Source organism: Rhinolophus sinicus, chromosome 17, assembly GCF_057876585.1.
Source record: "Rhinolophus sinicus isolate RSI-liver-muscle chromosome 17, RSI-T2T, whole genome shotgun sequence".
Classification (NCBI taxonomy): domain Eukaryota; kingdom Metazoa; phylum Chordata; class Mammalia; order Chiroptera; family Rhinolophidae; genus Rhinolophus; species Rhinolophus sinicus.
This window is the reverse complement of record NC_142517.1, coordinates 43765382-43837470: the sequence shown is the minus strand read 5'-3', so window position 1 is coordinate 43837470 and position 72089 is coordinate 43765382. Positions and strand designations below refer to the sequence as shown.

The following is a 72089-nucleotide window of genomic DNA, read 5'->3' as shown; positions in this document are numbered from 1 at the left end:
TAATATCTGACCATTTTTAAGGGACCGAGTTCACTTACATGGGAGCCAACATTGTATAGAATAATGAGAAGAGTTTGAGGTTCTCTGTGGGTAACTATGGTGCCCTCAAAATTAGTTATAATTTCATAAATTATTAGAGAGATAGTGTTCAATATGCATAGATTTGAGTAGTGATGAGAAATGAACCATGCTTCACATGCACAATCTAATTTAACTCTCACAATAATCCTTTCTCAATTAACTATCAATATATCCTTGTTGAAAGAGCCTCAAAGATATTGCCACTTGCCCAAAGTCAGCTAGTTAATACTAGTGGATCTGGGTTTTAAATCTATGTATTCAGGATTTGAAATTTTGTGCTTCTTCTCTATAGGGATCTGTTGTCATGAAAGTGCCAGGGTATGGACAAAAGTGTGAATGGGAATAAAATGACGGAGCAGAAAGTCCTTTACTTGGCCAAACACTATAATCACTGGAAGCAGGTTTTTTAAAAATAGAGATTCCCAGAATCTACTGAGATGTAGTAAACCATCACTAGTTTTTTTTTTGTTTTTTTTTTAAAGGCACCTGGGTGATTTAGATACATCCTCTCTATGCAAAAGGGTTAAGCAATTTCTGAAATGAAGCATTAACAAAACATTTGGATTTTATTGTATACAAAGACAAGGACATTTGTCCTTGGAGAGGCAAAAATCTAACGTTAGGAGGAGAATTACTTGGAATTCTTTATAGAAAGAAGAAATGAAATTTAAGGCTGGGAAAATAGGTTATGATTTATTAATCTGATACCCTAATCTTATTTCTCAGAATGACTTTTGGCTATTTCAAAACATGCACCTCAGTGAGTTATAATTTACTACCACTGAAGCTGTTCAAAGAAATCTGCTTCAGGCTCTTGAAGGGAATTCCTAAATAGGAGATTCAGACATTATTTGAGTGGTGGTGACTGTAGTTTCTCAGAGGAAGATTCCAGGGCTTCCTTGTATAGTTCTGACAGGTTTCAAAAAACACTTTTCTTACTTTTGAAACAAAAATGTTTAAAATAGTCACATAATTTTGTGTTAAAGGTGAGTTATTAGGCTTAATTCATAATATAAAATGTATCCCTACAGTATAATATAAGATTGAACAATCAATTAAAAGGAAATGATGGAAATTTGGCATTATAATTAAGGGATAGTAAATATGTTTTAAAATGAGCATTCAGGTGTTTTCACTCTAGATATATATGAAAGAGTTTAAAGAATATAAGGTATGATTTATATTCTTAAGGTATGATATGTCATGTCTATATCTTTATCGTCTAGAGTTCAACTGCCCATTTTTTAGTTGAACACTTTTATAATATCTTCACTAACAGATGGGACAACCTGTGATGAGACAAATCCATTAATGGAAATCTCATATTTTTTGAGAAGCCCGTTCAATCTTAGTAGAAGCCTGATATAAAGAAATGTCTTCTTTTGGGATGGAATCTGCCTTCCTCTGCCTTCTACCATTGTACTCTGCTCAACTCCCTAAGACCCTACCAACCACATCATCTCCCTTTACCACATCCCAACTTTTAAAGGCCTGATTACTAAACTGTCCATCTTCTCTAGACTAATCACCTCCATTCTTTTAATCAGTTTTCATGCAGTATGATTTCAAGTCACCTCTGCATCCAGAATGTGCTCTCTTAAAAATGATTCCAGTTTATTATTTCTCTCAAATCTGTGTATCCACAAGCATTTTGAAGTTCAAGTATCCAGTTTACTCATCACATGGTATCATAGTAATGGAGTATAATGTGGTAAAAGGACTCCTCATTAGCCTAGATAGGATAATTTTTAAAATTATTTCTCCTTTAATGTCTGCCTTCTTCTATTAGACTATTAACTCTTTGAAGTAAGGGAATAGCTTTATCTTTGCCATTGTTCTAGCTTGCATGCCTGGCATAGTGCCTGTCTGACACAGTCCGTATTCTATAAGTTTCCATGGATTGAATGATGGATGGATGGCTGCTAATTAAAGTCTGTGGTGTCACTTTTATTTTAACTCAGTAATAAATTACTTACCTGTAGTTTCAGTAGGGCTCAGATATAAACTGGTTCATGACAGTAAATCTTATAGCTGTCTCCTCTAAGAGCTATAAAATCTTTGCATGACTTTTACAGAGGAGAAACATCACATATCAAGAGGATGTATCATAGTGGATAAGGTGATTCTATGGTTCTGAACTGTGGAATATTCCAGTTATTGATGTCTATTTTTCCTTGTGAATTCTTTTATTGATCTTTCACTTTGGAGGGAGGTAAAGTTTTAGGCAATGTTTTAGCTGATCTAAACCAGCCTTGATACCATGCTCTTGACATTTTAACCAAGATTATGGATGAAAAGATATATGAGAAGCTGATCAATATGCAAATGGCATTGATATGGAATATACTGTGAACACCCTGGAATCTTGATTCTAGTTGATCTCAACAGATTGGAACGGTGATGCAATTTCCTTCTTTTCTAATCCAATGCACAGAAAAGATATAAGTATAAGCCATAAATCACACAGCCCAACTTGAAAACTAGAGCTCAAGGCAGACCAGAAGCTATGAGAATATCTAAAAGAAGGGAAGAAGAGAGGATGCTGCATCCGTCAGCTGAGTTTTCAGCAGTAAGCTTTGAGGGCTATTGCAGAAAGCATGCAGGACATCTATGAGAGAACCTCATCCTACAAAATGGCGCACAAACAGAGAGATGCAAAAAGCCTAGAAAGGTTTTGCTAATGCTAAAAGAAGAAGCAAATGCTATCTGATACTGCATCAATAGAATAAAGGAGGAGGTAGTTCAGTCTTCTGATGGATGTTTGCAGTTTTATGTTCCTTGTCAGATATCATTATTTTAAAAGCAAGATTGAAAACCATTACATCCCAAAGAAAAGCAGCTGAAATGGGGAGGATATTTTGGAGTTTATCATTTGATGAAGGACTAAGGAAATTGAAACAATGGTTCTTAACTCGGCATGTGTTTCAGAATCATTTGAGGTTTTATTTGGTTTTGTTTTTGTTTCTGTTTTTGATACACGTATGGCTGTCCCTCTTCATAAGGATTCTTACTCCTTAGAAGATCTGGTCTGAGGAGAGGATATGCATTTTTAAAAAGTTTTACAGATGGTTCAGATGCATTCCTCTGGTTAAGAATTATCAAATTAGAAATAGTTTAGAGAAGAAAGTTAAGTGGGATATAATGATTGTCTACAAATGCAAAGATGACAAAGTTTCTACTACTGAATCCCCTGGAAAACCAATTGGTGAAATCCCAACTGAGATCTTTTACTATCTCCAAAATTAACAGCTAACCAGTTGTGGCTGAGGGAAATGCCTTATAGGTAACTGTATCAGCAGAGTGGGCTGGCTTGGATAGATACTGCTGGCATAGAATCATTGTGCTTCATTTCCTCTGTGTTCTACAACCAAATACCAAGAATGGATTTTCTTATCTCTTTTTCACTCCCTACTTCAACGTTTATCTTGTACTAGGGGAACCCAGGCCTTGGTGGGTGGGATGGATTTGGACTAGGACTGTGATGTGGATGGGACTTGACCTTAGATTGTATTGATTCATAATTTAACAAATATATTAAACTCAGTAACTCTTTATTGGACTCTATTCAGTAACCCTCTCCATCTCTCTCTCTCTCTCTCTCCTTTTCTCTCTCTAATTATTGCCTCAGCATCAGTTTTGCAAACAGGCTTTACTCATTCAGAAGAAGTTGTCCCACTTCTGTCCTGTCATTTTGACTATTATGTTTGAAAGGTAAGATAATTTTCTGCTTTAAAAAAGTTTGCAAGACTTTCTATTTATTACAAAGTAGGTAAAATTATTCCCCCATGTCCATGTCCTCTTCACTCTTCTTTCTCTGTTCACTATACTTTACTCTCCAAATTTGGTAGCACATGGGAGATTTTTCTAGTTGTGTTTGTGATTACCTGACCTTGAAAATGAGGAATGGTAAAGCAGGTTCAGCTGTATTGGGAATTTTCTCCAAAATATTCTTGTAATTTGTTCTCCTTGGGAAAATGAAGTCAGAGTCATATACAGTTTAGTTTAGAAGCTGAGTATGTTTTGGCTTAAAATATCATAATCCAAACATAATTTTACTCTAGTGTCTGAGTCCTGGCTGGGAAAGGTTTTGTTTGTTTGAATATTGCCAACGGTTGTCTTCCTAAGTAAGCTAAAGCAGCTGACCTGCAGTGATGTACCTGTAACAGCCCTGGGAGAAAGGAACCACTAGGGTCAGGTTTGCTTCTCATATAGAGGAACAGAGTTAGGGGGAAGTTGTGGGTAGAATGGGTATCTCACACTTTGTGGTTTTGGAGGAGGTACTGAGACCCAACTATACCCTGTCACTTCCCCTAAAAGAATAAGACACACCTGAAAATGAAGGCTCAGTGCAGTCAACTAGTTGTCCAAAGCATTTTTCATGTCGTCTCTGTCATCGGACCCATCTGTCCAAAGGAAAAAGGAGTGCTTGTCTACCCACTTTGGGACTAGAGAGATGAGAATAGGGAAGCAGGTATCTGGTTACTTTATCTATTCCATGTTTGTCTGCAGCAGGCAAATAAATAGGCCCTTCCCACCACTCCCTTCGCTTACTTTAGTACTGGTATAAAGGATTTTTTATAATCTGTCACTTAATTCCTGAAGTTGTAAACTGGCCATCTGTTCTTACCTATAAGAAAGGTCCTGAAAGCAGTTTTTCCCATCTCTGGATGAATTTAAGTCACACTGGGTAACTCTCTCAGGCACATTTATATTTTGTTACCAGGAAAATGATGTTAAACAACTCGGCTCTTCGTCTTCTTAACGGAATGAATTTAATCAAGAGACAGAAATTTGTACAGCATGAACAGCAGAAGTTTATTAGTAAAAGAGAGGACATTCTGAGACATGGAGCGGGCTGACCCAAAAGAGGGAAGCAGCCTAGGACAGCAAGTTCATTAGAAAATGCGAGTACACTCTGAGACATGGAGGGGGCTGAGCCAAGAAAGAGAAGCAGCCACGTCTTACATTGTGTGAAGGCTTTTATTTCTATGGGTCGAACTGCCTCTCCCTCTCCCTTCTCTTATCTCTCTTTCTCCCCCTGAGGTGCCTAATTCTCTGGCATTTAGCAATGCATTTTTGTGATTTAGTGGCATGAGAAAACATATCCCTTTGATTTGGGAGTATGGGTAAATACATCCCCTTGATTTGGGGAGATATGTAAACACGTCCCTTAGGGGTGTGTGAATACCTGGAATCCTGTTGGGCTAGTGAGGTATTGGTGACAAGATGTGTTGATAAGCAGGATGCCTTCGATGCATTTCTTTGATTTAGAGGCATGGGTAAACACATTCTCTTGATTTTGGGGGATGAGCAAACACATCTTTTAAGGGGTATGAAAAACTGGAATCCTGTTGGGCTAGTAAGGTTTTGATGATCTTGCCAAACAGGATGTCTTCCCCCCTCTTCAACCCACCTCCCCCACCACACACACACATACACTTCTAACAACATAATCTCTTTTATTTAGAATTATGTGTAAGCCTGGGCAGCTGCCAGGGGTCTTGACCCAGGAAGGAGCTGCAGCAAGTGACTTTCTATTTGGGGCTAGACTTCTCCTTATCCTGCTCGTTTCTGTCCATCTACCTACGCCATCAATATTAAGCCTCTCATTTTAAAAATAAACCTTAGTCATTTTATAAGAAATTTTAGACATGGTGGACTGAGGTGAGCTAGTGTGAGTATAGGGTATATTTTGGAAGCTATGGTTGTCTCAGGGTTCCTACACTCATGTCAAGAGATGGAAGCACTACCAAGCCCTGAGGATGGCACACAGCGCAAACTCCTACATTAAATTCTGAGCTCTTCCCAACTGTAACTACTGATACACATTAAAGAGCCCTTTAAAAGCATATTGACTTTGATCTTCTATCATCAGCCACTAGCCACCAGCTACATTTTTCTATTGACATTCTCACCCCGAGAAATTTATCTTAGTGACTTCGGGTTTTGGTCTTGGGGTCAGAGGAACCTAAGCTTCAATTTCAACCCCTACACTGATTAGAATAACCTAGGACAAGTTACTTAAGCTCCCAGATTTCTTTTCTATAAAAAGGAGATGATGACGTTCAGCCTCCAAGGGAAGAGATAGAATATCTATGAAGTACCTGCTATATCTATCTAGTATCTATTAAGCAGTAAATAAATGTTGGTTAAAATTTTGATGGTCACTTTACTTACTAATCTAACTTCTCTCTCTTCTCTTCAGTTAAGCCAAGGCATTAAAAGCCATAGTAATGGTGACTATAATAGTTATTGATATGAATTATAATTTCACTTCACGTTTACTAGAGTGACAAATTTACAAGGCATCGTCTGGTATACAATAAATGCCATAAAAAAATCCAACTCTTTGACATCGTAGCAGAAAAGATAACTTTGGGGATTCTTTTAAGCTGCAAACACATTTTGTTTATAGCACTCACTTTGTCCCAGAGCACTCTAGATAGAATGAGGGCTGCCTCAGGCCACTGGCTTCTCAGGTATTCATTAATCCTGAAGAAAGCTTCAGGTTGAGGTCATTACCACTTAATTACAGTTTGTGATTACTGGCACGTTCTTCAGTGACCTTATTCTGAGTGCTGGCCTGCTTGTTCACCAGAGAATGTGTACAGCTGGAAATTTTGGCTGACTAAAAAGTATAAATGGGAATTCTTTTAGGCTTGATATGAAACCATTCTTGCTGAAATGTCAACACTTTTTTTTTCTCCCATCTGGATATGGTTAATCATGGCGCTTGCTTTCGTATACTTTTTCCCATAAGACTTGCTGTCGAGGTATGCCTGGACTTATCAAAGCGCTGATTATCACACAGCTTTGAGCAGAAGTGCTCCTCTATGATTATTTACTCTTTGTGGGCATAGCAGGGAAGATTTTCTTATGATTCCTTCTGCATTTTAGAACCTGTATTCTAGGGACCATCCAAGACTAAGCAGAAAGTGAAAGGACTTTTAATTCCAAGATTACTCTCAGACTACTATTATACTAAAATTATAGGGAAGGAGGCCTGATCTAGTAGTTGGCTAGGAGCTGGAAAATCAGGCTGGATTCTATGCTTAATTGCAACTGATTCTTGGACAACAAGTTTCACTCACTTATTCATGCATTGTTCACACCATAAACAATTAGTGAGTGCTTTCTGTGAGCCATATACTAGGGAAGATATTGTGGATACTGAAGACATTGAGGCCTGGGACAGTATTTTCTCTTTCATCATTGTATCTACAATTCCTTCCCCAGTGTGTGACAATATGAGTGTGTCTGGACTCCAACAAAATTGTATTTATGGACAATGAAATTTGAATTTCATTTAAACTTTTTGCATGTCATAATGTATCACTTTTCTTTTGAATCTTTGAAAACTGTTTAAAAACGTAAAAGCTACTCTTAGCTCGCAGCCTGTACAACCAGACAGAACTCTAGATTTGGCCTATGACTGTAGTTTTCCAACCCCTGATATATACCACAAACAAAATAAACAATAGTGTCATCAGTGTTAGCAGATTTTCTTGGATTTATGGGAGTACATGAAACTTTGGGGTATCTGGGTCTTTTCCAAAGAAATGTTAGGACCAGAAGTATGAGAAAGGATGAGTCAACTGAGACCAAAAAAAAAGAGTATGTGCTAAGACCCAGAGGCAAGAGAGTAAATAGAGTAAATGCATTACTGTAATACAGAATGTAAGATGGGAAATAGTGATAAATGTGGAGTCTGCCTTGATAAACAGAGGTCATATTAGGAATAGCCTTATATGCCATATAAAGGGTTGAGGAGCAGTAGGAAGCCTTTGGAAAGTTTTTAGTAAACAAGTACAAAAGTAAGTTTGTGGTTTAAAATATCCCTGGTAATGTTTATGGAGGTTGAAATGGATATGGCTATGCACCAATATGACTTTATTTACAAAAACATGTGTCAAGTCAGATTTTGCCTATAGACCATATTTTACTGAACCCCTACTGTAGAGTCAGACCAACTGATTGAAATCTTATTTCATAACTAATTGTCTTTGACAAATTACTAAAATTCTTTACTATCATGTTCTGTTAAACTCTTCTTTTCTATTAAGAATTCCATCAGAAGTCCATATATAAATGAAGAGTGGAAAAATTTTCTTTTACTATATTGAAAGAAAGCAGTAACTTTGAGATGATGTTCAGATAATAGCTACTTTATTGTACTGCATTGAATTCTATTACCACCTTCCCCCAGGGATTTGTCCTTCTGTAGGGTAATTTGCCCCTTGCTAGTTCTAATGTCACCTTTCCCTCACATCGGGATCCTGATTTCCATCTCATTATATTGAAATTCCTCTATGACACTGTACATGTTTACTTACATTATAAGATAACCAGCTTACTAACTTAAAATCTAGCCTCAATCTTCTAATTTCAGTGACTTCAAATAGAAGTAGAGAATTGAAAAGTTTGCCTGCAAGGTTATTTAATTTTAAAAGGCTTTTTGCTGATTTTGACACAAGAAAGAACAATTGCTCAAGTAGTGAGTTCCCAAAGACGACCTAGAATACAAACGTGTATAAAAAACAAAGTGACAATGATACCATAGGTCCAGGTAAGAACACTGATAAAGATGAGTATGAACAAACTGATAGAAATGAAGACCTCTTTTTCATCAAAGGATTCAGCACATGTATCCAAGGTAGAGAGTTTGGAGTATAGGAACAGAGATTAGATATTTGACAAGTCATGAACTCATTGAAATGTTCGACATTCTGAAAAAATTGGCTACATTTCTTTAAAAAAAAAAAAAGAGGAAAATCCAAGGGATCTCAAAGTACATTAGTATACGTAATGTGTAGTGGAAAGACCCCTGAGCTGGGGGTCAATAAGACCAGTGTTACGGTCTAACATCTACAATCAACTAGTAGCTATTTGACTTTGAACAGATGTTATGATGTCCTGTGAAATAAGAACAAAGAGGGTGTCACTATCTTCCTTCCACATTTACTTTCTACCTCTGCCACCTCATCACCCCAGAGGAGATGTAGATTTCAGTAAGACTAATTTGCCCCAACTTTAGTCAATATGCGTGCTTATAATATTATATTAGTACAATTATAAAAATGATTAATAATAAACTAATTATTCAACATTTTTATAATAAATCATATATGGATTGAAAGATTTGTAGATGAAAATTCCTCAAAATTGATATGTAGATTTTAATCCCAAGCAAAATCCTAGCACTTAAGTTCTGCTTCCACTTAAGATGCTGAAAGCTGTAGGAGAATGTTACTCCCATCTTAACAATGGGAAAAAGTCAGATGATCTACAAAATTATAACTTATCTCAAAGCCATCAGAGTGCTGAGGTCACAAGACAACCAACAAAAATGAATTATGAAAAGTGACAGATCCCCTGGCTGAATGAGGACAGACACCAACCTTTTCAACCTTTGCAAAGCCCAGGAAAAAAATATGGCTGCCACAGAAACATGTAAGAAAAAAATCAGTTCACATTATAAATACTTTTTAAAGGCAAAGGGTAGGTGAAGATTTCAGTTTAGAAAAACTTAGAGCCCCAGACACAAGGGAGATTTGCCCTCACTCACAAACTCTTCTTTAAGGGCCTCATCAAGTGCTCATGGAAACTGGATGCAGGGCAAGAAACTAGAGAGCTGTCCCACCCACGGCCGTGTTGGAGCAGATGTGTAGGAGGTGATTGGACGCTACTCTGTGACAGGCAAAAAACACTGCTCACTTCACCAGACCCTTCTTCTATATGAAATAAAAGCCTTAAGCCACTGGGAGAGGACAGCAAACACTTGCCACCATGCACACTGATGGAAAGTAAGGAAAACTTCTTGGTTCAAGAATCCTGCACCAGCACAAAGCAGAGATCTGCTACCACTTGTGGAAAATCAGAAAACTATTTTTTGCCCAAGACCTGACACAGATTGAAAAAAAAAAAAAAAAAAGTTTGGCTCCTATGAGAGGGAGAAAAGGAATGCTCAAAATACCTCACTTTCAAGGCCCATCAAATGAGACTTGTCTGAGCTTGAAGCTGAACCAGAAGAACCAAGATCCCGCTCCACCCCCCACCATAAACCTAGCACCAAGTAACAAGCAGAAGCAGCCCACTGAAAGACAAGAATGTTGAGACTCCTTCTGTGATTCAAGCATGCAACAATGGCCCTACACTAAGCAGAAGATAATGGCAGCTCAACACTTAAGGTATTTGAATCCTATAATGCACTGAGGATAATGACAACAGAAAAACCAAACCTAATTTAATTACTGAGTAGATTGATTCAAGCTGTCCTTCCACTAATAGCCTGAGAGAAGAAGAGTAGTGCCCATTTCTGGGAATAAAAACTATTTGCCTCAGACTCTACTCTTCTTTGATGCATGATGCTCAACTTTCAATCAAAAGTTGCATAACCCACAAAAACCAGAGGAAAAAATAACTCATTGTAAGAAAATAAAATAATGTATAGAACTAGACACAGAAGATACAATTAGAACAATCAGGAGTTTAAAATTATTATAAATAATGTGTTAAAATATCTAGTGAAAAAGGTGGACAACATATGTGAACAGATGGGGACTTTCATCAGAGATATAAAAATTATTTTAAAAGACAAATGAAAATATTAGAAATTAAGAAAAATGAGGGTGAGGAGGGAGGGGTTGGTAGATAAGGATAAATGGGATCAAATATATGGTGATGGAGAGAACTGAATGGGTGGTGAACACACCATGTGATATATAGATGATGTATTATAGAATTGTACACTTGAAACCTATGTAACTTTACTAACCATTGTCACCCCCAATAAACTTTAATTAAAAAAAAGAAAAGAAAAAGAAAAACTTTCCTTCAATGGGCTAATGGACTGGATGCAGCTGAGGAAAAAATGAGTAAATGTGGAAGTCAATAAAAATTATCCAAAATAAAATTCAGAGAATGGAAGAGCTAAAACATAGCAATGTAACATTCAAGAGCTGTAAGTCAATAACAAATAGTCTAAAAATATAAATAATTGGAGCCCCAGAGGGGAAAAGAGATAGAAGTAGGCAGAATAAATATTTTAATAAATAATGGCTGAGAATTTTGAAAATTAATGAACCATATTAAACAAAAGGCTCAGAAAACCACACACAGAATATAACATAAACATATCTGTATATCATAGGCAAGCTGCTGAAAACCAAGGCTAAGGAGAGATTCTTGAAGGCAGCTGAAGAAAAATAAAACAATACAAAAGGAAGAACAAAGATCAGAATTACAGCAGACTTCTCATCAGAAATAATTCAAGACAAAAGATAATAGAGTGACAGATTTAAAGTGTTTAAAGTGAAAATCTGTCAACCTAGATTTATGTACCCAGTGGGAAAATATATTTCAAAACTGAAGGCAAAATAAAGATTTTTTTCCCCAGACAAACAAGTACAGAGAGAATTTACTACCAGCAGAAATTCACCACAAGAATTATTAAAGCAAGTCCTTCACACAGAGGAATAAAATACCAAATGGAAAGCTAAATCTAAACAAAAGGGGGGAATACCATAGGAAATGGTAAAAATAAAGGTGGATATAAGATTTTTCTTTTCAAGCACTTTAAGAGATAATTGAGTGTTTAAAGCAAAGATAGTATTGGTGCATTGTGGGATTTTTAGCACATGTAGAAATAAAATCTATGACAACAATACACAAAAGATGGAAAGGAGGAAACAGAAATATATTATTGTATCATTTTTACACCACATATGAAGTGGTATATTATAATTTGAAAATAGATTATTGTATTCAGATGGATATGGTAAGCACTAGAGCAGTCCCCCCAAAAAATCAAATTGAGGTATAACTAATAATGGAGGCAAAAGGAAATCATAAAACTACTAAATTCAAAACTTGCAAGAAAGGAAAAAATCCCAAATAATATATGGGACAACTAAAAGACAATTAGCAAGATGGCATATTTAAATCAAACCACATTAATATTTACTTAAATATTTGTGTTTCCTGAGAAACAAATAAAAGGCAAAGATTTTTATACTGGTTAAAAAATTAAGGTCCACATATATGCTGAATACAAGTAACACACTTTCAATTTTAACTTACCTATGTTTATATGTAAAGATCAGTTGTATTCTATGCAATCATTAATTACTAGAAAGCTGGAGTGACTCTATTAATGCCTAGTAAACTTCAAAACTAGGAATATGACCAGGGATAAGGAAGACATTGCATGATGATAAAGTTCATCAAGAAGACATATCGTTCTTAAATGTGTACATACCCAATTACAGAGCTTCATATATATATATATATATATATATATACACACACACAGAAGATGTCAAAAACTGTATACACATTTTAAAACAGGAAAACTGTATTACAATTGTAATACTCGATGTATACTGATAACAACAGATGAATACCAGTCACATTTGACTTCTGCAATTACAAGAGGTGTTCAAAGTAGTTACCATCAATATCCAGACACTTCTGATTACGGCAAACTACTGCTTGAGCAGCGTTGACTAAAGTGTCCACTTCTTTATATTCTTTTGGCATCCCCAGTATATGTAAATAAATATTTCCATATTTGTTTATTTATTTATGGATAAGACACCATTTAATTTACTTATTTTTTACAGATATTTATTAAAATATGGCTAACATGCAATATTATATTAGTTTCAGGTGTACATCACAGTTATTCAACATTCATATACCCAAAGAATCACAAGCAACTGTCTGACACTGTACTTTGCTATCACAATATTATTGACTGCACTGCATATGCTTGTTTTATACCTGGAACTTTGAACATTTTATTCCCCTTTATCTTTCCCCTACCCCTTTTTAATTTTTCAATTACAGTTGACATTCAGGCATACTGCATAGTGGTTAGACATTTATATAATTTAAGAAGTAATCCCCTTGATTAGTCTAGTACCCACCCAACACTATACATAGTTATCACCATAATATTGATTATATTCCCTATGCTTTACTTTACATCCCATTGAGTACTTTGTTTACAATCAATTTGTACCTCTTAATCCCTTACTGTTTTTCACCTACCCTCAACACCACTCCCATCTGGTAACCATCAAAATATTCTCTATATCTATGAATTTATTTGTTTTGTTTGTTTATTTTATTCTTTAGATTCCACATATAAGTGAAATCATATGACATTTGTCTTTCACTCTTTGACTTACTACACTCAGCACAATACCCTTTAGGTCTATCTATGTTGTCACAGATGGCAAGATTTCATTCTTTTTAATAGTTGAGCAATATTCCATAGTATATGTGCACCACCTCTTCTTTATCCATCCACCCATTCTCTTTCTTGTATCCCTATGATGTTTATGTTATTGTGTTTGATACTATCCCAGAGGCCCCTAACTGTCTTTATTTATTTATTTTTTTTGGATTCTTTTTTCTTTTTGCTGCTCTGATTGGGTGTTTTTCTGCTACGTTATCTTCTAAATCACTGATCTGATCCTCAGCTTCATCTAGTAATCTACTATTGTTTCCCTGCAATGTATTCTTCATTTCAGTTATTGTATTCTGTATTTCTGACTGATTATTTTTTATGTTTCCTATCTCTTTGTTAAAGTTGTCCCTGAGATCATTGAGAATTTTTATAACCAGTTTTTTAAACTCTGCATCTGGTAGATTGCTTGTCTCCATTTTGTTTAATTCTTTTTCTGGAGCTTTGTTCTGTTCTTTTACTTGGGGCATATTTCTTTGTCTTGCCATTTTGGCTGCTTCCCTGTGTTTTTTCCTATATATTAGGTAGGGCTGCTATATCTCCCAGTCTTAGTAAAGTGGCCTTATGTAGTAGGTGTCCCGTGGGGCCCAGTCACACTCTCCCTGGTCACCAGAGAATGGTGCTTCAGGTGTGTTCTTTGTGTGTGTTGTGTGTGTTCTCCTGTTGTAGTTGAGCCTTGGTTGCTGTTTGCACATCAATGGGAAGGACTGACCCTGGGGCTCATTGATTGTGAGGACTGGCTGTGACTACAGTGGAGGAGTTTTGTGGAGGGAGTGACCCTGTGTAGAAGGATTCACTTTAGCAGGACTCTGGTGTCTGCCCAATCTGCCCTTTGGGTGTGTGGTCCTTGGAGACAGCTGGGTGATGCCCCAGTCAATTTGAAGATGGTCACTGGGTATGCCAGCTCCATGGACACCTGGGAGGGGCCTGTTTTAGACCAAGTTCATTCACAGTCTGTGCCCTCCTTGGGGCTATCTGGCATGAGCCACAAAGCAATCTGCAGGTGGCGGCCACCTGCCCTGTGCTTGGAGGTGCCTTGAGAGGCCTAGCTACAAATCAAGACTATGCTGGGCTTAGGGTTGCTTAGCCAGAGGTATGGTACATCATTGAAGCCAGATGCTGCTTGTTTAAGTTTTGTGATCTTTGAGAGACATTAGGAAAGTCTGTAGCATAAGCCAAGGCAGGCCATTTTTATGAAAAAGCCACTGGAAGGTGCTTGGGTGGGCCTGAAAGTTGGGTGGGGTGGAGGGTCTCAGGGAATAACCAGGTCAGGAAGAATGAATCGTGTTAGCCACAGTGATGGAGACTCCTGTGTCTGGATGCCCAGATGAGTATGTCTCAACAAAGAAAGAATGACTTCTTCCAGCTCCTCTGTGTGGGAGAAAGCTGCCCCTCCAGCCCTCACCCTGAAACCAGACAACTCAATTCCTCCCTGTATGTCACTGTCGCCCTTCAAGCTACTGTTCTAGCACGGATTCAGTAAGTCTGTGTGCAGCCCCACCAGGAGTAGCACGTGGGAGAATAGCAGCCTTCTGTCCCACTCAGTCACAATCTCTGCTGGTTTTCACAACCAGAAATTATAGGGACTTCTCTCCCTGGCACTGGAACCCTGAGCTGTGGAGCCTGGTATGGCACTGGGGCCCCTTGATCCTCCAAGGATACCTCCTCAGCCAAGATATCCCTCCCAATTTTTAACAGTCACACATGGGTGTGGGAACAGCCCATTCTACATCTCTGCCCCTCCTACCATTTTCGAGGTGGCTTCTTCTGTATGGCCGCAGTTGTAGGGCTTCTGTTCAGCTAGACTTCAGGTGATCCTCAATGATGGTTGTTTTGTAGTTCAGTTATAATTTTGATGTTCAAATATATTTTTTAAACTTGCTGGAGCTCTCAAAATAGAAATAGCCAAATCTATAAAGATAATTGAAAATTATCAACACTCCTCTGTTGGGATTTAACAGGAAAAAAATGACAAAAAAAAATCTACAGTAAGACTGTAGAAGACATGAAAAACATCATTGACCACTTGACTTAATTGACATTTATAGAACAATCTATTTAATAACAGCAAAGCACAAATTCTTTACAAGTGCATTTAAAGCATTTACCAAGATAGAACATGCTCTTGACTATCAAATTATAATAAGTCTCAGTAACGGGCTTACACTAGAAATAACAGAAAACAATGTGTAGAAAATGCTCATATATTTGGAAATTAAGCTATATATTTTTAAACATTTTTTGTATCAAAGAAGAAATTATGAGTCATTAGTAAATAACTTTAATGAAAATCAAATTACAGTGTGTTAAACTTTATAGTTTTCAGCTAATATAGTGTTTATAGGGAAATTTATAGCATAAAAAGGTGTATATAAGAAAAGAAGAAAGATTTGAACTCAATCACCTAAATTTCCACCTTAAGTTAATAGCAAAACAAAAGCAAACTAAATTTAAAGCAAGAGAAAGAAAAGATATAATAAAGTTAATAGTTGAAGTAAAAGTAACTCAAAAAAGGCAATAGAGAAAATCAATGAAACTAAATGCTGATTCTTTAAAAAGATCAAATTGACAAACTTCTAAATACAGATGACAGATATCAGGAATGAAAGGACATCACTGTAGATCATATAGACTTTGAAGATATTAACAAGGAATATAGTGAACACATTAATTTCCATAAATTTGATGGCATAGATTAAATGGAAAAATTCATAAAAAGTCACAATCTTCTAAAGCTAATTCAAGAATTAGATAACATAAATAGTCCTTTATTAAATATGACCTACTCACAGAGAAAATTCCAAGTGAGATGGCATCACTGATTCATTCTACCAAACGTTAATGTGCTACAAAAAGTCCTCCAGATAATTGAAGACAGAGGATGTTTCCAAATTTAGGAGGCAAATATTACTCAAAGACATTACACGAGTAAAAAATTACAAGTCAATATTCCTCATGAGCATAGATACAAAAAAAAATCTTAAAAATAAACATCATTTTCTGTGAGCAGCAAATAGGATCCTCAAATGACATCTTGGTGGCTGGTGTGATTTCCCAAACTCAGTCAGTTCAAATGCTCAGATTCAAGAAAGGAGTTTAGACTTCAAGTTCTATCTGCTAATTTGGTGTCTAACCTTATCTCCCCAAACAGATTGTAAATGCTTTGTAAACACCATGTAATTGGGGATCATATCTTCTACTTACGTTTTCCCACTAGCATAGTAATCAAGCATTTAATTAATATTTGTTCAGTAGTTTCATAGACACAAATGTAGAAATCAATTGTGTTTAACGTGAATTAAATGTTCATTGCGATATTAATACTGATCTCAGTCTAAGACAGTTTTCCTGGGGTAGCTAACGGCAAGTCCTCTCTCTATATGCATATACAATTTGATGCAAACTTTTCATTGAACTATATCTTCAAAAAAAGTGTAGAGATAAAAAAGTATATAGCAGAACAAATTTTGCAGAGTGAACAAACTCATGTGACCGGTACCCAGATTAAAAACAAAACATTGCCCAGATCCCAGAAGCCTTCTTTTGTCCCCTTATATTTGCTAGGCCTCTAACTGTAGCCATTCTTCTGACGTCATAGGCTAATTTTGTCTGTTTTTGGAACTTTTATCAACAAAATCATAACAGATGCACTCTTTTTGCTCTAGCTTCTTTTGCTCTTCATTAGATTTATCCATGTTGTACATAAAGCTCTTTCATTCTCATTGCTGAAGTATGTGTAGTATAAATATACTATTATTTACCCAGTCTACTGTTTGTTAGACAGTTGGGTAGCTTCCAATTTGTGGATGTTATTAAAAGAGCCATTCTAAACATTCTTGCATATGTCTTTTGGGCATATACTTACACATTTTTATAGAGTTTATATCAAAGAATGCAAACAGTATGGCTGGATCAAGGATGTACATATTCTTAGATTTAGTAGGTGCTGTCAAGCATTTTTCCAATTTATAGTTCCACCAGCAATGTATGAGAGTTCTAGTTGCTCTACGTCTTCACCAACACTTGGAATTGTTATTATTATTATTTCTTTTATTTTAGCTTTTTTTTTTTTTTTTTTTGTAGGTGTGTAGTGATAATTGATCTGTGGCTTAAATTCTCACTTTCTTAATGATTAACAAAGTTGAGCATATTTTCTTGTAATTATTGGTCAAATGGATGTGTTCTATTGTAAAACATTTGTTCATATCTTTTGCCCAGGTGTTTTCAATTATATTGTATATTCTTATTGAATTATAGGAGTTCTTTGTATATACTAGCTATAAATCTTTGTTTGGTATCTTGTTGTAAATATTTTCTCTCACTTTGTGAGTTGACTTTTTACTTGCTTAATGGTATCTTTTTACAAGACTGCCAAAGCTTTACTTAGTCTTTTAGAAAGTTTCTGTTAGGTGTTAGATTCCTACCTGCTATTGTTCCAGAAATTGGTAACTGTTGTGAGAGGAAAACCAGCAATATGCCTGAGGCTCCCCATATCTTCACCAAAAGCTTAGTTTTTTTCTTCCTCTGTCCCCCAATAGCATCCCTTTCTATATATAACACTCATCCTGGTGTCCATTCACAAAATTGGCAAATGTTCTTAGGGTAAAAGTGACTATAAAATCCATTTACTTCTGCTATGCTCTTCCTTGTCTGGAATATGGCCCTTCCAGTTCTCTTTGCTGTGGCTGCAGTCTGCTGAATTCAAACAGACGATTGCCACATTTTATCATGGTTTTCCTTCTTGTTCCCAGCGGTAGCACTGGTCTGCCAAAATCCACTCCTTCCCACTTTTAAGCAGAAATCTACCACAGGATACTTTGGGTTGATAGATACTGAAATCTATCAGGTATCAATCAATCAAGAAATGACAGCTAAGTAATATTTTATATAAAATGGACTTGTAAGTATTACTTACCTCGGTGCTGACACATGTTTGGGTAACTGGGCATCAACAGACCTGAAGACGGGGCTCTCTTTATAATTCAAAAGACCTCAGTTTCATTTACTTTTGGGAATTGAATCCTAATTGGAAGTACTGGAAAAATACAGTGGAGCTGAGTGTCCTAATAACGTGGGAGAAGTGAAACAGAAACAGATTTAATGGTGTTTAAACACATTAGTAATGATTTTCTCATGCATGACTAGCTTTTTTGCCAATTCAAGTAATGTAACTAAAGCACGGCTTTGGACTTTCTCTAAAAACCATGAAAAGAAACTGAAAAAATTACTTGGCAAATCGCACTCAAGAAAATATGATTTGTTCTGAAATGAATTCCTTACCCAGAACACCAGCCACATTCCTGTTTTTGTGCCAAGGGTGCAAATTGAATATATGATGTCATAACTATCACTGGCTAAGTCAAAGTCATATTGGCAAATGCCATGGCTGATGCCTACAGGCAACACAAACAATCCCAGTCCTTTCATCTACAATGTCACTTTTATTGGTATTTTAACTTCTTAATTAGGATTCAGCAGTGTTTGTGTACACAATTACTTTTTTTATCTAAACAACTGCCTCAACACAAAGCAGAAACATTAATAATGTTTCAGTAGTATTTAGATCTTCCCAGGGGATATTTTGGGCTTAATTTTAGAGCTAAGAGATTTCCTAAAGATGATCTGAAATAATGTTTGTTTGTGTGCTTTTAAAGAAAATTCATACCCACACAACACTCAGCAAGGTCTGGCACAAATAACGTGACACTGAATAATGATAGTTAAATATCTAAATCAGAGATGTTTGCTCTGATTCTAATTTAAAAAATAACATTTATTGACTCTTTCTGGTTATAAAAATAAGGCTTTTCTGTATGAAACTTAAAAAAAGTATTGTTATTACTTCAACCCAGAAAACTGTTAGCAGTTTGTGTAAAACCTTATTTTTATATTATACATGCGCATATATGTATATACCGGGGTGCCAAAAAAATGTATACAAGTGGACACTTTGGTTAATGTTGCTCAAGCAGTAGTTCACCGTAATAAGATATATCTGGATGCTGATGGTAACCACTTTAAGCACCCCTTGTAATTGCAGAAGTCAAATGCGACTTGTGTTCATCTTTTATTATTGGTATATATTGAGTATTGCAATCTTAATACAGTTTTCCTTTCTTAAAATGTGTATACATTTTTTTGCCACCCCTGTATTTTTAAATTGGATTTATACCATATACGATCTCTTATAATCTGATTTTTTAACTGTATATTTTAAGAAATTTCCCTTGCCAGCACATTTTCTGTAAAATGTGATTTTAACAGATGCATAGTGTAGCAAAATATGTGTACAGTAATACACTGTTGATGGACATGTCAGTTGTTAGAAACTTTCACTGTGTTCTATGGATATTCTTGTATATAAATGTTTTTTGTACAGATCTGATCATTTTGTTAAAATAACTTCTTACAAACAGAACTACAAGGCAAAAAATTTAACAACTTTAAGGCTCTTGAAACATAATATCAAATCACCCTTCAGAATGGTAGTAAGTATACATCAGAACATCTATTTCGCTGAGCATTTGCCAGTACTGAGAATTGTGCATTTAATTATCTTTCCCAACTTCACAGATGAAAAAATGGTATTTCATTGTTCTTTTAGCATTACTTACAATTTTGCATCACTAGCAAGTTAGATATCTGTTAAAAATGTTTATTGGTTATTTTTATAAGCTTTTGTTTAATCAATTGCTACCTTATGTACTTTGCTTTACAGCTATAGAGAGTGTTTTTTATTTTTCTTACTGTTAAAGAAGTGAGACCTCTTTCAATATAAAGGTTGTTAGTCATTTGTCTGCCATATATCTACCAAATTTTTTCTATGTATAATTGGCCTATTAAATTTTCTGATGTAATGAAATTTTACTATTTACATATAGTCAAATCAATCATAAAAATTGAAACAGAAATCTGTCATTTTTCTTTTTTTTTAATTTGCGAGTTTCTTTGCTAGAGTTGATTTTGCTATATTTTCTTTTACTTAAAAAATCCTTATTAACTACAAGATCACATAGATGTTTGCCTACATTTTACTTCTTTTATAGTTTCTTTCTTTCTTTCTTTCTTTCTTTCTTTCTTTCTTTCTTTCTTTCTTTCTTTCTTTCTTTCTTTCTTTCTTTCTTTCTTCCTTTCTTCCTTCCTTCCTTTCTTTCTTTCTTTCTTTCTTTCTTTCTTTCTTTCTTTCTTTCTTTCTTTCTTTCTTTCTTTCTTTCTTTCTTTCTTTCTTTCTTTCTTTCTCCCTCCCTCCCTCCCTCCCTCCCTCCCTCCCTCCCTCCCTCCCTCCCTCCCTCCCTTTCTTTCTTTTACATTTAAATCTTCAATCCATTTGGAACATACGTGTAATGTGATAATTATCTAATTTTAACTTTTTCCAAATATTCAAATTTTCACACAGCTTTTATCATATAACAATTTTTATGTATACTAGGTCCTTTTTATATGCTTTCTGTTTGTGATCTGTCTGGTCCTAGTACCACACTGTTTTATTTTTTAGAATACATTTAGAATTTTAGACAGCTGGGTAGGCCAGTTCTTTTTTTGTTGTTATTCTTCTTTTCAAAATGTTTTATTTGTGCTTCCATATTAATTTAAAGGTAATTTTGTAAGGTACAAAAATAATTCCATGCAGCTTTTCAAAAGGAGGAGTAAGTTTTTGGTGAACTCTCTTATATGGAAAGTCCTTCAAGAAATATTGATAAGTAAGAAAACAAGATGAAGAACCATATATAGTAAATTGCCTTTGATGTTAAAAATGAATAAAACCTATATTTACTTGCATATGCAAAGGATTCTCTGGAAGGACACATAGTAAGAAGGAGTTCTTAGTTTCAGTGTTAGAGGACAGGGGTTGGGTGGAAGATCAACTTCACTAAATTGTCTTTTGTATTTTTAAATTTTGTAACATATGTGACCATTGAATAAAACAAATAAAAATTTTCAATGATCAAAGAACAGCCCTGTAGGTAGGTTTTAAATTATCCTGAGGTTTTCACATTGAGAGAATTAAAGTCGAAGGATAAAGCAACTGCTCCAAATCACATGACTAGTAAACAGTGCAGCTAGGACTTCCTCCCCTATGCGGGAAGGCTTGTCTATGCTTCACTTAAAGAGGCAGGGAAACAGAGAACCCACAAGCCAACTAATCCAGGAAGCAACATTTTTACTGCTTCCTAGCTTTTTTGTAAGTCATCTTGAATATAACATTTTTAGTGGGAATATCACTCAGTTTCTGAATGCAGCCTGTATCTTTAAAAAAATAATTGAGGATAGGAAGCTAGTTTGGGGTGGAGTGGGAAAGTTGTAAAGACCCAGCGTAAAGAATATAAATGGCTGAGATGATGGAGAGACCCAATATAACCTATATAATAATATTTGGCATGAAAAATTATGTAGTGCTCTAAGCTATTGCTGTGAGCTGGTAGGTAATAACCATACATAAGTAGTGTCACCTTCCTGCACAAATGAATGAAGGCTTTTCAGGTGGCACCAGGAAAAGTCCTGATAAAAGGCTTTAATGCTTCCTATCTTAATAGCAGAGGAGAGAATGGACACAACATTCCTGTGCAGAATGTTGAGAAGCTGTGTATCCTACTCAGTTTAGAGGGACAAGGCTGATTGTCTCTCTGATTTTCCCAATTCAGATTGCATTTGGGGGTAAACAGTGCTTTTCATATCGCTAGACTTTATTACTATGAAATATAGTTTTTGGCTTTTGAAGTCAGATAAAACTCAGTTATACTTCAGCCCCAAAACTTACTTTTTGACCTTGGATAAGAGACTTGTTCTTTGACAGCTTTTAAGGCAAGTCGACGTCACTGAGCCTGTTTTTTTCATCTGCCAAATATTTATTATAATATTGTCATCATTCATTCATTCTACAAATTACATAGTGGGCACTATTCCAGTGACTGGTGATACAATGGTGAATAAGAAATAAATGCCCTACCTTCATGGAGTTTATGTTTTACTAGGGGATAACTAAATAAAATAAAGCGATTCAGTGTTTATTCAGACACTTAGCTCAATGAACCCCGAATGAATGTTATTATCTATATTACCGTTACTATAGAATTATGTATGTATATTATAACATTATAGGTAACTTTCGTTAATTTCACAAGTACCTATGCAAAGTCAAGTCTTAGTTTTAGAGATTTTGACACAAGCCCTAGTAGAGCAATAGCTGCATAGCTCCCATCAAGTTGCAATGAAACAGAAGCAGAGCTCGGTTCCTTTTTCTCATTGGTAATGAATGGAGCTTCATTGGTCCTTAGTAAAAGGTATTCAGTCTCAGAGCCAACCTAATATTCTTGTTACTCATGTCCTGTGTTATAAGCTATTCCTGGTTCTCATTATATTGCAAGTTTCAGGAGTATCCAATAAATCTTCTATCATTTTTACAAAGTATTAAGTTAAAGAACCCTTTTAATATGAATCTATATAGATACTTAGATCAGGAGAACACAGTTCTGTACTTTGAGTGGAAAAATGAAAGCAGAATTCTCTCTTAATGAGACTACACATTTTCCCTATAGTAAGAAAATTCCAGTTTGATGGACTTAAGAAAATATAGTTCTTTTGAAAGAAATTGTAACCCCTCTCTGACCTTTATTATTTATTTAACATTTATTGACAAAGTCTTTCAAATTGCTCAGCAAAGAAGGAAAAGAAGAGGCAGTGGACGGAGTTTATTTACATTTTTCAAAAATGTTTTGACTTGATCCCACAAGGGTTTGTGAGAATTTCATAGCCCAGTGGTGAAGTATGATGAAACACAGACTTTTATCCCTGAATATTAAAAATCACTTAAAACTGTGCTGGAATCCACTGAGTTCTCTTCTTAAATGAGAAAATGGTCATGCAGAGTAGAGTACATTTTCCTTGATTAATTATAGAATTATGTCATCACCATCAGATAGTCCAAGTGCACTTAGGATAATAGTGGAGATAATAGAAATGCAATGATGATATTTGGAAAGTTCAGAATATGAGGCCACAAAGGCAAATAACCCTTTTCTTTTTTAGCAAAAAGCTTTGGGCTGTTCATTCTCATTTAAGAGGCTCAACTATATGGCATTACCCGTTGCTTGGCAGGCATTTTCTTAATTGGAAAATACGTGCGCCTTCCTTTTAGCTCCATCAGGATTCTCTGGAGAAAACATTTCACCATCCGTAGATGTTCAAGTCTCTTACTCTTTATCCACATCAGAAGCTCTGTGTTAACAAACTCAGTTTCATTCATGTGACAACAATCACTATTTCTAGCTTAGTTAAGTGTTTAGGCCAAGAATGGGGGAAGGAAAAACTCTCTAGAATAGATGCTTTTGAAGTTTTCACTATATTCATTTTGAAGGAAAGCAGCATGGCAAGGCCAAAGAACTAGAGTGCCTGCATTTATGAAAGATGCCTTGGAAATAAGCAGATCTTTTCAAAGATGGCCCACTCCCTCTCTCACCAACTGGGAATGGATTCCAAACAACATTGTTCTAACACAGCTGAGTGGTTTGAGGTACGGGAGAAGGGCTCTACTACTGAAGAAGGTTTATTGTTGTCCAACAGCCTCTTCCCCTCATCTCCCAGAAACCTCTGTGAAGGGATGCAGGTAGGATGGTCCAGCGCTGGATTTTAGGACATATTGCGGGGGAGGAGGTAATAAATTAGTACTTGCACCCCACTCCCTAACCTTATAGCATTGCTTTCCAGGAGAATTAAATGCCAGGGAGAAGTTATAACTCTTCTCTCCTAGTGTGACCACATGAAAGTTAATCAGGGTAGTTTGCTTTGAAGGAGCTTTATGAAGTACAGAATATGATGATAAAAGATTAAAGGTTGTGCAAGCAAAGAAGAAGATCTGCCACAACTCTTCTACCCTAGAACTGACATTATTTTCTTAAAATCAGTGCTTTTGTTATTAATGAACTGGTCTTTTGCACTCCCAATGGCTATCAACCCAATTCTATAGGACTTAAAGCTTTATATCTCCTTTTTAAGAGAACCAAACAATAATGCCTTGTTTTTCTATCTGCCTCCTTCTCCCCCTATTAGGTCGTGCATATTTATCTGTTGTGCTGCAATGCTGGGCAACCGAACCGTAGAAAATAAGTAGTCTATAGAGATTGCTTAGAGACTGGCCACACTGAAACCAACATGTAGGGTTTCTGTCTGCCCATCTAGCCATCTCTGTAGTCCTCCTTCTGTGAGAGGCCTCAGACAATGTGACAGAGCATGAACGTTGGGGTCAGCCTATCTGGGTTTGAATATTAATTCCACATGCTGGTGTCTGTGGTTTGGGGCACATATTTTCATCTTTCTGTGTTTCAGTTTACTTTTCTCTGAAATGGGTTAATTGTCTACTGAGAAACATTATGGTAATTAAGTGAATTAATGCATGAATAGCACTTGGAACAGTGTCTGGCCTGTAGCAAATGCTATATAAGAGTTTCCTATCATTATTGGTAGTTTAGGATTTCTTCGCCAGCCCAAGTTTCTGTCTATAATATAAAATATATAAAATTTCTTGACATACTCCTCATACTGTTCATCAAAATCATCTATGAAATAAAAACGTTTAACTATTGTTCCAGACTACTTAGGTCTCCAAACACTAAGAGTTAATTCCTATCATTAGTAAAACTCTGTGAACTGTTATGAATTTTGATTCCAATGAATAACACATCCTCTACTAAACTAATCCTTAAAAATTTATTTACAGGGTATCTAAAAGCTGTTGGTGAGGTATGCTGTTTGTTTGCTACAGCTTTCTTTGAATTATTGTTTTTACCCACATTTATAAGCAGAAGCTAGCTAGTGTGATCAGTGGGCCAAATTAGTCAAAGAGCACACCACATTGACTATCCCCAAGATTTGAGTGTTTTTACCTGCCTCCAGCTGCCTTGCATTAATGTAGTGCCCCACTAGATGTCAGTGTTTCCATGAGAATGCAAAAAGACATTCTGTTGTCATCCTTGAAGCAAAAGATTAATTGATCGCTATAAAAAGTTAGACAAAATAAAATGTTCTCCTTGCTCTTCAAACGAAGATAAGCTAATAACTTCGGACACAATTTCACTCCTCCTCATTCACCAAATGTCCAATTACATATCTTCTCTGCCTGGACCTTCAAAACAATATAAAATTCAATGTAGGCAATGAAAAAAGTCACAGGAGGATTTCTGCAGAGCACCATCTAGTTCGGAAACACAGCCATTCGATACTTGTCTCCAAGATTTCTAAATGAAATGACTTTATAAATAATGTTCCTCCTTATCTTCCCTATGTTATTTTTCTTTTAGCTTTATTTGAGACATTTAAAATGAATGTCTCTTATGAAAACAGTGTTTCTGCCATCTTTCTTCAGGCAAGCTTGCTTAATTGGGATGAAGATGATCCTATTTGAATCATAAATCTGCATCGAATAGTTATGTTTTCAGAGATTATTTTTTCACCATTTGAGCACACAGTTTAGATGATGTGCCTCAGCTGTCAGACACAGATAATCAAGAGAGCCACAGAGAGCTATCTACCGTGTTTCCTTAAAAATAAGACCTAGCTGGACAGTCAGCTCCAATGCGTCTTTTGGAGCAAAAATTAATATAACACCCGGTCTTATTATAAGACTGGGTCTTTATAATATAGTATAATAATATAATATAATATAATATAATATAATATAATATAATATAATATAATATAATACTGGGTATAATAAAATATAATACCAGGTCTTATATTAATTTTTGCTCCAAAAGACGCATTAGAGCTGATGGTCTGGCTAAGTCTTATTTTCGGGGAAACATGGTAGAGAGGCAAGAAAACATAATCAATGGGATGCAGGAAAATTACACAACCAGAAGTACCTAATTGAGTAAGGAGGATGCTGAGAGCGTTAACTTAAGGAAAGGACCTTCAAAAGAGCTTCCTAACATCCCTGCCCTTGTAGTTTTATTTAGTACATGTCCTTTTCCCCGTGAACGCAGAGCAAAGCAAATGTGACATTATAGTGTTCTGTGGCACACGCACTGAGACTTCCCTAAAGTGAAATATCAGCGGGGAATTTAAAGTCTACTGTGTATGCTAAAAAGACAAACCTGGGAAGTTTATCAAATGCATGCACAAGAGAAAACAGAAAGATTGATTAGGGTAGAAGTGCTTTTCTAATCAAAACAGTAGGAAAAAATGTGTTCCAGGGATTCAGCCATCTCGGGCTATTTTCAGGCTGAAAAACATAGAAAGCAGATGGTCTCAGAGGCTGTGCTGGACACTGGTTCAGAAATGTAACACAAGGTTAACTGTAACATATGCTGTCATCCATGAGGAACCAGAAATATGCTAATTTATCCCAGTCAGACCCTTCTCTGAAATATTATTTCTTCTGTGCATTTTGTAAAAGTTAATGTAATCAAAGCTTAAAATGGCTCAGGGAAAAGGGCCATTTTATTTCCTTTGGAAGATGGACTGCGGAACTCGCACAGAATCCAAACACTTTATTTGTCTTTTACAATTTTCTCTCATAATAGGCTGAAAGTAAAAGTAGTTATTTGTGAGTGATGGTATGTTATTTTCATTAAGATAATATTTCAGTGTAATAATCTTAACATTTTTAAATGTAATTATTTTAGAAACAATATAGATTAAATTACATATGTAAACCCAGGGTTGGAAAGCTGAAAATGTCCAGATTAATAATATAGTGAGGCTTAGGGCTAGGATGCTAACTGTTTTCAAATATTTCCCCTCACAGCTTGTCATTGATGTCTGAAGCAACCCCATTAGAGATTCACAAATGAAATACCTTTGCCACCAGAAGAGAAATCCATTCATTAAATGACTATCGTTAATGTCATAGTGTGAACTATTTACTTGCCTCTTTCTAATGTTGTGGAAAAGATGGCAAAAAAGCAAGTGTGTAGGGTTCTTCCCAGAGAGGGTGGGTCAGTGCCTTGCCCTGGATAGTGAGAGCGTGAGGAAACACTGGAAGTCTGAGGGTATGAAGTAAACAGAAGTATCCAAAAATTAAGCAGAACTCATGAAGAGTTAATTATAAAATCTCAGGAGAACACTTTTCATCTCCTCTTCAATTTTACATTGGGAAGACCCTAAGAACAGGGCTTTGGTTCCTGAAAATTATGTAACTGGTCTTAGCTAAGAAGTGCCAATTTCTAGTGGGAAAAGTAGAATAACAAGAAAGAAGTAATTGATGGAGCTCTTGTTATGAAGGTATGTTGAGTTTAGTTAGCCATTTGACCTCCAGGCCTCCATGCTAGGAATGCTGGGAAAAACTCTCTTACCTCTCTCCTTGTTTCTCCCAGCTGTGCATCTCATATATAGGTACAGGGTGATCATGGTTTTAGAGGTAGACACATGATTTTCAGAATTACTTTACCATTTATGTGTTATGTTAACCTTGAGAATTTCCCTTAACCTTTCTAAATTCCAATTTTCTCCTCCTTAAAATGGAAAAATAAAACCCACCATAATCTGCCCTAAAAAATCATTGGGTGGTTTTAAGTTTGAAATGACAACTAAGTGTAAATGGATTTTGTGAACTGTGAGGTGCTTTATACAATCTCTTGAGCGTACTTATTTATATAAGTAGTGTGATTATGGTCTTTTAAAGTCCTTTGGATCATGAAAACTGATGTAATTGCAGGTAAAAATCATCTGGTATGAACTAGGTTAGAAAGCGTGGAAATGCGTATAACAAGATTAGAAAAAAGTTGCTCCTCTGAGAAAGGAAGAAAAGAAAGAAATGCTGTGGGATTTTATTGGACTCCTGACAATGGCACAAACTTCACAATGTGATATTAATAGATTTTTGGGGATGGAGTGAGATTGCCAGAGTTGTGACAATATCCTTCTGGTGTTTTCTTTGGAGATGAAAGCGATAAGGCAATTTTTAAAAAGCATATCCTAAATGCTGACTTAGCTTGTAACCCTTTCAAAACATTTGTGATCACTCATTTTGATGGCCTTTCTGATGTAACTAAATCTTATGAGTTATTTTTATTAAGATCTTGTAAGATTGCCAGATCACTAATTGTGGTGGAAAACAGCCAAGGAGCAGGGCCCAGAGTGGTACACATTGTAGACTCTCCACCCTACTTGTTATGAGCTTTCTTAATCATTCCAACTTCCTTTTAAAACTGAACACATATTTTCTGTATAGTCTTCTTTTATTTATTTTATGCCTGTGTCACATATGTGTTTATAATTCGTTTCTCTCTTGTTTATTATCATTTCATTTTAGGTATAGTGTGTGTGTTTTATTATCTTTGACACTACCTGTAGGGAGTAATGTAAATTTAGGCACATATGTCTTGCTCTGATACATATCTTTTCATCTACAGGGAAAGGAAGCTGGGTCCTAGATACAACTGAGCTCCTTACTAGATGTATAAATTCTATAATTAACTATGAGGTTTGACAATTAAGTTCATGAACTCATCCTAGAAAAAGTGCTACACACCTCATTACTGAATATCACTATGGTCACCTTCGAAGTACTCCCCTTGGGAAGCTATGTACCTAAGCCAGCGCCTAGTCCACCCTTCAGAGCAATTTTGGAACTCTTTTTCTGGAATGGCCATCAGAGCTGTCCTCATATTACTCTTGATGTCCTGAATGTCATCAAAATGTCTTCCTTTCAATATTTCCTTTATCTTCAGGTAAAGAAAGAAGTCGTCGGGGGCCAGATCAGGTGAGTAGGGAGGGTGTTCCAATACAGTTATTTGTTTATTCGCTAAAAACTCCCTCACAGATAGTGCTGTGTGAGCTGGTGCATTGTTGTGATGCAAGAGCCATAACTTGTTGGAGAAAAGTTCAGGTTGTCTAACTTTTTCACGCAGCCTTTTGAGCACTTCCGAATAATAAACTTAGTTAACTGTTTGTCCAGTTAGTACAAATTCATAATGAATAATCCCTCTGATAGCAAAAAAGTTTAGCAACATCATTGCAACAAGTTCGTGAACTTAATTGTCTGACCTCGTATCTTTATAAAATTGGGTGCTTACCTTTTCATGAAGACCCAAAAGAAAACAGGAAACTTAGCTTCTTCCTTCACAATAATTCATTCATCAAATACTGTTGAGTGCAGATTTCATGCCAGGCTCTGTGTAGGGGCTGTATTTACCTGACAAATGTGACAAAAATTTTGTCTTAGAGGAACAGTAGAATAAGGATTTCAGAGAAAGAAAAACTCAGAGGAGAATTTCAACTGGATGAGTTTGAGGGAGTGGAAACCCCAACTGCTGAGTTTTAAGATTCAGATGTATTCGAGCCTCACTTGTTTCTTTTATCCTGACCCTTTTTTAAAGAAGTCATCGCAGACAAGTTCCATTTTGTCCTCACACTTACTTTTCCCATGGTGAAACTCATTGTCAACAGCGGGACACTTGAGATGATTATATATCTTAGGTGTCTCCTTACCTCTTAACCTAGCTTGCCCCCAAACTCTCAAAGTGGTAGGATACAAAAGAAGCATTCTTTGTCCAGCAAGTCAGGCAACTTGGAGACAGGACTTTATAAAAAAAAGAATGCACAGGGTGATTAAGGGATTTGGGGATTTGGCAAAGATGATAAAAGAGAAAATTGAATGAGAATTGAGGAAAGCACTGCAGTTATGAAAGTTCTCAATATCAAAGTAGCTGTAGACTCAGGTGAAATAAAACAGAGGTTAGAGGTGAAGGAAGGGTGACAGTCATTAACCTAAATCTTAGGCACTAAAATGCTTTATGAATAGTATGGAAAGGTGAGTAAGCTTTTTGTCACCTTTCTCCACTTCTTAAACTTTCCTCCAATTCTCCAAGTCCCTCCATCAGTCATAACTGAAAATAATTCTTGGCTAAGAGGTATATCTGAAGACAAAGCATTAAAGAACTGATACTTACCCTTAAAAATCTTAAGGGATAATGTCTCAACATAAGGAATTGCAACAACTCATCTGGAAGGCTCTAACTGCTTGTTATTTAGGTGGGTTCATGGAGCTGTGTTCTTAACACGCCTTTTAATTGGTCCAAAGTGATGACAGGCATAATGGTAGGGGTATTCCTCATATTTCACATGATTGAACTGGTTTTTGGCCAAATGCTAATACCATTCTGTTGGCTCTCCATCTGACAGGGGTGGTTCAGCGTGGGCACTGATTAGCACACTAACCATACCATTAATTCCAGATTAGGCTATTTTAGAGAGAGAGAGAAATGATAGATAGATAGATAGATAGATAGATAGATAGATAGATAGATAGATAGATAGATAGGCAGACAGACAGACAGATAGATAGATAGATAGATAGATAGATAGATAGATAGATAGATAGATAGATAGATGATAGATAGATAGATAGATAGACAGATGGTAGGTAGATAGATGATAGGTAGGTAGGTAGGTACATATGTACCTACATACATACATATATACATACATAGATACATAGATAGAAGGAAACAAATTCTTAATGACAAATCAAAGGGCAGAGCATTTGGAATTTGTGCAAGGCAAATAAGATATCTATATATAGAGAAGGTCAGGACCTGAGACAACTAATCTCACCTAAGGAGAAAACTCTTTTATTTCTGAATAAATACATCACTATATATAGAAGCAAATTTATTACAGTATTCTTAAAACAGAAAATTATTGGAAATCACATAAATATCTCTCCATGAAAATAATGCATACGTACATTGTAATGCTTAATGAGTGCTTTTTTATTTTATGCTTTTACATATATCTAATTTTTTCCCTTAAGATAAACTCCTAGAAAGAGGATTTCTGTGTCAAAAGATATACACATAGTAATTGACTCAATATATTTTGCAATCGGCATGCCAGAAAGTTTTAAAACATATAAATGAATTACTTGAATGATTAATGTTTTTAAAATTTATATTCCCACCACCAGAATCTGACAGTTTTTTCCCTACTTGGACATTAGGTATTATCTTTTTTTCCTCCACTCTAATTGGTAAATATTGCATTTTTTTGTTTTCATAATTTTTATTTCTTTGATTGTTAGTGGCTCTGAGAATTTAAAATACTTACTGGCTATTTTTATTTTTTTCTTCACTGGTACTTAACATCCTGAGGCCATTTTGAGGGATACTTTTTTCTCTTTTTAATATTCACTTTAAGAATTGTGTATTCACATCATATACATTTCCAAGTTTATGTTTGCACTTAATTGGCTATTTCTTTTGTTATGTAGGATATTTTAATTTTTAGGTAATTACTTTTTTGTTTTATTTTTGGTGTCATGCCTAGAAAGACTTTCTCCACCACAATGTCATTTAAAATAAACATTTATTTTCTTCTACTATGAGCATGTCTTATTCTCTTATTCTTTAATCTTGATGAAATTTATAATGGTAAAAAGTAAGAATCTATCTTTTCCACCCAAATAGTTAATTTTACCAATACCGCTTATTGCGGAACCTCTTTTATCACATTCTGTTTCCACATGTTCTGTTTCCGACTTTTCTGTTCTTACACTTAGTACCACACTGTTCAAATGTTGTGTTTCTAAACTACGTTAATATCTGATATATATATATATATATATATATATATATATATATATATATATATATATAATCACCCACTTTTATGTGTTTTTTTACAGTTTTTATTTAACCAATTATGGGAAGAAACTAAAATGTGAAAATAAACAAAAAACAGTAAAGAAGACCTTAGTATTCAAGAAATAGCTCTTGTAAGAAGATGACGCAGGAGTGTTAAACATTTTTGGGGTGATTCCAAAGAGGTTAAAGATTATCCGGCGGAGGAATCCAATTCTGATTCAACTTCACATTCTGTAGACTGTGTTGATCCAGTTAATCCTGTAACAACTGCCACTTCTACCACTTTGGAAAGCAATTTGATAGCCTACATAAAGATGCCTTGCAACACCCAAGACCAAAATAACTTCTAGTTGACCAGACATTCAATAAAAATTGGTAACATTCATACAAAATGATGCATGCTCAGACATAAGATACTCAAACCACATGTTCCATCACCAACCAGTGGTAATAAGCTATTTCTGTCTAAAAAAGCAAAGTACCTTCAGTGACCAATGGTACTTAATGTGTGAGGAGGCCCAGGCCTGCACTTGGGGATTCACCATTGTTACCCTTACTTTTTGTTCAGAGCAAAACTCATGGCACAAGTAGGAGAAATGGACTTTAAAAGAAATTTCTCAGACCTAGACCCCACTGGGAGTTTAAGGAACTAAAGACACCTACTGTACCCTAATCCCCAAAGGGGAACATATTTATTGTCTGCCATGGGTCCACCTTTTCATAACCTTATCATTTAAAAAAAAAAATCCCCAAATAGACAATACAATATAATTTTAAAGTTATTAAATGCTAATTTTATGACTTTTCAATATAAAAAGAATCAATAAGATTGATTCTTCCTCAATGACCATCTCCACTACCTCAGATGAATAGATTTAATCTAACTTTATACAAGAGCTGAAAGCCTCATTAAGATAGCTCTAACAAGTTGGTTATTCAGCCTCTATTTGATTATTTAGGAAGCTCACCCTTTTCTAAGGTAGCCCATTTTGCTCCTTATTTATTTTATTATTATTATTATCATTATTATTATTATTAGTTTCAGGTATACAAAACAATGTAACAGACATTTACACCGCTCACAAAATGATACCCCCCCCACCCCCATCGGTTACCCATCTGACATCGTATGTAGCTGTTACAATTTTGTTAGGTCAAAATGTCTCTCCCTAGAACTTCGGTGATTCTGTCCTCTGGAGCGCCACAGAACACATCTATCCTCTCTTCGACAAGTCAGCTTTCTAAATGTTTGAGGGAAGAAAGCGCCTACATGATCTCCAAGCTGACCACTGTTACTCCTGCAAATGCTCTTCATGTGATACAGTTCTGGGGGTCCATGTCTGGTTTATCAGAATCTGAGACTCCAAACCAAATGCAAATTTTGAGTTAGATTCAATCAACATAGAGTATAGTAAGATAAATCATTTTTACAAATTGAATATATTTTTCTTTGTATTCCTAGCAGAGCTCAACATGAATATAGTAGGTGCTTATTGCATATTCAAAGGTACACATGAATTAAGAAGACACTTTGGAGCCTTTATATGAGCATTTTAACAATTTTATGAAATAGGTTGTGTTTTCTTACCAGAATGAAATTCTTTTGCCCATTTGTCCATATTCTTTGAAGTGTGTGGGAAAAAATCGTACTAGAGCACGTTAAATAAATTTTAACCTGCTTAAATTTTGCTCAGGTAGCTTCAAGTGTTATACACATTTTATTTGTTTTTTTGTTTTGTTTATAGGTCTAGGACATAGAGTAAAGGTTTGGTTTGTGGCAACTCTCTTTATCTCATAAAGGAACATCTTGTATGGAAAGTTCTTGCAATGTCCCAGTGCACAGATGTCGGTCTTTTTAAATGTGCTGGTGCAGGTGAATGTTCATCTACCTCTTTGTTTAATGACTTGGCAGTTTGTTTCTCAGCTGCAGGTTGCTTTTGTTTTTGTTTCTGCTGTTGCCAGAGGCGTTTCTGTTGAACCTGGCATCAGTGAGTGCACTTTCTCCAAAACTGAAAGCTAATTTAGGCTTTGTAGTGTATGAAGGCCTACTAGCTCTTTCCACTTCTGATTCTGTTTTGACCCCAAACTTTTACTGTAATTAGACCATTTTTCACTTTTTTCCCCCCAAATGATTTATTTTTCCTGGTGAATTTTTTTGCCCTGGAATCTTACTTTGTACATCTGCACTTGAGTTTGATTAGGGATGCTTTCTATTACTCCATAACTCTCTAATTCTCCACTGCCCTCTTCCCATCTTCCCTCCTCACCTTCTGTTTTTTTTTTTTTTTTTTTTAATTAAGGTATAGCTGGTAAACAATATTATATTAGTTTCAGGTGTGCAATATAGTGATTCAACATTTATATATCTTGTGATGTGCTCATGATATATTTTCCATTTGTCTATTGTTGGGCATGTTGGTTCCATACACTGGCTATTGTAAACATGCTGCAATTAAATATAGAGGTGTACTCGCATATATCTTTTCAAATTAGTGTTTTTGTTTTTTTTGTATAAAGACCCAGAAGTGAAATTGCTGGGTCATAAGTAGTTCTATTTTTAGTTTTTTGAGGACTCTCCATAGTTTTCCATACTGGCTGCACCAATTTGCAGTTCCACCAAGGGGATACAAGAGTTCCCTTTTTCCACATTCTCACCAACACTTGTTGTTTGTTGACTTTTTGCTAATAGCCATTTTGACTGGTGTGAGGTGATATTTCATTGTGGTTTTGATTTGTTTTTCCTTGATAATTAGCGATGATTATTTAAGCATCTTTTCTGTTGGCCATCTGTATGTCCTCTTGGGAGAAATGGATATTCAGGTTCCCTGTCAGTTTTTTGATCAGATTGTTTATTTTTTTGTTATTGAGTCATATGAATTCTTTATATATTTTGGATATCAGCTCTTTATTGGATATATAATTTGTAAAGATATTCTCATTCAGTAGCTTGTCTTTTCATTTTGTTGATGGTTTCCTTTGCTGTGCAGAGCTTTTTATTTTGATGAAGTACCATTTGTTTATTTTTGTTTTTGATTCTGTTGCTCAAGGGAACATATCCAAAAAGATATTACTAAGGCTGATGTCAGATAGTTTATTCCCTATGTTTTCTTCTAAGAGTTTTATGGTTCCATGTCTTATATTTAAGTCTAATTCATTTTGAGTTTATTTTTGTATATGGTATAAGAGAGTGATCCAGGTTTTTTTTTTTTTTTTTTTTTTTTTTGCATGTATCTATCCAGTTTTTCCAATATCACTTTTTGAAGAGAAATTTACAGGTTCAATGCAAATCCTATGAAAATGCCAATGGCATTCTTCTCAGAACTAGAACAAATCTAAAATTTATGTGGAATCACAAAAGGTCATGAATAAACAAATCAACCTTGAGAAAGAAGAACAAAGTTGGAGGTATCATGCTCCCTGATTTCAAGCTATACTACAAAGCTATAATAATCAAAACAGTGTGGTATTGGCATAAAAACAGGTACATAGATCAATAGAACAGAATAGAGAGCCCAGAAATGAATCCTCGCTTGTATGGTCAATTAATCTGTGACAAGGGAGGCAAAATATAAGATGGGAAATTTAGCTTCAACTTCTTGGTCTAATTTTAGCATAAAGTTTCCTCTGTCCATAATTGAGAATTGGATCTCTACCTTACACTCTCTCATAATTAACTGAGCAGTATATTGAGCGATTCCAGTGTGGGGTGTGACCTTTTCCTAATAAGTGAAGATGATTTAGTTGCAATATAAAGAAACATGTAAGGGTATCAAAATTTCTATATAGAGGTTTAGGAGTGATAATCTGGTGGAAAGTATTGGAGGAAAAGTATGGCTGGGGTGTGTGTTTCAAAGCTGTGCTTGTGTACTCATATAAAGCAAACTTTTTACTTAGATTGTATCTTTATTGAGGATAGGTGGTGATAAAGATTATTGTGGCAACTAAACTACCTTAGTTAGCCCTCTACTCTACCACTCTGTGCCCTCACTTCAGATATTAATATTAAGTAATCTGAGAGAGAGCCCTTCTTGAGTATTTGGCATCTCCCCTCCATTTAGTCCTTCTCTAGGATCTACTTCCCCTTTGTTTTATGACAAGGCTCAGATGCACAAAGCTGATTCAACAATGGAAATGGGAACTCAGAAATCTAATTTCCATCTTGACTTCAGATTTGCAAGAGTCAAGTCAGCCTTCACCAGTTCCCTCAGCCGAGTTTCCTACCCTCTCGCTTCTTCTGGGGTGCTCCTGGCATGTAGTATGGTGGGAGGAAAGTCACATTGGCTTGAGAATCAACACGTGTTAGGATTTTAGCTGTGGCATCAATTCAATGAGTATGAGGACCTGGGGAAGTTATTTAGCATCTGTGAGCCTCAGTTACCTTTATTTGGGATAATACAACTACCTTTTAATTTTATTGGTTAGTGGGAAGATTGAACCAGATATTGTGTGCTGAAGTTTTCTTTGTATTAGAAAGTATTAAACAGACACTTTTAATTGTCTTCCCTTAGGGAAACAACAAAAATGGTCTCACAATCTGAAAAATCTAAAGAGTTTTCTCCTCTTTCTCATTGCATTTAATTCAGTTCCATTTAATACATTCTTCCATTGGGTTGACTTAGGTAACGGAAGAGTGGCATATGGAGGGAGTATCTAGACTTATTGATGGTGGTTCCTTAGCATTACCTTTGCTTAAAGAACTGTACCTCCACTGAGGTCAAAATTTAATAAAAACATTTGATTATAATGCAAACAACAATTTGTAAGAAAACTTCTTGTTAGAAAGTGAATCCTGTGATGGTTTTGTGTGGTGTGTATGCATGTATACATTGTGCCAATTCAAGGGACAATCATCCTTTCCTTCTACCCAAGTGATGTATGTGTGCATTTCTTTGTTTTTCTCTACATGAAAGACCTGCTGACCTTCTACTTCACAGGCATGCATGTATGCGATGATACCTGAGTACACACAGTAATTCTGTAAGCCATATTCAGGCAGACTACTACTCTAAAGAAGAGGCAGGATCTTAGCAAGATGACCTTTCCTTAAGTCAATCTCTGGTTTCAGATCTTATCTCTACCACTAATGTGTTATCTGACCTGATAAATCACCTTCCTGAATTCACAGTCTCAGCCATAAAGTAAGAGGTTTTTAATTTTAAAAATATCCACCTCAGAGGGTATGGAACATGTTTCACACAACATATGTACAAGAGATTTGTAAATAAAAGTGCTATACATGTGCCAGTTTTATTAAGGTGGGTTCCTCGTCTGATCAGTCAGCATTATTTTCCCACAGGCAAAGGCCATGACAACAATCAGAGGTTGATACTCTGTGGGTACTTGTCTTAGAATCCAAGTGAGAACAGCTTCTACCTGGTGGGGATTCCCCCTTCCATTACTTCCACAATTACCTGGTAAAAGCAGTAGTAATAGTGGGAAGACTATCAGAAATGGGAAACTTCCTTCCAAAGTCTACAAGGTCACTCATTAGTATCTAATCACACAGGTAAAATAAAGAAAAACAAAATGTATGAATTTTAACATGTCTTAATTGAACCCTAATACACTTTCTTTTTGTTTGAGTCAGCTAAAATCTTTTAGAATTGCACTGACCCATAAAAGGAGGGGCCACATACAATTATATGAAAAATGAGTCTTCAAGTAGAGGGAAAAATATCATTCTAATATTGTTTTCTCTTTTTTATGTAAATATAATTAATCTATTCTGCAGAAGAAACACTTTCAACCTTGTCAGAGTGGGGCTTTGTGAGTTTTTTATTTTATTAGTTTCAGGTGCACAAGGCAAAGCAAAACTTAGACGTTTATCATTTATATCCCTCACACTGTGTGAACCCCCCTCCCCCATCCACTATCCCTCTGACATCGCACAGAGCCATTACATTTCCACTGTCTCTATTCCTAATGCTGTACTCCGCTTCCTGTAACAATATACATACACATATATAAATATACATATATATATGTATATGTGTATATATATATATATATATATATATATATATATATATATATTTATATAAAATTATATTGGCATTCAGTATTGTTAAGCTTCAGGTGTACTGTGCAGAGATCAGGCATCTACATCATCCCTGAGGTGGTCTCCCAAATGGGACACATGTCCTTCGATACCCTACAACATCTTTACATTATTGATTACGTTCCCCAAATAAATTTTCAAAACCCCGTGGCCATCTTGTGGTTACTGACTGTGCTTTCTAATCCCCTCACCTTCCCCTTATCCCCACCCCGCCTCCCATCTAGCAACCCTCAGGTTTTCCTCTATGTCTCCAAACTGTTTCTGATTAGTTCATTCACTTATTATTTTCTTTAGATTCCACATATAAGTGAGATCATATGGTATTTGTCTTTCTCTGTCTGACTTATTTCACTTAACATAATGTTCTCTAGGTCCATCCATGTTGTTGCAAATGGTAAGATTTCTTTCTTCGTTATGGCTGCGTAATACTCCATTGTATAAATGTACCACAGTTTCTTAATCCAGTCATCTACCGATTGTGAGTTTTTAATGTAAGGGTAAAAGAGTAGATTAGTAAACTACTAATCTATTAATCTATTAATCTAAACATCTATTAACCATAGATGACATTTACTAGAGTATGTGTGGGAAAGAGTAATTTTACATCTGAATGAAATGCTTTAAAAATAAACATTCATTTGGATGTATATGCTTTTTCTTTCAAATATAGGTCTATTAAATTGAGAAAGATTTACATTTATTAGATTTGGGGAAGATTTGCATGATTTTTACTATGTATAAAGTTGAGTGTTATATTTTTTGCTCAAAATGTGTGAAAGAATACCGAGTTCTCATCATGATTACATGCAGGTGGCCATGGAACTTGGGTGTAATCAGGGATGTAAGATAGTTTCACTGATCTATAAGGTCTAGGTTGATGTTAGAGACGCACTGAATGAGCAGTCATAAAGAACTTCCTCCCATGAGAAGATGGACAAAACTGTAGTTGCATTCAAGAGGGGTGTCACATGCTAGAGAGATCTGTCTGTGGACTCCAGGGCAAGATAAACATGTTGCCGAGAGCACCTTTAACAATATTGCCAAATGGTCCCTAGTCAGTTTTTTTCCTTTATTAAAATTTATTGGGCTGACATTGGTTAGTAACATTACATGGGTTTCAAGTGTATGATTCTGTGATACATCATCTATCTATCTCATTATGTGTTCAGCACCCAGAGTCAGTTCTCCTTCCATCACCATATCCTAGTCAGTTGTTTTTACAGAACTGTGTGTACATCAGTGATGCTTACTCAGAGGCATCTTATATTTCAGCTAAATGAGGGTCAGTTCTAAGAGAGAGTCTATAACGCTGCCAGCATGAGGGCCTCCATGGGAAAAATATATACAAAATGGGAAAGAATGACACAAAAAGAGAAGGATGGGGGGACATTAGACAATTTTTTCCTGAGCCAACATTTACCCCTTCCTCCTTTCATGCCTTTCCTTCCCATTTTGCATGCACTTTCTAGAAGACCACATTATAAAAATGAAGCTCATGACTAAAGATGCTCTGGGGTTATAGACACTATGGAAAGATAGGTTCTGACTTTCCATAATACGCAGCCCTAGAATTTGCACAACCTCACATAATCATTACTATTATACAGTAAATGGATATATTCATAAATTAGGATTTTATTAGAGCATAAATATGCCCTGGGAGAAAGTCATAGTCTCTTAAATGAGATAGCTTTGGGGTGAGTGCTGTTTGTGTCACACTAACTACAGAATCAATAAAGATTATACCAACCTTCGGAAAGTGAAAATGGTGATAGGTGAATCATAGCTTCTTTAATCAACAGTATTTTTTTAAGGATGAAATCAGTATGTACAAAAAAGTTTCATGCACAGTAAATACAAATGTGATATATTATCATTGCAGGTGAATTTGAATTGCTATGCTACCATGCCCCACTAAATTAGAATTTGAAAGTTGTAATGCGTCTCCCCTAAACTTCCTATTAATTTCTAATATGTAGCTTCCCTATAATGCACTGTAAAACAGATAGGTAGGATCTGTATCACCCAATTTAATCAAAGTATTAAATATGGTAGGTAAAAGTACACAACACTGCTCCAGGTTCCCTGGGCTTGCCTTTCAATCTTCATACAATTTATGTATTCAGAGAGTTTGATTACGTCAGATATGAAACTGACACAAGGTAGAGTTAAATCCAATTTCTATTTTCTGCAAACTGGTAGATTTTGCAGCACCCAGCCAAGTGTGTCGGGGTTCCAGGTGGTACTCCTTCCTTAAGCAGTTATGGCTCACCAGCGTGCTTCCTCTTTTGAGGTGGGATTAGAAAAATATACTGAGGTATGTGTCTGCACCAGATCTGCATGCCGGCTAGAGTGCTCTGCGATGCCATGTCTGCAACCGTGAGTGTCTGGCCTCTGCTCTTACAGTAAAGCATGGGAAGGAGGTGGGCATGAGAAAAGCCTGGGTCATAATAGCCTAGCCAACTTTTTTGAATATTTACTGTGTGTAAGGTATTGAACTACCCATAATTATCTTATTACCACTCAGAAGAATCCCAAGAGGTAGGTAATCCTATTATTTCTATTTTACATATGAGAAATAAGCAGCTACTAGCTTGTTTAAATGATTTTTCCATTTAAGTTATAAGTTACAAGGTGGGTACAGAACACAAATCATCTGACTGTTATCCATGTCCTTAACAATCATCTCTTTTCAGCTTCTTTGCCTCTGGCCTTTAGACATTTAAATGTTTGGTCCACTTGTCTAATAATATGGTTAAGCATCTCTTCTCCATATGTTTGTCTTATCTGGTTCCTTAGAAAAAACTAAATCCAATCATTAAACCATCAATTTCCTGGTGTAAAGAGCCCACTAGAGCGTTAACCAAAAGCAAAGTAAAACAAAACTAAACAAAACGAAAAATCAGGCTGAAAATTTTAACCTCGAACCATTGACCAAAGCAGATACAGTCTGTGCTTTAACATATTTGGTTTTATCCTGAAGATAATTCTTCCAAGAGAAGCTCCATGAGCTGTGCAGTTGAGCAATTTTAAACAAATAGAATAGTAAGAGATAAGGTTTTCTGAGCAGAAAGTATATATATTTTTAGGAAAGACTTCTTCATTTAATACATAAAATTCAGCTTGGATCTTGATGAATTATATCTACCGTAATTTGTAATTAAGATCCTTGAAAGTAATTAACTTAAATAACCCTTAAATATAAAGCAATATAATAAAGTGTTTAAAATCATGGACTCTGGCGTCAGGACACCTGGACTCAAATCCCAGATTTGCCACTATATGTGTGGCCTTGGGCAATTCACTTAACCTGTGCAAGCCCTTGCTTCTTCCTCTGTGAAAAGAAAATAATTGTGTATCTACTTCAAAAGTTTGGAGGAATACATCAAAGAACATTGTAAAGACCTATGCATAGTTCCTGTAGTGTAATAAATCAATAAATAATGACAATTATTCTACAGGTCTCTGGTGCTTGGGAGAAGTCTAGGCTAATGCCAAGGCATACGTATCATAGTCATATAAGTATTACTTTATATAAGTAACTCATTGCCATGAGTTAGAGTTTATTTCTTCAGGGATTATGCATAAAGTAAAAAGAACGGAGAGGTGAAGATACTCCATCTAGGATGGGCAAATAAAGAACAAAGAGCACATGAAAAAGATTAAGAGGTGACTAGAGAAATGCAAAGAAATGGAATCAATAGGATATAGGATATATACAAAAGGGAATTTATTATAGAATTGGCTTATGTGATTATGGAGTCCAAGAATTCCCATAATCTGATGTCTGCAAGCTGGAGAATTAGAAAAGTTGATGGTATCATTCAGAGTTCAAACACCTGAGAACTAGGGAGGACAGTGATATAAGTCTGATTCCAAAGGGCTGAGAATCTGGGGGCTGATGGTGTAAATCCCGGGTGGAGTCAGAAGGCCTGAGAACCAGGACTGCTGATGTCCAAGGGCAGGAAGAGAAGAATGTCCCAGTTTAGGCAAAAAGAACAAATTAGGCCCTTCTCCACCTTTTTGTTTTATTCAGTCCCTCAGTGGATTGGATGATGCCCACCCACATAGTTGAGGGTGATCTTCTTTACTCAGTCTATCCATTCAAATGCTAATTATTATTTTCTGGAAACACCCTTACAGAATACCCAGAAACTATGTTTTACAAGTTACCTGGGCATCTTTCAGTCCAGTCAAGTTGACACATAAAATTAGCATTATGAGTTCATCTCTTGCCATGTTTGCAGCCATATGCATCTCCTTAAACCATACTTAATTTCCAAATAAATAACAAGGTCTTAATTCCGCCTAACATGATATAACTATCCTGCATACAACTGGAAGTGTACTAATTCCTTTTCTTCCCCAGAAGAAAAGGCAAAGACCTTGAGTCATGATTACTCTTATGATATCCCATAACTTCAACACTAATGTAAAATTAACAACACTTAAAAGCTGATAGTAATTTAATGCATCTTATGTTACATGATAAGGGAATAAGAGACGTAAGAAAACAAAGATATTTGTTTACCATATGTACAAGTTCAGACAATTAAGTTCAGGAACTTGTTGCAATGATGTTGCTAACTTTGATATCAGAGAGATTGTTCATCATGAATTTGTACCAACTGGACAAACAGTTAACCAAGTTTACTATTTGGAAGTGCTGAAAAGGCTGTGTGAAGAAGTTAGATCACCTGAAATTTTTGCCAACAATTTGTGGCTCTTGCATCACAACAATGCACCAGCTCACACAGCACTGTCTGTGAGGGAGATTTTAGCTAGTAAACAAATAACTGTATGGGAACACCCTCTCTACTCACCTGATCTGGCCCTCAATGACTTCTTTCTTTACCTGAAGGTAAAAGAAATATTGAGAGGAAGATATTTTGATGACATTCAGGACATTAAGGGTAATACAATTACAGCTCTGATGGCCATTCCAGAAAAAGAGTTCCAAAATTGCTTTGAAGGGTGGACTAGGCGCTGGCGTCATATCAAGTAATTATGTTGTACACCTGAAACTAATACAATTTTACGTGACAATTATGTCTCAATAAAAAGAAAAGATAAAAACGATCATTAAAGAATAGATTAGAATGCTGAATCTCACAATTTCCACTTTCCAAGACCCTTCCTTAAATTCTCAATCCCTTGTCAATGGACTTTATATTATGAAAGCTTTTGTTCAATTTACGAATATTTGGTACAACTTATTTTCTCACTTTCCTTTTAAGAAATGCAAATGCCAGTAAGAACTTATCAACATTCTGAGATAAGCATTCATAGAGGTGCAGCCGCATAGGGACTGCTGTTTTGCCTGGATTTACATCCACATTGAATATTGTGAAGTTGATGAATGTTGAGTGTTGATGGAGGGTCTGGTAGGGGAGCCTGGTGACTGCCCAGCTCATCTTCAGGCGGTACTGCTGCTCTCTGCTCTTTATTAACCAATTGATGGCTGTTGGAAAGGAATTACAAACTTTGCTTTTTTCACAAATTCTATATTTAAGGTTAATGTTGTTATCCTGACTATGCTACACAGTGAAGTTTAGAGTTTATTGGGTGGGGGGGAGGGTGTGAGAATTTAGCTGACAGCTATAGTCAAGGATTCAAAAATTAATTAAGGATATTTTAAGTTATAATATACAGCATGTCAAGAGACATTATATAGTGTAATGTATCCATGGAGCAGAGACATCATGAAATTGCTGGAATCATCTTGGGAATGCCAAAGATATGATATAACTCCAGTTAAAGCAAAGAAACGTGACATTTTAGTTAGTGCATACAGTCTCATTATGGGCATATGCATAATTACTATTTTAATTTTTTAAGTTGGTAGAGTAACTTGAAGCTTTCCATTATTATCTTTGCGATCCCTTAAGTGGTGAGGGATTTCCCTTTGGGAACAACTACTCTTATAGGGATCTAATTAATGTTTTGAATCAATGAAACAATAACCTTTTATCTCTAGAAAAGTTTAATCACTTTACAACTATGACTATTTCTTCACTTAGTCTAAATTTAGAGATTCAATAGAAATGTAATAAATCACAAAGCTACAAATTTTGGCATGAGAAAATGGCAATGGGGTGCATACAATTGTATCATTTATATGAAAGAAAGACACAAAGACAGTGACAGGCGTCTGGGGGTTAAAAATCCATTAGTAGGATAAAGTCTGAATTTGGGGAAAGTAAAACAAAAAAGAAGACCAAGAAAGTTGAGGCCCTCATTTCCCATAGAAATTCTAATTTGAGTAAAGCAAGGCATTTCTAATTTATATTTGACAGTCACACTAACTCAATCATTATTTTCATCTCTGGAACATACTTGGCAATTCATGAGATGCCTGCCAATAACACTGGATGAGAGGAGAGGACATTCACGCTAGAGCTGATCTAGTGTGCCAGATTTCAGAGGTAATTTCACATCGCCAGTCCCAAACCAAAGACTGTTTAATGCACTGAATTTGGGAGCTAAGGAAAGGGGACCACTAAGCCTCCAAACTCTACCAGGGCGCCTCCAATAGTCATTACTTCAGTTAGATTTCTTTCTGTGTGACTCCAGAAGGTTCTGCCTGTTAATGACAACTCATTTAGCAGAAAGACAGTTGTTTGATGCTTGCAGGGAATGAACCAAGATTTGCCGGATGCACACAATATCCCTTTTAACAGTCTTGCTGCAAGAGAATCATTACTACAATGAGCATTAGGATTAGTATTAATGAAGGAAAATCTCTCACTACCAAATAATAGCTCAAAAACATGTGAGAGAGAAGAAAAAAATGCTGAGAAATAGTGTAATGCTTTACTCTGGTCTACTAAGTGATTTGATTGCTACAACATTCAAATCTATGGGATACCCATGCAGTAGGGTTTTGGGGCCACAGATACATCAACATAAACCTTATTTGCATTCATTTAAGAATTCATAGGACCAGTTGTCATAGGGAATATGGCTCTTTTAGGCTGTCTGTCTGTGTGCAAGTAGGCCCTTACATACAATAGCATTTGTATGATTTAGAATTTAGGTAGCAGTAAGTCTGGATTCCGAATAGCTTTATGTAAACTTTAATAAAAATGCAAATGGATTCTATAATACCATTTTGGCTACCACATTTGATTGATTTTCTTTGATGAGATTTTGAAGACTAGTTTGATTTACCATTTTTTTAAACTCATCAAAACAGGACTGGAGATAAAAGGATAGCGATTACTGACATTTCTGCTGCTCTGCTTTGCTCATTAAAGTGATTTTATCTGTAAACAGAGCCCCCTTTTGTTTAGCTGCTTGAGAGATGCCTATTACAAGGCTTTTACAAAATGTTAAAAGAAAAATTGGTATTCAAGTTTTATACTTCAGGGAAGAGTGATTTGTTCAGCAATTTACATTTTGCTGAAAAAAATGTTGCTTCTTTTTTAGACCTCAGATTCCATTTTGTAACAATGCACAGTTGGTTACATGAGCATAAACAAATGTGAAACCACATACTGAGAAGCGCTACATTAAGAAAGTGAAATAAATGCAATACACAGTCAGAAAATACCATTCTCTGTCACTCTCTGAAGAAAAGGATAATATGTTTCCTCATGCCAGAGTCCATCCAACATAAAAAGGCCTAGAATATGTCTTTGGGCTGTTCATTATTTCTTTTGTTCTGAACCCTTATTCATAAACCTGAGAAAGTTAGGTGTTTTTACTGCCTTACACTGCTTCACTCTTATTTACTCTAGCACAAGGGATTTAAAAAAAAAAAAAAAAAAGTTTAAAATCAGTGATTTAAACATTTAAAAAATTTTAAAACCAGTAAGTGATGTGGTTCCTTACTAACAATTGAGCAGTCTCCTTTTTGGGAACCACCAAAGAAATCTTCTTGCTCTCTATGTCCTGGTTGGAGACTTTTGCTAGATTCATTCCTTTATTAAGAATGTCAACCTCAAGGGAACAAAGTTGGTAGAGTGTCACTATGATATTCCTTAAAGAAAGATAACTCGCCTTTGATCTACTGGCAGCAAATAATCGGATTCCTCTCTCAAGGTGAAACCTATTTATCCTGTAATCCCTGTTTTATAACATTTCTCAGAAGACCATGGGGCTCTCCCACATCCTTCTGTGCCCCAATTACATAGGCAAAGATGAGGATAGGTATGTAAAGATGACTCTGCTGGCTCCCTGCTGCCACAAGGTTTTTCCACTTATTCCTTTAAAATACATACATTATCTATCTATCTATCTATCTATCTATCTATCTATCTATCTATCTCTATATACACACACACACATACACATATATGTATATACATATATGTCTATGTATATACATATATGTATATACATATATGTATGTATATGTGTGTGTGTATATATATATATATATATGATAGTCTGAGATACATAGTGAAATGATTACTACAGTCATGTTAATTCATATATCATTTCCTCACAGTTACTATTTTGTGTGTGTGTGTGTGTGTGTGTGTGTGTGTGTGTGAGATGAGAGCACCTGAAGTCTACCTTCTTAGCAAATTCCCAATAGTTTTTGTTTGAAAGTCTTCTTATCTCTTCTAGTTAATGTTTACTCAATGTTTAGATTTTAATTTAAGTGCACTTTTTCAGGGAGGCTGCCAACAAACTTCAATCCACGTTATTTATTTATTTGTTTGTTTATTTATTTATTTGTGTGTGTGTATGTTACATTACACTCTTATGGAATCATATTTTCCTTTCCTACAAAACATTTCAGTTTTTACCTATGTGTTTATTTGTGTTATTGTGTGACTTTAAGCTCAATGAGACTGGAAATCGTTTCTGTTTTCACTGTTATCTCAGATACATAGCAAAATGTTGTTGAACACACACACACACATATTCTATATATATATATATATATATATATATATATATATATATATATATTGAATTAGCAAAGATTTGCTAATAAAATATTTCTGGCAACTATTAGTAATTTCAAATGTATTCACAATAAATCAAATAACTTTACCTTTAATCTTACAACTAGAAGCATTGATTTTGCCTGGAGAAAACACTCTTGCTGCTTTATTATATATTTAAAAGGAAGGTGTAAAGCAGAACACGTCTAATAACTATAATAAAGCCACCTCTTAGTTTAAAGAAAATAAAGACTCAGAATTACATTGGTTGATTCCTCTTACTCATTCTGTAAGTACTTAACTAACTTTTCAATTTACACTGGTTGGGTAAACATTGGCAGAGAGAAGTTTGCATAATAGAAAGTGCTCTGATGCTTAACCAGGTGTGTCAAGATTTAATTTTGCTTCATTATTCGTCAACACACACATAAAGTACTATGTGTAGTTGAGGGGGAAGGGTTGCTTGTTGAGGAACATGGGACTATGTCTTGGGGCATTTAAGTTGACCTAGCTCTCAAGGAAGGTATTACTAAGATGAGTAACAAGTTATTCTTGCTGTTAGCTTAGAATCCTTCTAAGGAAGATGTCATTAACTTCTTCCCTAAATACATAATTTTCTGACACACACTTTATCCTTCAGCCACTCTGAATTTCTTACCTTCATACCCCATGCTGTTGTACATATCTGTCCTCTGTCCTGCTTTTCCTTCTCCTCCTAGCTGAAATGAGGCGTGGATTTAGTCTTTGAAGATTCAGTGTAGTCAAACTTCAATAGGCTACTCCACAGATTTATTTTTTTTTTATGTGTGCTTTTTTCTAGGAACACTGTTTTTTTCTATCTTCATATTATATATATTTTTTCTATCTTCATATATATATATATAATGTAATAATATCAGTAATATATATTTTACCTATCTTCACCATCATTCACATTGGATAACTGATCCTGACCTGTTTTGTTTTGTTTTAAACTGAGTTCTTTTCTAAGCCCCCTTGTATTTCCTCATTTCTATTATGTTCTATGCCCTCTGATAACCATTTTATTTGTGGACAAAAAAAGGGGTCACATACTAATCCTGACAAGCTCAAAGGAGGGCAGCATGGTGGGCCTTATAAACTCAGAGATCAACAGTAACCACATAGGATGGTCTGAATATAAAGAGTGAGTCATGGTGGATAGTCACAACGTGGGCCTGTAGCTTCCTTGAAAAATGTCAATCTTTACTTTAAGTGAGCCTGTATATTGTCTCTTTGCATCTACGATGACATGCCCTTGGTATATCAGAGTAATTCCTTTTTTTCTAAACCTTTTAGCTCACAACCCACCGCACTAGAGCAGGAGGCCACTGAACCCCTCATTGTTATCTTGTTTCCTGAATACCATCTCTGTGTGCTGTAAATGTTAATTATTAACTATTTTATACCCACCAATGTAAAAGAAGTATGTGTCTCCCCCTTTTACTTTTTATCCAATCCCAGAGATCTCCCTGCTTCGTTTCTCCCACCCCCTTAATCTACCACCAATGGATTTCATGTGACCCTCTTTATGTCTCCTCCTTTGATTCTAATGTATAAAATAAACTGCAAAACTTCCACTCTCCAGAGCATTTTCTGTCATTACCCTATACAAGGACTTTACGGTCATGTGTGAATTTAACTTCCTTTAGCTTCATTTTGTATCTCTCCTATCTTCCATTTTTTCAGATTATCTGTTACTTTTCTCTAATACCATTTGCATTGAGTAACTATACTACATAATTGGGTGCTTCTATTATTGATAGATTATTTAAAAGACTGTTCAGAACTCCATTAACTAAATCGTAACTACACTCTCAGTAAACATACTCTAATGTCTCCTATAACTAACAATATTTTTACTGACTTTTTAAAACCTTTCTATAAATAAAAAAGTTAATAATAGTGGTAATCCATCCCCCAAAATAAACACAAACACAGCAAGCATGCAAGCCATTAGGTAAGTAGAGAGATGAAAATGATTAATTATAACTGCATAAGCATCTGTTGGTGATGGACATAGATGCCTTGGCATTCAGATGTTTTCCTGGGATGGAAGTTCATAGATAGAGTCTGTGAAACAAACTTTGCTACTGTCTTGCTTATTCCCAGTGGTACTGCAAGGTTTAGAGTATTACTTGCTATTACTTTATGAATTTTACTCTTAGTAATATCTCCATATGGATAAAAAATTATAATATCTACCAGTTTGTCTAGGATATCTAGCTTTGCAATATGAGAAAAACAAAAAGCAAAACAAAACAACTGTAACTCTACTGACTAATTTTTATTATAGGCAATGTGAACAATAAGCAGAAACTCAAGATTCTATCAATAGGTGATTGGAAACATGTGCTTGTTAATTTTGTCTAATTGTGTTTGTTCATTATTTATTTATTTATTTATTATATTTGACATTCATATTATTTTGTATTAGTTTCAGGTGTACAGCGTAGTGGTTAGTTATTTATGTAATTTGCAAATCGATCCCCCCGATTAATCTAGTACCCACCTGGCACTATACATGATTTTTACAATATTATTGACTCTATTCCTTATGCTGCACTTTATATTCCTATGACTATTTTGTAACTACCACTTTATACTTCTTAATCCTTTCAACTTTTTCCACCAGCCCACCTAACCCCCCTTCCATCTATCTGGTAGCCATCAATTTGTTCTCTGTATATATGAGTCTGTTTTTCGTTGTTTTGTTTTTTTTTGTTGATTTTGTTCTTTAGATTCCACATATATGTGAGATCATATGGTATTTGCCTTTCTCTGTCTGACTTATTTCATTTAGTACAATACCCTCTAGTTCCACACAGGGTCTCGCAAAAGGTATGATTTTATTTTTTTCATGGCTAAGTAATATCGCATTGTACCACATCTTCTAACTGTGTTTAAATGTGAGTCCTTTGGGGAGAATTCAAGTACACACTGGTATTTTTTTTTTTTAATGAGCCATAGTCTCTTTCAGTGTAAATGATCTTAGATCTAAAATGATTTTTACATGTAATTTTTAAAAATTAATAATTACATTACATCATCAAAAAATGTTTACTAAGTACTGAAAAGAAGAAGTACATAACTTTACTAATCCAACCCATCTGTGAACCAATTTTTTGTATTTCCTTCCAGGTTTTTTTCACATTTATGTGCTTTGCATGCCCGTAATCATAATGTACATGTATTTGTAATTTTTACTTTAAAATTTAAAAAACAACTGTGTATGATGACTATTTCCCTACATAGCTTCCATGCTTCCCTAATGTTTTTTAAAAACAGGGTCTAAAGAATGAGCTGGGTAAAGTTTAAGGATGAGGAGCCAAAGGCTTTCCTCTTTCACTGCTGATAGGTTAGCTGCCCATTAACTCTCCCCCGCTCCTAGTCATTGTGCCACATACTATGACATGATATTTTTCCTAAAAAAGTTAATTTCCAGGTAATAATTAAGGCTCATTGCCTTGAGATTTAGAAAATTAGAATCGACTCTATATGAGAGATTCTCCCTTGTGCCAACTGAGAAAACAGGGTAATGTTTCTATCTGTGAAATACATTCTCAGACAATTTAAACATGCTCATGCTAAGAAGAAAACATTAAGCCATTTCAGTGTTTAGAAATGCAAGAAATTTGATCTTTTTCCTTTGGCATTTCTGTCATATTCAGCTGTCATTTTGGGCTGTCAGAAATGTCCCATTAGTTATAAATCTGATTTGATTTGTGTTCATCAGTTACTGCTTCAGAAGCCCTCTCAGTTAGGTTAAATGAATTTAAATAAAAATTAAATAAATCTGGGTTAACTACAGACTTTGTTCCCTTTACTTTGTGTAATACCTAACTGTTATTTTCCCCTTACATTTAAATTAGTTTTTTCTTTGCCCTATTTATTTGCTTCCTTCATCAGTGCCCTGCACTACCTGTGTGTTTCAGAGTATATTTTGGTTCTTATTTGGGAATTATTTTAGAGAAACAGTTTTCTTTTCATTATTACTCATTATTCTCATTTTATATTTTAAAATTTCATTATTTTTAGTGACTGCTTCTGTATTTAATTTCTAATTGAACCTGAAAATACATCAACCTTTGTCCATCCATTCATTCTTGCATTCTTCCATTTATTTATTTATTGAGAATCTTTCTTTCTGGCAACCAAAACTAGTTGGTTTTCAGTTCAGTTTAAAGACAAGGTCCAAGTTAGCCAAATTAGAGCTTGTGACATCGATTTTTCTAAAGCATCTGTGCATAAAATCAGAATTCGTTTCTTTGAAATAGAGTTGTTGTGTAACTTCTCCTTTTGATATATAAAATAAAATTTTCCAACACTATTTAAGATTTCTTTTTTTATGTCTTTATTTTAAAAGCTCGCAAGTTGTTGTTTGTTTGCTTTTTTTCCCCGTAAACTGATATATTGGGATTAAACTGTTTAATCCCAATATATCAGTTTAGGAAGCTTTTGTGGTTGTTGTTTTGTTTTTTGTTTTCACATGCTAGTGGTCATTATGTTTTATTGACTTTACTAATGCTGATGATTGGTCTATGGATGTACTTTAACATTTTGGCTTATTTGAATGCCTTTTGCTTATGTTGGTGTTTAAAACTTTTTTTTGTTTTTATTGATTTTTTCCCCTAGACTTGTTTTCATTCATCATTTTTTCTGCTTTGCATGTAGAAACTATTTTCTCACACTCTTCAATCCTGTCTGCAAAATACCTTTGATGTTTTCTTTCTCTATAATTATCTCTAGACAGTCCTCAAATATAGATGTAAACAATTGTAAGCAGTTATTTTGATATAATAATGACAAATTAATTACCTAGCTCTTTGTTGCCAGTTTGTTACACTTTAAATTAGGCACTACAGGATTGAAGCCAAGTAAATATTGTTAGGATTTAAGCCAGGTAAATATTGTTAGGATTTAAGCCAGGTAAATATTGTTAGTAATATTATAAATTTGTCTTCTCTGGATCACTGTTTGTGGCAGGTTTCCTGATGATTGTTTTAGTCTTGTGTTTTACAGGGAAAAGTGTGTTTCTTCAAAAGAATATGTTGAATCTAATACAACCATCCTATGCCACTTGTATTACAGACATTTCCCCTTTGCCTAGTAAACATTTGTTGAAGATGCTGCTATTAAAAACTGCTTTTTCCTGTATTAACCACTCAAACTCCTTTAAAGTTATTCATGTACATCTAATCAATTGAGAATAAAACCCTATTTTTTAGAATTTAGTTGAGCTCTTTAGAGCAATGAGTAATTCCAGCTAAAGGAAGATTTACTGGGAAAATAAAGCAGAATCATTCCAAATTTCATTGGATTTGTATGTTATGAAACCTGAGGCATTCAATTTTTCAAGAGAACGCTTCCTTACTCTACTTCCTCAAAATGTATTTATGATATAACGTATATGTACTTAATAGTTGTACACACTCACTTTTTTACTGACATCGATTTTGGTCATTTATGAATTGATTTTTACTTTTGTGTCTATAGCAAATGGTTTGATTGAACACAGCTTGATGTGCAACCATTGACCATAAAACAATTAGATCTTAAGTTGGGGATCTTCAGTACTGACAACTTTCTTTCTATTATATCTATTTATGCTTTTACAGTTTATGAAAATACCTCTTTCCCCTCATTCTTGCCAACACAGAGTTTCCTATCTGTCTCTGTTGCAGCAGCCTGCCATTATCTAGGAATGTCTAGTTCTCTCCCTTCCCTTCTCTCTATCTCTATGACACAAATAATATTTCAATACCTTCTTGTCTTAAAAAATGTCAAACAATCCATATGCATGTGAATACAATATAAGTATAAAGCTTTTCCCTTGTCCTTTCTCAAAGGCAATTACTCTCAACAGTTTAGTTAGAATGTGTTTTATATATACATTTTTAAAATTATTTAATTGATATATGTGTGTGCGATTCTTTACATACACATATTAAACTACATACACTGTTCTATTTTCATTATTTCTTCACTTAAAAATATGGTAATAATATAAATCTATTTTTAATAGTTAAATGTATGTTTTTTCATCTTGTTCCTTTTTAATCAACATTTAGTTTCTTTCTAATTTTTTATTTATTATACTTAAATGAATACCTATAATTGGCAACGCTGGGTAGAAAAATATGAATATGTCTAATTTTATTAGATAGTACCAAATTTATTAACTCTTGCTTATTAATAGTATTGGTCATTTTTCCGATGTACTTAATTATTCTTAGCTTGTTTTATCTATCAGTTTTGTAAAGATGTATGGAAAAATATTTCCCACTTTGTGAATCTGTTGATTTCTTCATGTGTTAATTTTGCTTTATATATTTCAAGACTGTGTTTTCAGTAATAAGCGTTTATGATTATTGTATCTTCTTTGTTGGTTGTTCTTTTATTATGATTTTATGTTTCTCTTTATTTCTTTTAATAATTTTTCTTAAATTTCTATTTTGTCTAATGTTACTATTATTACAATAGCTTTTTGTGTTTTTTTTGTTATTACCGTATTTTGCCATATATAATGCACACTTTTTTGCCCAAATTTGTGAGGGAAAAATAAGAATGTGCATTACATAAGGGTAGTACTAATTCTGTATCTATATAAATGTTTTTAATTCTTTTATTTATGCTTAGGAGTTAAAGGTGTAACTCTAGAAGTCAATAATGATACCATATACAAAATAATACCCTGGAATATGATAATCAGTTTTGTTGAACTTATGACGAACTTTCAACAATGAAGAGTTCTTGGCCTTCTATGATGTGTAAACATGGTAAATTTCTTAACGGCACACATAAAATTTCTTGTACCTTGTATCTGTTCCTGTTTTGTGATTATTTGTTACATAAAATTTCTTGTACCATATGTTAAAAAATAAATGCTACAATTCCTTTAAAAAGCAACTACCTAAATGTAAACAAATGAGAATTTGAATTAAAAAATTAATATGAAAGATTTTTTCCCCTGAAAGTTTGGGCCCAAAACGAAGGTGCACATTACTGTATTTCCCCAAAAATAAGACCTAGCCAGACCATCAGCTCTAATGCGTCTTTTGGAGCAAAAATTAATATAAGAACCGGTCTTATATTATATGATATTATATAAGACCCAGTCTTATATTATAGTAAAATAAGACCGGTTCTTATATTAATTTTTGCTCTAAAAAATGCATTAAAGCTGATGGTCCGGCTAGGTCTTATTTTCGGGGAAACATGGTATACATGGGAGCACATTACACATGACAAAATACGGTATTTGCTTGGAGTACACTTCTTTCTTCTTTATGAACCTCATATGTGTAGAGATGGATTTATAATAAACCGTAGTTCCTAATGTACTATCATCACTGATAATCTTTTATTTTTATTTACATAATTTATTTATTTTATTTAATTTTTAATAACTAAGAACACTCAATGTATCTATGTACAGGTGTTACTATTTTTAATGTGTCAAAAATAGTATATACTTTTTAGGGTTAGATTGATCATTCTTTATCAGATTGTCTTTTTGATACTTTTGAATATTTTTGACTGGCTTCTTGTTATATCTGATTAGTTCATCACTGATTTTAATCTATAGTGTGACTGAAGAAGAACTCACTTCAGTGGTACTAGTGCCAGCTCTGTCATTTAAGTATGGTTTGTTTGTGTTTTCTTTATTATTTTTAGCCTCTTGTTTCTTGGCCAAAATATTTAAAAGTCATTCGATCGTTTGTGTGGGCAATAGCTTAGTTAAAACGCATAATATAATTGACAAATTCACCTGACATTATAAATCAAAATATAAAACAACAAAGGAGTAAGATCACCACTGTCAACCCTTTTGGATTAAAGAAATTCCATTCTTCCCTTACGGTATTTCATTTATTATGTGTGATAATCATTTGACATGCAAAACTGAAGGTACTAGTGTCCATTTGTGTATTAAATATTTAGTAGAGCTTAATTTTTTAATGTTTTTAAAAACAATTTACATTTCAAAGAACATATCATATTTTCTTTTCTCTATCACAATGAATCAGCTAGTGTAGTGATTCCAAACGGTGGTCTGTGAACCTTTGGAGGACCCAGACACCCTTTCTGAATGTCCATGAGATCAAAATTATTTTCATAATAATACTAAGAAATTATTTATTTGTTTACTTGTTTGTTTGTTTGTTTACTTATTTTTACTGTGTGGACATTTACACAGATGATGCCATGGTAGGACAAACTGCTGGAGTATTAACACAAATCAAAGTACTGACAATAAATCATACTGGTAGACATTTCTTCATGGCCATGCATTTACAGATAAGAAATAGAAAAGCCAGTGTCACTTAGAAATGCCTTGGATGGAGCAGTAAAATTTATTAATTTTAGTCAATCTCAATCCTTGAGTACATGTCTTTTTTAAATATTGTGTGTTACAAAGTATGCATAAAGTACTTCTGCTATATACTACGAGATGATGGCTGCTTCATTGTGCAATTGTTGAGAGCTGAACTTGCCACTTTTTCAAAATGAAATACTATTTTTGTTTGAAACTATGGTTATTCAGATTTGAGGCAGACATTTTCTCAAAAAAGGATGAAGTGAGCCTGTCATTTCAAGGAAAACAACTGACAGTATTTGCAGCCAATGATAAAATTTGAGCTTTCAAGTTAAAATCAGAATTTTGAAAAAATGTACCCACCAACATAAACTTGACATTTTCTCAATACTAAAAAGGCTGGCTACATAATTTTCAGGTCTCAGTGTAAAGTGAAAATATGGGGCTCCTTGTTTAAAAAGTGCAAATATGGGTGCTAAAGTAGAAAATTTTTGTTTCTTAGATGGTCTTTCTCTTGACTTGTCATGGTCTTTTTTATTTGTTACTTATTGTTGTTCTAAGTAAAGAAAATTAAAATTTTAAGTTATTGGCATGAATTTTACTGTTTATATTATACAATGCTAGTATTACATACAGCTATAAGAATATACGCAAAATCCCCAAAATTGTACAATTTGTATTTCCATAATTCATGCAGGCATGTTTTTTGGTCTTACGGAGAGTGGAAATGATGCACAATCCTAAGCAACTGTTTTTGTTTCATTTCTTGACATTTGCATGTTCTGTCAACGTCATGTTCAGCTTATGTATGACTAGGGACGGACTGAAAAGAAAAGGAACTATGGTTGCCCTGTCTTTCATTTTCTTACTGTCATCCTTTTCAGTGAATATGGCTGGCTATTACTGGAAAGGAACACCAATAAGAAAGAATATGATAGATTTCCTTTATCTTTCTTAGATTGCATTTCCTTTTTCCTACATTTGAGGTAAATTCCGATTTAATTGAAAAATGTGGTTCCTCAGGGCTGTTAGCAGCCCCACTTACTCAGATGTAGGCTAAAAAAGCTTACCTTGTTCTTGCTTTGAATGTCACAGAACTGCCCTCCATTGTGGGTGCACTGAAACTTTGTGATCACAGGGTACTATGAAAATTATATGCCAGTGAGGGGCCAAACAGTGGCAAGCATTGCATACATCACACGTGTCTCTCTTGCTTTATGGGGCTTCACTTACAAAATGCAAGTTAAAAGACAAAATTATTAAAAAGTTCAAGATAGCAGCAGCAGAGCATTAAACCAAGCATTGGCACCTCTGTAGGGCCCTCAGTAACTGCACAGCTTACATTCTCATTAAGCCAGTCCTGCTTAAAGACTTTTATGGGATTAATGGTGATATTAATGAATGAGTTTGTTGATATTGTATAATGAAGTATGTCAACATTTGAAAGGTTTGCATAAACCTGTAAACCAATATTTTCCAAATGATCAATGCATAATGTTACCAAATCATGAAATGGATTAAACATCAATTCAAAGTGCAAATTAGCCAATTGATTTTAATGTCAAAGGAAGACAAAAGTTCATTACTATAGTTTCACTTCCACACAGCAACTAACTTAGAAGAACCCATGACTTACTGACTTTTGGTGCAGGATCAAAGAAGACTATTCAAAAATATTTGTAAAGGCTATGAAATTTTTTTTACCTTTTTCATCTAGATATCTGTATGAAGGTGGACTTTCTTTATATATTTCAAGTAAAACATCATATCACAATAAACTGATTACAGAGCATATATGAGAACCCAAGTGTTTTCTATTATGTTAGACTTAATTAAAAAGATTTTCAAAAATATAAAATAATTCCACTGTTTGCACCAATTTTTTTACAAAATATATATTTTTAATTTAACTAATTAATTAATTGGCATTCAATATTAGTTTATATTAATTACAAGTATACAGCATAGTGGTTAGGCATTTATAAAATTTAAGAACTGATCCCCTAACTAGTCTAGTACCCATCTGCACTATACATAGTTATTACCATATTATTGAATATATTCCCTATACTTTACATCCCATTGACAATTCTGTAACTTCCAATTTGTTTTTCTTAATCCCTTTACCTTTTTCACTCTACCCCCATCCCCCTCCCATCTATCACTCCAAGATAGATCTAGTAACATCTGACACTGTACACAGTTACAACAATATTATTGACTGTATTCCTTCACATCCTTGTGACTACTGTGTAACAACCAATTTGTACTTCATAACCTCCTCCCCTTTTTCACCCAGCCCCAACCCCCTCACATCTGGCAAACATCAAAATGCTCTCTGTACCTATGAATTTGTTTCTGTTATGTTTGTTTATTTTGTTCTTTAGATTCCACTGATAAGTGAAATCATATGACATTTGTCTTTTACTGTCTGACTTACAACACTCAGCACAACACCCTCTAGGTCCATCTATGTTGTCCTAGATAACAAGATTTCATTATTTTTAATGGTTGAGCAGTATTGCATTGTATATCTGTACCACCTCTTCTTTATCCATTCATCCATTCAGGGACACAGGTAGCCTCCATATCTTGGCTATTGTACATGCTGCAATGAACGTATAGATGAACACATCCCCTCGAAATAGCGTTTTGGGTTTCTTTAGATAAACCCAGAAGTGGGATTACTAGGTCTTTCTTTGTCTCTTGTTGTAGCCTTTGTCTATTTTGTCTGGTGTAAGTATTGATACCCCAGCATTTTTTATTTGTTTGCTTCCATTTTCATGAAATAACTTTTTGCATCCCTTTACTCTCAGTCTCTGTGTGTCTTTTGATCTAAAGTGAGTCTCTGGTAGGCAGCATATGTAAGGGTCTTGTTTTCTTATCCATTCAGCCAGCCTCTCTCTTTTGATTGGAGCATTTAATCCATTTACATTGAAAATAATTGTTGATAGATATGTTGTTATTGCCATTTTATTATTCATATTTTTGATTTTTTTTTTTTTTTCTATCTTGAAGTCCCTTTAAGATTCCTTGTAATAGTGGTTTTGTGGTGATGGGCTCCTTTAGCTTTTCCTTGTCTGGAAAGCTCTTTATCTGTCCTTCAATTATAAATGATAGCTTTGCTGGGTAGAGTAATCTTGGTTGTAGGTCCTTGCTTTTCATCAATTTGAATACTTTGTGCCAATCCCTTCTGGCCTGCAAAGTTTCTGCTGAGAAATCAGCTGATCGTCTTATGGGAGCTCCCTTGTAGGTAACTAACTGCTTTTCTCTTGTTGCTTTAAAAATTTTCTCTTTGTCTTTAACCTTTGGCATTTTAATTATGAGGTGTCTTGGTGTGGGCCTTTTTCAGTTAATCTTGTTTGGGATTCTCTGCTTCCTGGGCTTGAATATCCATTTCCTTCACCAGGTTAGAGAAGTTTTCTGTCATTATTTCTTGAAATAAGTTTCTTCTGTTTCTTTTTTCTTTCTTTAATTAAATTTTATTGGGGTGACAGCTGTTAGTAAAGGTGTACAATTCTGTAATATATCATCTATATATTACATTGTGTGTTCACCACCCAGAGTCAATCCTCCTTCCATCACCATATATTTGATCCCGTTTACCCTTGTCTACCACCCCCTCCTGCTTCACCCTCATAACCACTAAACTATTATCTGTGTCTATGAGTTTTCGTTTCTTTGTTTGTTTGTCTTGTTCCTTTGTTGTTTTCAGTTTTATATACCACATATCAGTGACTTACTTCTGACTTATTTCACTTAGCATAATAATCTCAAGAACAACCAAAGTGAGTGTCCTTCAGTAGATGATTGGATAAAGAAGAGGTGGTATATATACACAGGGAACACTATTCTGCCATAAGAAAAAATGAAATAATGCCACTTGCAACAACATGGATGGATCTTGAAATAAATTTTAATTCCTTGCTCTCTCTCTTCTCTTTCTGGTACCCCTATGATGCAAATGTTAGTATGCTTGATATTGTCCCAGAGGCCCCTTAAACTGTCTTCATTTTTTTCCCTGCTCTAATTGGGTGTTTTCTGCTACCTTATCTTCTAAATCACCGATCCAACCCTCTGCTTCATCTAATCTAGTGGTGATTCCCTATAATGTGCTCATCATTTCAGTTATTGTACTCTTTATTTCTGACTGGTTCTTTTTTGTTTCTATCTCCATTTTTATGTTTCTATTTTTTGGTTGAAGTTTTCCCTGAGATCACTGAGCATTCTTATAACCAATGTTTGGAACTCTGCGTCTGATAGATTGCTTATCTCCATTTTATTTATTTATTTATTTATTTATTTATTTATTTATTTATTTATTTATTTACTTATTTATTTATTTATTTCTCAGAGCTTTGTTCTGTTCTTTTATTTGGGGCATTTTTTTTTTTTTTTTTTTTTTGGTTTTTTGTCTTCCTATTTTGGCTGCTTCCCTGTGTTTGTTTCTATATTTTAGGTATGGCTTCTATGTCTCCTGCCTTAGTAGAGTAGCCTTATGTAGTACATGTCCTGTGGGAACTAGTGGTGCAGTCTCCTTGGTAACTGGAGCTGGGTACTGTAGGTTTGTCCCTTGTGTGAGTTGTGTGTGTTCTCCTTTTATAGTTGAGACTTGGTTGCTGTGTGCACATCAGTTGGAGGAATTGATCCTTGGGCTGATTGGTTGTGAGGACTGGTTATGCTAGTAGAGGAGCTGTTGTCAAGGGCTGGATCCTATGTAGCAGGGCTCACTTTAGCTGGGCTCTGGTATCTGCCCAGTCTGCCCTTTGTGTGTGTTGTTCTTGGAGGTGGCCAGGTGGCCATTGGGTATAGGAGGGGAAACGCTGCAGGCCAAGGTTAGCCACAGTCTGTGCCCTGCCCAGGGTCACCTGACATAAATCACAAAGCAATCCACACTGACTGGACTATACTTGGAAATGCTTTGAGAGGCCAAGCCACAAACCAAGTCTGGCTGCTGCTACTACTGGGCTTAGTGCTGCTCAGCCAGAGGTATGGGGCACATTGAAGCCAGATACCACTTGTTTGGTTTTATGAAACTTTGAAAGACTTTAGGAAAGTCTGCAGCATGAGCCAAGGCAGGTGGTTTGTATGAAAAAGCCACTGGAAGCAACTTGGGTTTGCCCAAAAGTTGGGTGGGTCATGGTCTCAGAATCACCAGGGCAGGATGAAAGAATGTATTAACCAGGTTGATGGAGACTCAGATATGGTGGACACCTGCATCTGCATACCGGGAAGTGGGAGGGCTCAACAAAGTATCAATGGCTTCAGCCAGCTCCTCCATCCAGGAGAAAGCTGCCCCGTGAGCCCAAGCCCCACAGCCAGACAACTCAGTTCCTTCCTGTATGTCCCTTTCACCTTTTTAGCTGCAGCCCCAGTGCTGGAGCTCAAAGTAGGTGAGTCCATCAATGAATAAGACCATGTGTGGGCCCTCCAAGAGTAGCACCTGGGAGTGCAGCTACCCTCCATCCCATTCAGCAAAAATCTCTGCTGGTTTTCACAATCATAAGTTGTGGAGACTTCTCTCTCCAGCACTGGAACCCTGAGCTGGGGAGCCTGGTGTGAGGCTGTGACTTTTTACTTTACTGGGGTACCTCTACAACTGAGATATCCCTCTCCATTTTTGTGGTCACACGCAGCTGTGGGATGAGCCCGTTTCGAATCTCTGTTGCTCCTACCAGGCTCAACATGGCTACTTCTGTAAGTCTGAAGTTGTAGAGCTTCAGTTCAGCAAGACTTCAGGTGATTCTCAATAATGGTTATTTTGTAGTTTAGTTGTAATTTTGATGTGGTTGTGAGAGAAGGTAAGCACAGCATTTGCCTATTCCACCATCTTGACAAGAAGTCCTTATGTTTTTTAATTAATATGCTATTTATGCTAATATGAAATGGGTTTGCATTGTTATTTTAAAATGAATTTATAAGCTAAACATTTAGTAATTTCTGTTTTTATTTGCAATAGAAGTTAAAAAAAAAGAGAGAGAGAGAGAAAATCCAATAAGTGTAAGCCATATAAAGAAAAACTTTTTGGGACTCTCAATGTTTTAAGAGTGTTTGGTGGTCCTGAATCCAAAAAGATGGAGAACTTCTTATCTATGGTAGTAATGAAAGAGAGTGTCATAAAATTCTCAAAACAAAACTGAAACTTAGTAAAAAAAAAAAGCAAACACTGACAATTAGCATTTTAAATGTAGTAAATAAACTACCTCTTAAAAATATCATTAGTAGAGTGTTACAATAGGGTTTTAAATAATTGGGATTCAGGTAGAAGAAAGCAGCATTACCAAACATAAATATGAAACTGATGCTTTTATTTGCTCTTACAATATAGTCTGTCATAATTTTCAATATATATACATCCTAGATTGTTTTCATTTTCTTTTTACACTAAATTTTTGTATTTTTATTTTCTGATTACAAAATAATACATAATTATTATAAGAATTTAAAATATACAGATACACTATAAATCCCCTGAATTCTCACACTTGAAAGGCATTACATTTGTACCATTTTCTCCATGGACTTTTTTATCCTCTAACAACCTTGTTATTATAATAAATTGTTATATAACACATGTCAAAAATCTAACGGTGATATATATAGATATATCTATCTATCTATCTATCTATCTATCTATCTATCTATCTATATATAACGGTGATATATATATACATATGCATATATATATATATATATATATATATATATACTTTTTTACTTAATAATGTCTGAACCTATGTTATAAGATCTTATTTTTCTATGTTGTATAAAAATCTATCTTTAAAAATTATATATTTTAAGTTATGTATGAAGTTCAGAGTATTTCTAGTTAATAAACAAATACTGACCTAATGTAAGTGACTTGGGATAGACTCTTAGTATTCAACTGATTGGATATGTGATTGTTACATACATTCATGAATGAATTTTTCCATTATAAAATTGATCATGACCAGCAAATAATTTTATTAATAAGTTTGCTGTTTTGATTTACTACAAATTGAAATTTTTTTATGGTTAAAAAATGAGCATTATAGAGTCTCTGGTTTAAAAGAACTAGGATCATATAGAGAAAATATCATGAACATAAATAATCTTAATAATAAAGTAGTGTGTCACAAGTCTATTAAAAATATGGAAAGTGCCATATGCTCAGTGATTACGAGTCAATATTTGATGAGTAAAATGAAAACTTAAACAAAAAACTTTGATAAAGTATTTTACCACCTTACCAGACTTTTCCCAAAATAAACAGTTTTTTCCAACTCTTATATTTCCCCTTGCTAATATTAATAATTAAATAAAATGTACTGAATATGTGTCAGCTTTTGCTTGAATCATAGGCAGGTCCATTGCTCTATTTAATTGTAAGAAAGAAGAATGGCCATAATTTTACTCACAAATGTCTTCTATACCCAATTTGGGTAACATCCTGCCCATCTCTGCTATTGCTTAGTATATTTGATTTGTAACTAGAAGAGATGAGGACATCTACACAAGAGCACCATATAAGCTTATCACAAGTCAAATAATTCACATTAAAATATAATTCTATTTTTAGATTATTTAAAAAAAATTCTCCCAGTGCTATAGACATTAGAGCAAGATTGGTCAATCATACAGTATAAAGTTACATAATCCTGTTTGAAAGCAATATGTTAGTACATATAAAGAGAGAAAAAAGTCCATAAACTTAACCCAGGAGTCTAGTGGAAAATGTATCATAAAAAATTATTCAAACAAAATAAAAAAGCTATATACTTAAAATTGTTTATTACTGTATTAAATATTAATGGAATATAGAATAAATCATTGTCCAGCAAAGTGATTAAATATTATACAATAGTAAAATAATAAAAAAGCACTTGCAAAGACATGGTACGTGTTCAATAAGTTAAAATGATAATAAAAATGAGCAGACACTGTGATTAGAGCTATAACAACTATGAATGCTTTTGGATAAATATCATTGGGGAATACACAAAAAAATAGAGAAGTTATGCCAGACTAATAGGATTATATTTTGTTCATTTCCATTTTGCTGAACATTTTTAAATACTGCTTTTTCTTGGTAAAAACAAACACCCAAACAAAAAACCAAGAGGCTTTCTGAGGCAATTACAATATAATGCATTGCACTTGGAACTGAGATTCAGGTAGGAAACCCAGCTCTCTCATTTATATATGTGTGATTATAGATAAGTAACTTAATTTTGTGAACCTTAGTTTCATCATCAGTTAAACATAAATTCCACCCGCCCTACAGAGTTATGAAATTGATAAAGATTACTTATGTGAAAGTGTTGCTTAAAGTCCCTGAAGCATAGTTGATATTCAGTATATTTTACTTGAATCTGAAATAAGGGCAACTTTTTTTTTCCTTCCAATGTTTTTGAAATTCTAATAAACTTTGCCAAAAGGCTTAACATGCTGGCTTAGAGAAGGTTATACACTTTGGGAATTTTACTCAGTAAGTGTACTTTCTACTTTCAACACATTTTGATTGTGTGTGCTTGAATGATTTTAAGTAGGAAATTCGTTTTTATCTCCAAAAGCCATTTATTGTCCTACCCACAATGACCAAAAAGAAGTCAAATGCAGGTGTGTACGTAGCTCAGGCAAAATTCTTTGCTGAATCAAAAAAGCAACTAACCTGCAATGGTCTTTGTAAGAAGACTTTCTAAGTCAAATTATTGAAATGTTTTGTGTTGTAAAAATAGTTGCAAAAGATTGTGAATTCTTTAGTGTTATTTATTTACAGAATTCTATGGAAACATCTACAGACCACCTACTGGAGTAGTGGAAATAGCACAAAAGTGGAATCTGGGAGAAATGTGTTCTTGTAAATTCAGTTTTATCCCTCTCCTCTTTATCTATAAATGTAGGAGTTGCATTACAAATTATTTGAAGTATTTTTTCAAATTCTGTGCTCTTATGATTCTATCTCTCTATCCTCTCTCTCTCTCTCTCTCTCTCTCTCTCTCTCTCTCTCTCTCTCTATCTATCTATCTACTGTCTATCATCATCATTTATCAAATAATCATGGCTTTCTTGATAATAGAGCACGCACTTAGTAAGGGGTGGTTATTACATTTTTCATCAGCCAACTGTATGTCCACAAATACCTGACGTAAACTCTGTTAAAAAGGCTGCATAATTCTCTAAATATTGTTTGCAGGTTAAGTTCCCTGCTTGTGTATTTCACGATGGAGAAAATATCTACCTCATTATTGTAAGAAAGCCTGTTAGATTACAGCTTAGTCAAGAAACCAACTTTTTTGTCAGAAGTGGGGCTGATAGTTATTGAGTATGTATTATGTTCCAGGCTCTTTTTAAAGCACTTAACAGACATTATTATAGGTAAAACTCAAGGCAGTCTCTTAGGCAAATACTGTTTAGTATGTAAGGAATCTGATATCCTGAAAGCATATGAAACTTTCCCTAAGGCCAACAGCTAAATAGCAAAAATGGGGTGAAAACCCAGGTCCACCTGTGCCAAACCTTAAACTCCTCTGTAGAATGTTGCAAAGTCTTGAGCAACTTGGCTGGTGAGAGTTTCCCCAAATACCTCTCTTGTTTATAATAACAACATCCATAGATATTCATAGGTGCCTTTTTACAAATGGAAGGAAAAAATGTCTGTTCTAGATTTCAGGATCCCTGGTTTGCCAAGTGAAGAGAATGAAAGCCGGAGCTATATGTCGATTTTTCAAAAGGCACCAGAATTGGAAACAGCTATACTAAAATGAAAAATTGGAGCAAAGCAGAATAAGCTGAGAAAAGACAACAAAGATGTGATTGAGAAAGTATGCTTATTGAATTATTAGACAGGATGAGGCAGAAGAAACAAAGATGTTTCCACTAATGATGACTGATAGTTGGCAAAGATATTTTTGAAACAAGATAACCCATTCTCCACAAGTCAAGTGACAGGACCAAATCCAAATTTTAACAGAAAAATGTGGATATGATAGAGTGCACTAGTATGAACATCGCAGGCATAGCTCCATCAATTGATGTTTCTTGCGACTAAAACAAGATATTACTGAAGTTGCACGTTCATCACTTTTTAAACTAGATGTCAGAGATCTTAAAACACTCCAGAAGGAAGAAATCCCATCTTTTATACTGTGAAAGAGATAAAGCACACAGCAGGAAATGTAATTCTCATGAGGATTCTTCCCAAAGAATTTGATAGAGCATTTCTTATGTGGTTTTAAATAAATACCCGTCACAGAAATTTTAGCTTTTGGATTTAATTAAAACTGTAATTCCTTGTGCTAAACACATGTAAGGACAGAATAGATTGGAATACAGAGCATTGTCATGAACCTGAAGTTCCATTGTAAAGCAGATGTCAATCAGCAGTCTGTAAGTAAGCTAAGGGTATGTCTGTGGTATAGTCCACGGAGATGTCAGACTGTGCAGATGAGGCCAGAACCATGGATTTGGTCCATGTGTGGGAGAGTTTTGGGGGTCATAGACTGTACACTTAATTCCTTTTATCTCCTCTCATTCCTAGCACTGGATCTTCTCTTCCTGATCACAGGGACTGGTAGCCAAGTTCTTATCACTTCTTCTTGGGAGATGAATTTCTCCAATTTTTCTACTTATAGACAGTTGTGTCTTGACTATAATTTTGTTTTAACCATACTTGGTTTAGTCATATTCTTTTTTCTCCCATACATTACCTTATTGTTTGGGATTGTTCTTGATTATTTGAAATTAATTAAAAAGAAATGGGAGGTGTACTTATTATCTATTTCTGTGCAACAAGTTACTCTACAGCTTAGTGGCTTGAAGCAACAAGCATTTATTATCTCATAGATTGCTTGAGTCAGTAATCTGAAGTGGCTTAGCTGGGTGGTTCTGGCTCAGGGTCTAGGACAAGGAGGTAATCAAGGTGTTAGCCAGGTGTGCGGTCACCTGAAGGCTCAACTGCAGGAGGATCTGCTTCTGAGTTCACTCGTGTGGCCATTAGCAGGTCTCAGATCAACATCTGAGCTCACTCTCAACATGGCAACTGGCTTCCCCTACAGCAATCAATATCAAAGAGCAAAATAAAAATAGTTCTTGAGAATAAAAAGTTGAACAAAGCATTTTGCCCTCTAACCAAAATGATATATCTACTTCTAGAAAATAATCCCAAATCTCATGCCTATTATGTTGTGTGGTCATAGGTCAGGAGTGTCAGAATTTGAAGAACGTTATTTTTAATAGCTCATTAAAAGTTGCAGGCTGACTTACATATTTTAGTTGAGTCTGAAAAATGGGAAAACAATATCCACTCTAAATTTAACCTAACGTCAGGTTAAAGAGTAAACCAAATTAGAATTACATAATATTTATAAATGGACATACACAAAATAAGATACGAGTATAACATATAACATGATATAATATGAGGAATTATTTTAGGAATTAACAACATGAATATGATATGACCATGACAAATCTGTGACCTTAAAATTATTTTTATAAGATGAGAAAGTAAAAATATGTGAACCAAGCAGTTAAGAAAGAAAGTTAGAAAAAAAAATAATAAGTCAAACTTATGAGAGAACAAAAGGATGATAGTAATGATAAAAGTATCCATTAACAAGTATGAACAAAGCAATGGAAATCTGTTGACTTTATCAAGTAACTACAAGAGCCATTTTTCTACAAGAAAAAAAATCTATAAAGCAAACTATTAGCAAATTTAATAATGATTTATGTATGAGGATATTAATTGTAAAAATGGGATTCAGGGGACAAGTCATAGTACATCTATATCAAAAAACACTTTGTAGTATTTAGAAATAATGCTTTGGAAATTATCCTTTCTCAGAAAAATGAATGGTATATGTCAGACTAATAAAAATTATGCTGAAGTGCATAGATTTTATTAATTTGACTATCACAAATAATATTTAATTACTTATCTGACTTTCTGGAATTAACCATTGAGTGATAATACTATAATCAAATATTAAGTTGTCTTTTTATAGTATAAGTTATAAAAATTATGTAACTTTAGACTTCTTCCAGTATGCCAAAGTAGGTAAATCTTTCTAAATCTCCCTTTGAGGCCACATTAAAAGCTGGGCAAAATATAGGCATTTGGTTGAAAGCAATGGAAAGATACCATGATAGTGAAAAATTATCAGGCTAGAATACATGGAAAGACTGAGGCATGGGAAGTAAGACTGGCACTTGAGCTATATTTTACTTGGGAGCAGGTGCAAAATCTATAGGGGCATACTTATTTTAAAATCTGCATTGCATAACTTCACTATGGAAGTTATGGGAGGACGGATGGCCCATTTGACAGCCCCATAGAGCTAGTGAGTTGTGTTGCAGAGTAGGAGCGTGCCAGAGGAAGGCGAGTTCTCACAGGTACTGCAATTTAGTTTTGTGTACCTCTCACCTTTGAGTAATCCCCGATTGTTAGTATGAGCTCAGCCACCTTGAAAACAAAATAACAACAACAAAAAGAACTGAATGTTTGGGGGTGGGGAAATAAAATGATCCTAGTACCCAAACTATTTCTACAAACAGTTTTGAAAATACACACACACACACACACACACACACACACACACACACACACACAAACACACACACAAATCAGTAAAAATAAGATAGATGACAACCAGTATCAATAACGATGATAATAGAAATACATTTACTGGGGCACCAAATAGTGAAGTTATGCAGTGCAGATTTTAAAATAAGTATGCTTATTATGTCCAAGGAGTTTTAAATATAGGAATAAAAAGTTTGAACTTGGAATTGGGGATGAATCACATAGAAATTCTATAACTAAAACACATAAATATCAAAATTAGGAGCTCAGTAGATGGAATTAACAGCAGACTAGCTAAAGAAAGATTTGGTGAACTGGATCACAGCAAAGAAATACATTTCCCAGAATGAAACAGGACTAGATTAAAGGGATAGGAAATACATAAAAGAGAAAAGGAAGAGATAGTACATAGTCTACTTAAGTATAATTTAGTACCAGAAAGCAAAGAGAGGGAGGATGGAGCAAAAACAATATTTGAGAGGATAATGATTGAGAATTTTCTAAAACTGAAGAAAAGCATCAAGACATAGATTCTAGAAATCCTACAAATCCCAACTAAGAAAATTTAAAAGAAAACCACATGTAGGCTCATGGCAGTACTGTTGAAAATCAAATTGAAAAAAGCAATCTTAGTATAAGACAGAATAATAAATATATGTTATTTTCAAGGAGTAACAATTAGAATAATAGCTATATTTTCAATAGAAATAATGAAGACAGAATGCAATGAAATAGTATATCATTCGAGTGCTGAAAGGAAGTAATTGCTAACTTAAAATTAGGATTTAGTGAATATATTCTTCAAAAGTGAGAGAAAAATGAAGACACTTCTGACAAACAAAACATGAAAAAAATTGTTAGTATACTGACCCTGAAGAAAATATTTTCTTCAGGCAGAAGGAAAATAATCCCAGATAGAAGTTCAGAAATGTAGGAAAGAATGCAGTACATCAAAAAGAGTAAATAAGAAGGTAAAGGTAAATTAATATTAAATATATAAAACAATAAGAACAATGTATTGTGGTATTAAAAAAAAACATTTAGATAATTAAATTGGCACATAGTTCTGGGCATAGATATATGGAGTTACATGGTTCTAAGGACCTTCCTCCAATAAGGGAAAACATAGCAATTAATGAGACTGGGTTACTGGTTTGGAGGAGTGAATGCCTAACAAGCTGATTCTCCCACAAATAACAGATATAAAATTTGAACAAAATAAAATTTGAAAAACTAACCTAGGGCTCTGGAGATTGAACTACGGTGGGTACCTTTAGGTTTGGAATGTGACTGGCATGGAGTGAGTTCCCTGGATTTTGTTGCCTTACCCTTAGGGTTTACACGTTTTCGCCTGTGATAGAGAGCCTCCTGTTCTTCTGGCCAGAGGTACTTGCAAAAGAAGACCAAGACAACCAGGGAGATAAGAGAATGAGTGGAGGTGCCAGAAGGAGAGATCTAGAGAAAGGGAATCTCAAATCTTGTTTTGAAACTCAGCCTGTCTCCAACTGACTCCTGAAGCAGTTATGCGCTGGGCAAACTGAAAGCAGCTTGCATCTAAAGCTTAAAGAACTGATCTTAAATCTGAGCCACCACCTACCACAGGCCTCAGAGTTGATGATATGATTCTAACCAAGTTATTTGCCAGTTAAAACAAAAACAGAACTCTTTAAAACAATATAATAGAACATAGCATTCTATTATAAAACATAACATTCACAATTTTCAAGATACAATCTATTAAGTTAGTGCAAAAGTAATTGTGGTTTTTGCAATTATTGTTAACCTTTTAAACCACAATTACTTTTGCACCAACCTAATAAAATTACTTGACACACACACACAGGAAAATGTGACAAATCTCAAAAAAAAAAAAAAAAAAAGGCAGATAATTAGAGATAACCCAAATGTTGAAATTACATAAAGGATGATGGAGAATGGGTGGATAAATAAACCTATAGTTTTGAAAGGTTTCTACAGTGTTAACTAAAAAAAGTAAACTGAGAAAAATTGAGTGTACATTATCCCTAGAGCAAACACTAAAAAAAAATAAATGCAGAGGTATAGCTAAAGAACTGAATGCTAAAACACAGACAAATAAATAAAAAGAAAGCAACAATGGAGAAACAAAGGAGGACAGAGGAGACACAGTAAAAAAATAATAAAATGGTAGACCTAACTATCCAATAGTGTGTTTCCCCGAAAATGAGACCTAGCTGGACAATCAGCTCTCATGTGTCTTTTGGAGCAAAAATTAATGTAAGATCCAGTCTTATTGTACCATAATATAAGACTGAGTCTTTAACATAATACAATATAATATAATATAATATAATATAATATAATATAATATAATATAATATAATATAATATAATATACTGGGTGTTATATTAATTTTTGCTGCAAAATACGCATTAGAGCTGATTGTCCAGCTAGGTCTTATTTTCAGGGAAACACGGTATAATCAATAATTTAATTAAATATTGATACAATAAATATTCTAATGAAAAGGCAGAAGTTATTGGAAAGAAAAAAAAGCAACACATAACTCTACGAGTATCTATAAGAGAAGCACTGTAATATAAAGAAACAGATTAAGAATAAACAGAAAAAGATGCATTATGCGAAAAGAAAACCTAAGCAGACTGGTTGTCACTATGTGAATATCAAATGAAATTGACTTAAATACAGAATATTACTAAACATATAAATAGTACTAATATAAATAATATTAGTTCATAGTAAGAATGGGTCAGTTAATTAGAAATCCATAAAAATCATACATTTTTATGAACCTGATAACAGAGCCTTAAAATCTATAAAGCAAAATAACAACAGAATTAAGAGAAAAAATAGACAGTTTGACAATCGTTTTAACACCTCTCTTTCAGAAACTAGTGGAAAAGCTAGACAAAAACATCAGTAAGACTTTTGAGTTTTTGAACAACGCTATCAATCATCTTGACTTAATTGATATTTGTAGGACACAGTGCCCCAAAACTCTAAAATATATATTTTCTTCAAGTATTATCACCAAGATAGACCATATGCTGGGCCATAAAACAAGCCTTAATAAATTGAAATGGATCGAAATTATACAGCATATTTCTCAGACTACAGCAAAACTAAATTAGAAATCAATAACAACAATTTAGGAAACCCAGAATATTTGGAACTAAAGCAATATAATAATCTATAGGTCAAAGAAGAAATCACAAAGTAATATAGAAAATATTTCAAATTAACATAATAGATTTTATAGCTATTGTAAGCATAATGTCTGACTATTTTTAGCAGTTTTATGCCAACAAATTTGAGAATTTACATGAAATAAGACAAATTCCTTGAAAGACACAAACTACCTAAGCTCACTCAGAAACAAATAGATAACCTCAATAGCTCTATATTTATTACAAAAATTGAATTAATAGTTCTAAACTTCTCAACAAAGAAAACTCAAGACCAGGTGGCTGCACTGGTGAATTGAAACAAACATTTAATGAAAAAACAAGCAAATAATTCCAATTCTACACAAACTCTTCCAGAATATAAAGGAGGAAAAATGCTTTCATACTCATTATATGAGGACAGCATGATGCTAATGCAAGACATTATAAGAAATTAAAACTACAGAGCGTCTCTCCTGAACATAGATACAAAAATCCTCAACAAAATATTAGCAAGTAGAAGAGCAGTAGATAATAATTTTAATATATCATGTGGCATTTATCACATGAATGTAAAAATGGTTTGTCGTGAGAGACGATCAAGGTAACTTACCTTGAGAAATAAAGGAGAAAATTCATCTGATTATTTCAATTGATGCAGAAGCAAGTATTTGCCAAAATTCATAAGTTGTCTATAGTAAAAACATTTAGAAAATTAAGTAAAATTGATTATTTTTAAGTGAAATTCCTTAATCTGATAAAGGGTATCTACAAAAATCTAGAGCTAATATTATACTTACTGATGCAATGTTAAATGCTTTCTTTCTAATGTTGAAAACAAGGCAAGGATGTCTGTTCTCACTGCTCTCATTTAGATTGCTCTGGGGATGCATGTCATTTCAATAGGGCAACCCAAAAAGTTAGGTGGTAACAAGGAAGGAATGAGTAAACTGTTTCTTTAAAGACGACAAGACCTTTAGGTAGAAAGTCCTCAGGAATTTACACAACAACTACTAGAACAAATTAGTGAATTTAGAATGGTCATAGGCTATAAGGGAACTATGCAAGAGTGGAATTATTTTAATATATTTAAGATAAACAATTAAAAAATTTAAAAAAGTATTTAAAAATTAAAATATTCTCAAAGATTCTTAG

General features: G+C 34.6%; 1 long non-coding RNA gene across 1 annotated transcript; it reads right to left on the bottom strand.

The window, feature by feature from the left end:
• Positions 1 to 27080: 27080 nt before the first annotated feature.
• On the bottom strand, positions 27081 to 71660 carry LOC148754761 (uncharacterized). Its single transcript, XR_016019737.1, has 3 exons — positions 71548 to 71660; positions 29341 to 29459; positions 27081 to 27309 (listed from the first exon to the last, which is right to left on the bottom strand). It is a non-coding gene; the product is annotated as an uncharacterized LOC148754761 (long non-coding RNA).
• Positions 71661 to 72089: the final 429 nt, after the last annotated feature.